Here is a 72,089-nt window from a genome sequence, read left to right on the forward strand (position 1 = left end):
CCCTCCCCCGTAAATATGATACTATTATTAATATGGATTAAACTAATAATGATAAAAACATATTAAGATGATATCGGAGTAGGTTTTTATATTCTAAACCCATCATACTATGCTTCCCAACAAAAAAAAAAAATTTCTTGATTAATTTTCAAATTTAAGCATATAAAATTATAGACCATATAGGTCGAAGCTTTTAGATGCAATGGTATTAATAAAAAAATTTAAGAATAGATGTCTCTAATTTGAGAGTAGAGGTCAAGTGATTGAAATCGCCCGATAGAGGATAGTTTGAGTATTGGTATTCTATCAGACTAATATGTATCGTCCATACTAAGCAATGTACTACATGTCCTAACTCTTAATAGTGTACCCATCTAGTAGTGTTCATAAGTTCCTAACATTTTAACAAAGTCCAGGAAATTGGACATCGTTAAACAAAGTGCACAAGCAAGCAGGAAATAGGATATTATTTAACAAAGATGGGAGACGGAGAAGTAATCAGTTTGCAAAAGACTATCGAGTATGGCATCGAGGAAGGCGATAGTGCATGTTGGAGGACAGTTGTATTCTTCGACTCAAGTAGGGTTCACGTGATTACGGTGGTGCTTAGGGCGGAGGAAGGTGGTAACCGATGGAGGAACAAAGCTGATCGATGATGTAAGCTACACAAGGTGGAGAAACGAAGCTTTACACAGTAGCGTAGGACGAAGAAGGCTTGCGATCGACAACGTAAGCCAAAGGAAGACACTACACATGACGGCATAGGGCGAAGAAGGCTCATGGTAAACGACGTAAGCCGAAGGAAGACGCTACACACAACAGCGGAGGGTAGAGGAGGCTTGCAATAAAGGCATAAGCCAAAGGAAGATGTTGCAGTCGGTGGCGTATTGTCACGAACGGTCATCGCGCACTCGCAACAACTTCGTTCAACGAATCGTTTGTCGCTTTTGCATGCTTATACAGAGACATGGCAGCCTGTTTTACCTTGGTTTTATGTTTTTACTTGTAAAAATGCATGTTCGAACAGGTTGCAATGTTACAGTGCGACCGCTCGTCGTGCCAAGCCGAAATGGCCCAAAATGGTTTCATTTTTGCGTGCCACGGCTTGTTTTCTGCAAGCTGTAGCAGCACAACAAAACGTCAACCATCTTAGCACCCTAGAATCCCTCAGGTGGCATAGGACTGGATGGGGCTTCGGTATATTGTCGGGCGTTGAAAAATCTTTACAAGTTCGCACGTTAACTTGACAGGAACTTGCCTTCGCGCTTGGCACCCGGTGAGCAGTTGTTTGTGGACTTGAAGGTGCTTACTGAATTGTTTGTAAAGCTTCCCTCTTTACAAGACATCAGGACATGTCCGTCGCTCGTTTTCAATCTAATCAACTTTTTGTTTTACAAGTCCTTCGGGACTTGTATGAGGTTGCAACTAGGTTGAACCTTTACGGACGCATATGTCGCAAGGGCACCTCATGACTTAGGCAACCCTAGCTAAGTTCGAGGAGTTGGTGCAAGGGTGCTTCATGACTTAGGTAACCGCAGCTAAGTTCGTAACTTTACCGTAAGGGTACCTCACGACTAAGGCAATTCCAACTAAGTCTGTGACATTGTAGTATCAGAATAGACAAGAAATTCGAGTAAGCAGCGAAGAAATTTCGCAATCTCGCCATGGTCAAGCACCGTGGCGAATTGAGCAAGGTGGGGCAAGCCGAACCATTGCCCCAAGCAACCGCAAGTGGGCTGCAAGTGCAAACTCGCTCTCATATTGGTGGAGTCGCGTTGGACGACCGTGGTAGCGAACATGATGAGCGAGAAGTTGACTACTCTCTGCGAGCGAAGGAGGTACAATCTTGGGCGTCAATCGGAAAGAAGAGCCATAAGGAGAGACTCGAAAGAGTAGATGTATCTAATCTATGCTTCAGACAGAACAACAATGATAATAAAAAAATTTAATAGATAGAAAACTATTTATTGGGTGATCAGTAACCTCAAAACTTAAACTCTATTTATACACATAATTGAGTGAGTGGTAACCCTAAAAACTTAACAAGGAAAGGATTCAATAAATATAAAATCCCGATATCCGGGTTAGATTTCACATTGAACGAGGAAAAGCACTGTTGGGATTTCTGTATAGAAGAAAAAAAAATGTGGTGCATCTATTATTTTTAGGTGGGGAGCAAGAAGATGATACGTTGAAGGACAACTCTCCATCCATCTACTCCGAACAGTTAAAGCCATGGGAGCATTTACTCATCCCCACGGTGGTCCCAATGGGTAAATAGACACACACCGGAGTCAGAGCATCTCCAACTTTCAATAAACTCCCTTGATTAAAATTCTCGGGAAAAGAGATCCCCCAATTCACTGCCCGTGAGTGAGGTCTGCACGCCAATGACCGCTCCGGAGTCCTCTCCCGAGGCTTTCCCTATCCGGGGGGCGTTGCTTCGTTGGAACCCCTAAAGTGAGAAGGGTGGAGTGCGGTGTGGACGCAGTGTGCTCTCGTTTTCAACCCCCTTTTCCGGGCCGAAACGGGCTTGCTTCGGCGCAAGGCATCGGTCCTTGACCGCGCCAAACCGGCCGGGAATGGAAAGCGTGGGGAGGGGAAGGGGTGGGGGACGCTGGTGGTGTCGTAGCCTTTCTGGCGATTGCAGTCTGAACTGCCTCACGGAAAACAATAATAATGATACCGACAGCAGAGTTCTTTTGGGTGGGGAGAGAGGACAGCGGGAGAAGCCTGTCGCCGCGCGGTCCCACGGGCTGGTGGGGTGGGGTGGGGTAGGGCATGGCAGGGCAGGGCAGGGTAGGGTAGAGGGGAAGGAGGCTCGTAAACCTTTCTATTTCTGTGATGGAAGAGTTCAACACTTTTCCCTTCTCCTCCACCATTAAAAAAAAAAAAAAAAAAAACCCATAAAATTAAACAGAAGTATTAACTTTTTTGTTTAAATAATTATTTTAAATTTCACTAAAATTTTAAAGTACAAATTAATTTAGTTGACATAAATCTAACAATCTCGCACTACAGTCTTGTGCTAGAATGTTGAGCTATTAAGAAAGTAATAATCCCTGAAGAGGATAGAGCAAGAGCTAGTCAAATGCCTGCATCCTAATCAACATTGGGAGGAATGTGTGCTTGTAAGAGATCTACGATACTAATGCCCCTTGCTCACCTAAGATTGATTATTAACTATTACTTGTATTTTTCCGTGTAATTTTTGTTAATTCATATGATTAGTGAATGTCTTGATTGTTGATAAGAAAATCTTGTCTTAATAGTAAATTCTGATCATACATTCATATTAATGTGTCTTATTTTAACTATGGGAAGGAAATTCTGATCATACTATATTTTAACCTTATAAAATGATTTCTCTTGCCTAAGCTAACTTGGTTATAAAGATCTTGATTGTTGATAATAAAATCTCTTGAGTTAACTAGATTTGTCTCTTAATTATTACTCTTACCCAACGAACCTTGTTTAAGGTATCGGACTCGTATTATTCTCTGGGTCGACTCGATATATATCGATGTTTTGAAGAGAGAAGAATGAGTAAAGAACATATGACAATAGAGAAATAGAAAAAGAAAGAAATAGAAGAAGGATGACGAACAAAGATGAAGGAACACTAGGCAATGGATGAAACATACAAGAAAAACTATGTTTTTGTTCTTTTACTATGGATGAAACATACAAGGCAATGGATGAAACATACAAGGAAGAAGACAAGGCAATGAAGGAGGGAGACAAATAAAGAAGAGGAAGCAAAATCATGTTCCCCATGCAAAAGGATTCACATTCACAAACCCTAATCAACAAGAAAAACTATGTTTTTGTTCTTTTACTATTTTACTAGATTGGATTGGACCATCAGAAACAGGGATAGTTCACAAATCGATTCACACCTGAACCAGTATGTACTTTCCGTTTAGTATCGGTCTAAGCAAAACCTCTTTCGCTGCTCTTGCCCAGACACAGCAAATTTTGCATTAGTATTGTACAAAAGAAAGAAACAAAATCTATCCCCTAACATAGATACTCCAAAAGTATCAGCAAATAATGATATATAAATTGATCCAACTATGATTAGAATTTCAAGCCTATGCAGCCAATTGGTTGGAAAACTAGAATCCGTGTAGGTATGACAAAATTTACTTGGAAATACTTTTCCATCTCCGATGAACCTTCTTGGTGTTGAGTCTACCATGGAGTGATTTCTTTCTTTGACTGAAAAAGGTATCCTCCAAGAGTGAGACAAGAATTGAGGATAGGTAAAAAGAAAGCTAAGAGAGAGAGAGAGAGAGAGAGAGAGAGAGAGAGAGAGAGAGAGAGAGAGAGAGAGAAAGAGATAAATAAGCTACACTTTCAAATTATGCCTCGGGAAATACATGACCCCTTATTGATAGATGTGATGAGATGATCTAATTTTATCAACCCATAAAATCCTTCTATAACAAAGATTTCACAGCCTATTATACTTATGTTTAGAATTTCAATAAACAATGACAAAAAATAAAGGATGATTTAGACACTACGAGACTTACTGTATAAACTAGGATATAAAAACGATATAAACAATTAATATGTATCAAAAAAGATTATGAACAAGTAAATGGACAAATAAAAGAAAATTGAAAAAAAAATAAAAATCAAAGAGCAAGAAGTTCTTAAGGTTCCATTGACTCTTAGGTACCTTTACGTTCTGAAGGTAATCCAGATTACTGTTATCTCCTTCCATTAGTAAAATCCAAATCAAGTATACTCGAGCACAAACTCACACTTCTTCCACTTCCAAGCTCAAGAACAAGTTTAGAGAAAAACAAGTCTCCTCTCCGAGCTCTATACCTTTACAAGTTTCTAATTGGCAGTCTAAACCTCACAATTATAGAGGTCTATAAGCAAGGCATGCTAGACTAACAGTAAACGTACAAGAATAAGACTAGCTTACAGGAGGAGGAAAGATCTCTGAAGACTTTAGAAGCGAGGAACAAAAGCTTCTTTCTTTAGCTCTCAAGAAAAAAACAAGTTTGGAGCTTTCTCTTAAGAATATACAGTTGTAGCTTTCCTCCTCTTTTCTTTGTCTCATGTAAGATACACAAATCTTAGCTCAATGAGATCTTCCATCTACAAAGCTTGGAGATGACCACTATTTCTAGATGTCGGATCATTCTAAATGTGTGAAATCTTCTTTTCAAAACCAAAATAATCCTCTAAATCATTATAATTTTTGCCAAATCTTGTTTGAGTAGATTTGGTCTTTTGGTGAAATAAATCTAGAAAATTCTTGAAAATTTCTCACAAATATAAGGTAACAGTAAAACATAATCCTTCAAAAATAGTGTTTAATCTTTTGAAGTAATTGGTTTGTATTCTTTGATCATCGACATTAATCTCTACTAACTGCTTATGTTAGTAACAGATCTATTTTCAGCATAAATAATTCAAAGAGAATCAGATCCTTCAAAAACAATCATCAACTTTACTAACTTGTAAAAATATCACACATCATTTATTTATAAACTATTTAAGTTCAAAATAATGAAATCTAAATTGTTTTGAGGACAATTAAACTAGTTCTGTACAATGTTTACACTAGTTTCTAATACAATGTAGATTTTTTTTTTTTAATTTAATGTTATTTATTTATATTCTTAACTAGTCTATACTAAATGTTTATGTTAGCAATAAATATAACTTCAAAATAAATGCTTTACCTAAGTAACAAATACAACTTACACTAATATTCTGATGAATGGCTAGCTAAGTTTTAACCTGTAACCTTATTTGAGGATTTAATGTAACTTTTATTTGAATTTTTCTCAACCTGATTTTCAGCAATAACATTTACCAAAAACACACAAATTAAAAGTAATAAAACCTCAAATTAAGGAACTTTACATTCAAAGCCCATAGCTAAGGGCTCTTTCGAATGAATCAATCTAAATTTGAAAGATTGTCACTTGTAGGCCTTCCTAATGCAGATCATGATGGTCAAAAGTAATTCGAACTCCAAATCTACTGCATGGTGCTGTTCAAATTGTAAAATAATAACAATATAATAATAATACAAACACCACTCTGCAAGGAAAGAACTGCAAATTAGACATGTACTAAGTGCGGGGATCCTAGTTTTGCAGCAATAAAAGAAAATGTCAGTGCATGAAGGATGACCTTTCATGTGAAAAATCATTGAAAGGGTAATTGTCTTTTATGCATCGTATGAGGGTTGCTCAAAAAAATTCAAATAAAAGTTCCAAAACACAAACTGCATAGATTTAATCCTCAACTGACATTTAGCAATAAGAATGAGAATTTTTTAATATGAATTTCCGTTGAATTCTGACTGCATAGTAGCATGGATCTAAACATAGTACTATTAGGTATAAGTAAAATCCAAAAAATCTTTCTATAACAAGAAGATCAGTGTACTTGCAGTACCTCGTGTTAATAAGAATGAATATACAATAGCTGTTTCGAAGATGTTGCTTGATACCCACTAAGCATAATAAAAGTTAATATAACAGCACTTACAATGAGAGAATACTTGAGGATCTTGTTCAGCAGAGGTACCAGAGAATTGAGAAAAAAGACGTAGCTTCACTAGTTTCCAGTGTATATCCATATGGTACTCATCGCCATAAAGAATTAGCATCCAAAAACAGCTTTCAGTGGTAAACTCTGGATTACAGGGAGCAGCATTAGAGTTTAATCAAACTCAGTAAGTTCCTGCAAAAATAACAATCAGAACCCAGTAAAAGATGAAACCAGATATTACAGAAATTTAAAGCAACAAAGCATCATCTACCAGTGTCCATGTATCAGGGCAGCTGTTTTGATTCTCTGACCACAGAGAACTTGTATCAGGATTCCTGACAATGTAGCTATGAGCTTCTGGGGTATAATGAACTGTACAACTGGCATCAACTCTCGGTAGAAACTTGTTTGCAATGTGATGAACTCCAGAAATGTAAAATGCAGCAGGCTACCATGTTATCTTCATGGAAAAGTTGGGCATCCTTTTTGTTATATATAAATTTCCACGACAATGCAATCACAGTGCAAGGTCTAAGATTTGTCTCTATTTATGATATGAGATACTAGTATTTCACAAGAGCAGGCAACACTGCATAAAACTCTGCCAGGCACTGGAAAATCCAGTTAAGAAGTTGCTCTTTTGGTAGCTCCAAAAGAAGCTCAGCCTGCATATCAGGAACAAAATTTTAATTCACCAGATGATTATTGTCAAGCCATACATTTAGAGCAATTAACTGTAGAATAAAGGTCCCTATCATGTGACTTTTTAAGTTTTCCCAAAAGTCTAGGATATGTGGGTATAGCTGCTCACTTTAATAAAAAACTAGAAACTAGAAACCAAATCCTATGTATTGATATATCCAACATTGGGGTCGTGTAAAATGATACAACAGAAAATTTCAGTAAATTAATTAAAGATGCTACAAGAATATTTGAATGATTTTAGTGATCGTAGTACAGTTTTATTAGATAAGTTTTCAGACAAACTAAAAAAATCATCACTAAGTACAAAGTTTGAGGAAAAAGAAGTAATCTGCAGCACTTTTCCTCTTTTCTGACAATGTATCTGCCAGGAGGTAGATTGGCGAAATGGACCTGCAATAACTCCTAGGGAAGTGCAAAAGTTGATCCTAAAACTCCTGTTTTATTTGACCTTGAAATAAATATTTTGTGAAAATCAAGAAAGAGTGGCACATATATAGACTTAGGGATTAATATGTTTGTAAGATCTAAACTACAAGCAACCATGGGTGACCAAGAATACAACCAATCCACATCATTGAGAATACTGAGGTGTCACTGATGAGAAACCAATATTTTCTTGTTATGGAAGTTCAAAGCCTCCCAGCAAGAACAATTCAGCTGGGCCAACGAGGGTTCATGTAAATCACAAGTTTCCTATTTCTGTAGAGTTTCATGATGATTTAAATTCTTCACATTCTGTTGGAGGTAAAGGTTCTAAATTTCACACATGAAGCACCGTCACCATGCAAAAAGACATGAATGATGTTAGTAATTTTCACATGACATGTCATTAGGAATATGTTTATTCTGAGGATAGCATATCTTATTTATGCATTATAAATAATGATTCATGCAATGCAAGATTTATTTCGTAATTTATAATCAATCCTCTCATTTTGAACAGAAAAAAGAAAACACATGACAAATTTTGGGAACAGCATGGAATGAAGTTAATTGGTAACTTTGTGGCACAGCTCAAGGACACGTGGGAATACTACAACATAGTAAAAACACAGGTAGAGCAGTTTCAGGAAACCCAACTTTTATTATATGGTATAGATTTGTAGGTTTGCATTACAAAAATAATGTACAAAAATAAAATCTATATTCTTGCAGAGGGGCAATAGAATTTCAATCAAGCAGAATTAGTTGATGATGTGCATACTTCAACAAAATTAAAGGATAATAACAATGAAATTCAAACGTATTGTAAGTAGATTGGACTAGCAGTTGCAAGTGTAAGTTCAATATATTGTTGAGGATGCAGGCCATCCATTTCATACAGATAACAATGTCAAGTTACAACAGTGATCCAAGATGACACAAAATAGCAAAGATCAAAACCTACAGGAAACAACACAAAACCAAATACTGGGCTACGACTACAAGATGATGTTATTTTCAACTCCTTATAGTCAATTGGATGAATAATTTTCCACCATCAAGCTCCAATTGGCAATGACTTCCAATTTAAGAATGTGGTAGAAAAACAATGTGATAGCATACAGCTAAAACAAACTGGCATGCCACAATTGAACAATCAGACAAACTTATGATACACATAATCCAATTTGGACAGACCAAGATTAATTAATCAACTTATATTCTTCAATCTCATAAAATTTATTTATTTAGCCATTATATTTTATGTTTCTCAACAGGAGAAACAGAATTCTGTCAAAAATTAAACCAGGTGAGAACTTCTGGAGATTGACAATGTATACAACTATATAGCTAAATCAAATGGTCAAATGTCCCTGTTTTCTGGTGGTACTTTTGTAGCCAACCCCAATAAATTCTCACCGTTCCATCTCACAAACTGCAATCTGCCAGCCATCAGTTACCCTTACTGTCATAATTTGTGGCAATTTCTTAATGAGCGATCTCAAAAATAAAGTGATAATAACATGCATATTATGTTCTTAATTATATGATTAACCTACTTAGAGATTGGTTCAAAATTGTCTTTGACATCTGTTAAGCCAAGATTTTGAAGAACATATATAGTATATACTATCATTTATGTCATACAAACTGAATAATGAAATTAATAATATAATGATCATTCCAGGATGACTCTGCTTCATTGAACAAAAGTAATATCACAAACACACCTTAATTTCGTTCCCAGTGAAATTAAGACAATTACGATATATATCAGAGGTCATCGATTCTGTCATAAGCTTGAAGACCTTCTTGCTCATTTTTGTGTCCATAATAACCGTCTTCCCACCTGTATATATCTTACTAATACCAAGATCTGCTGCCATTCGCCTCACATAAAGTTTCTTAAGCAATAACTGCATATAAAAAAAGGGAAGTACCCAATTTCAGAAAGAATCATGAAGTTTATTTAGAACTAAATTTTTAATAATTATAACTACCTCCATGGAATGAGGTTCTTTTCCATATTGTTGTCGCAATTGCTCAGTAAATTGTATTAAACTCCACATGTCATTTTCTGCAGCCCTCTCACCCTCTTTGATAAGTTCCAAAGGATTATCAAGATAAGTTATGTATTCAGAGGAGAGGTGTGGTTTTATATTTATATCAAGCTGCCAAAGAGGAAGCAAGGGTCTCAAATACCTTAAAATCTGATCTCAAAATACTCACAAATGTTTAATTTTGATAAAAATATGTTACTGGTACCTGAACTCTGTTATAAGGAACTGAAAGGAGTCTATTCTCTTCAACCTGGGAGAAAAATTAGCAACTTCTGAGTTTTCTGGAGTTACACTATTATAGTCCAGGTGTTATAATTGCAAATGTTGAAAGCAAGTATTTACATGTTAAATAAAAGATCATAGAGAACAGGATAAAACCTTAGATAAGCTCTCAAAGAGCATCTCAAAGAAAAGGTCAATACCAACATTCCCAATATCACCAGTCTGTTGTTCGCCAAATATATTCCCAAATCCTCTTATTCCCATATCTCTCTCTGCAAGATGAAAGCCTTGCCCTAGATCCCCATACTCCTCAATAGCAGCAAGTCTTTCCTGTAATAAAGGAACAATCAATTGTAAGTGGAGAAAAGGAATTTTCAAATATTGTTCTTTAAGAAACAGAACCAACTTACAGAAACACAAACCAAGTACAAAAACTCAGAACATCCATTGCTATTATCATGTGAGAATAATGTTCAAGCCTAATTTACCATTGCATATAAAATTCTATTGTAGGAACCGAAGTCTCAAGAATACCCACCGTAGCTTGGTCGGATAACAACGATTTGTCAGGATAGAATAAATATGCATAAGCTTCTTTATCCGCTCGTCCAACCCTTCCTCGAAGCTATTAAAAGATGTTAGAAGATCAGAAGCTAAATGACATAAGTAATGAGCCTTCAGGGATTTATGTGGTGGACAAGCAACAACACCCATTAAATCCTAATAAGAAAGGTGTCATAAATGGTTGGTGCTTTCAGAGTAATTATAAACAAGTCATCTTCTGCAGCATCTGCTTGTACACTTAAGTAACAAAGACATTTTAATGAATTCTTGGTGTACTACTTCCCTACAACAAAATCAGAATTTTTTTTATTTTATTGTACTATTTTTCTGAAAACAATGGAAAGATTGGAGCTTTCCAACTTGATTTTTGCTTTGTGGATAGCTTCATACTAACAAGAATACACTTGGTTGTCAATGTTAAACTAATTAATACATGATATCATTTTGCTTTTGCACAAGAGAAACAGTAATAAGAACCTGATACAATTGAGCCAGGCCAAATTGGTGAACGTCCTGAACTACTATGGTGTTTGCATTTTGGATATCTAGTCCACTTTCAACTATATTGGTGCAAATAAGAATCTTGATTTCTCCAAGAGAGAACTTCTCCATTGTTTTTTCCAGCTGCTTTGAGTATTGCTGACAATTTAACAAAGAATTCTTTCTTCAGAATAAGAGAATAAGAGTTTAACAAAAAAATCAACATAAGAATTTAATATTTTACATTTAACGAACTAACAGCTGATATTCAACTTACCTAGATTAGGTTTTTCTTTCTTCAATACAAATTAAGTTTTTATTGACTTAGAGAAAACCTATGATAGGGTTCCTAGAGATTTATCATTGTGAGTTTTAACAAAGAAAGATAGATCCACTAATTATATTGATGTTATTAAAGATACATATAATAATGTAGTTACTAGCATTAGAACTACAGAGAATGTGTCTAGTGAGTTTCTTATTGGTACAGGATTATACTAAGGATCCACATTAAATCCCTATATTTTCACATTGATAATGGATAAATTTATTAGTCACTTACAGGATAGACCTCCATGGTATATGTTATTTGCTAATGATATTATTATCTTAGTTGATGAGAGTCTAAGTGGAATTAATTATAAGCTTGAGCTACGGAGGCAAGCTTCAGAAACTAAATATTTTAGATTAAGTAGGACTGTAGGACTAAAACCAAATATATAAAATATAATTTTAGTGATTTTAGAAATAAACAAGAGAATATAGTTAAACGAATGGACAAGAAATCCCTTTAAATAAGAGCTTTAGGTATCTTAAATCAATTATTCAACAAGATAGAAATTGATAAAAATATTATTCATAAAGTAAGAACGAGATAGGTAAAATGACGATGGGCATCAGGAGTCTTGTGTGATCATCGGGTACCTTTGAGATTAAAAAGAAAATTTTATAAGACAATTGTGAGACCAATGATACTTTATGAATTTGAATGTTGAGTATTTAAGAAAAAAATATATAAAAAGTTTGTATTACTAAGATGAGAATGTTAAGATGGATATATGGAGTTACTAGGAAAGATAGGAAAAGAAATACTTTTATTTGTGAATAACTAGGTATAACTTTGATAGAGAAAAAAGATACGATAAAATCATTTAGGATGATATGAGTACGTGCTGAGGAGACCTTCAGATGCGGTGGTCAGAAGAGGTGAAGTAATTAATGTTAGTGGTACAATGAGAGGTAGAGGAAAACCAAAAAGACTTTAATAGAAACTATATAGAAACTATAAATAAAAATTTGAGTACTTTGAACTTAATAAAGCATATGACTTTTTACAGATCTTAATAGCGACAAAATATTTATGTAGCCGACTCCAAATAGTTGGGACTTACGATTGTGTTATTGTTGTTGCTGTTGTAATATGACATAAAGTATGAGTATGAAAAGGTTTGCCATACCGAATCGTACCGCCTGGTATGATTGTGTTATTGTTGTTGCTGTTGCAGTGCACTGTAGCAGTACAATGTATAGTTGCAGTGCAATGTTACGGTAGCAATACAGTGCACCAGTACACTGTAACAATGCACTATAGCAGTGCTACAGTGCTCGGTGCACCTGAGTGTACCACTCGGTACACTTGGGTGTACCGCTCGATACACCGTACCGTACCGGTACGGAGCCCAGATCGAAATACTGGTACGGTACGGTATTGCGAACCTTGGTATGAATAGTTTTATTCATTACACATCCAACATAAATTATTTATATTTCAAATTTTCAATAAACGAGACCTGAAATCGAGCTTGTCAAAAGCCTAGTAGATGCAGTATGTTTGTTCTAAAACATAAATATTGAACATGTTTTATAGAATTACATTTACTGGAATTATTTACCAAAGTTCAGGTCTGAAACAAGGCTAGTGAATTACAGCAGGCTTATCAGTTATAGCATAAAATTTTGTAACTAGCAAAATTAACATTAGAAAGAACAATTCCCATTTCAAATTTATCTAAAAAATTATCATAGACTTAGTCATCCAGATATAGTAACGTGCTGCTTTGGAGCACTAAAGACTTATTTTCAATGTATAATATTAAAAGAGCTGGCAGAATAGATAGAACCAGAGGCACATCCCCTTTGGAAAATGGATAACCGAACACAAGCTAAGATCACAAAGAAAAAACACTAACAACTAATAAGCTCCCTAAGAAAAGCTATTTTTCAAGTTTTCCATAATGCAAATGAAGACAAGAAATTCAGCCAAAACTTACGCAAATTTGTATCAGAATAAAATAACCAACCTTTCCATGAGCAATTGCAACTGTAGCATAGGGGAATGAATCCTCAAGAAAATCTTTTACTTCTTCCAATCCTGTAACCAAAAATTTGCAACAAAACAATGTCAAAACCCATGGGAAAGAAAAAAAGATTACAAGTTTCATAAGCTATAAAATGAGATATTAACTTGATTTTATTGGGCTTAATTATAACTCAAATCCATCTTAACTTGATTTTATTGGGCTTAATTTGGGTCTAACAGATTTTACTCAGTCAATTATGATTGTGGTTTGTACATATCTGACCTTGAAAAGTTTAAAATTAGCTTATTTTCCTTAACAAATTTTGATATAGTATACAAGTTCCTCCACTCATTAACATCCTCCACATACCTCACATCAGCACCCATTCAGAAGACCTCGTTAACGACTAATATGTATGGTTACTATTAGCTAGTCTGAGTTTAAGAGAATAAAAATATAAAATACATAAAATATCATTAACTTGTTGCCATCATAATAATAAAACAGCAGGAGTTTCCAAAGGTATTAATATAATTTAGAGTTTCTACTAGCAATCAAATGGCAATTGACCAACAGATTAACTATAAGGGCACATATGCAAGCTTTTAGATTTGCAGGGTATTTATGTCAAACATAATTTTAGAGGACAAATATAAAAATCACTAATTTTGAAGGAATATAATGACTTATTATGTATTGCCTTTAAACTAGACCTTGTGACATGAATTCATCTAATTAGGCATGATATAGTTTGGTTGCAGCTCTAAATGAAACCAAATGAATTCATCTGATAATTGGGTCCCTTTCCAGTTTATCCTTACACTCAAAAAACCTTTTACTTAGTTTTTCTGCATTTACAGTGATATCAATGTTGTTGCTGCAATAAGAAACATCCTGAGGTCATGCATGTACTGCAAATGCCTGATGTTTCATGATGTCACTAAGAAGAGTAAGAATACATTAGGCTTAGTATGTTATCATTTCTTGAATACGGTGATGATTGATTTCATCTATTACCTTTTCTGCACTAACTATATCTTTTTTGTCATGCATGTAATGTATGCAAATGTATTCAGATTATTGAATAATATATAATACAAGTGTATTTTTGTGCATCACCGGTACTGTGAAATACAAAGTACATTATCTAATCTTTGTAAGTAAGAGATCTACATGAAAATAAGATAAATATTTAATTATTTATTTTAATAGAAAAAGTAAATTAGAGCAAAAAATACCTCTAATTCGGGGTAAAACATAGAAAACTTGACCACCTCGATCCAGCTCAAACTTAATTGCTGATAAGACCTTCTCTTTACTATAAGATGACAAGTGGGTCTTTATACGAACTCTTTCTGGAGGTGGTGTTGAAATTAAACTGTAATGGAAAAAAAATGTATCATTAAGTTCAATGATCAAATATGACAAGAAGTGAATCAGCTAAAAAGAAAAAAATGAATAGCTAAATATATTTCTCCATGATAAATTCTAACCCTTCTTGAACTCCAGAAGCCCTTTCTACTAACTGTTCTTCGAACGATAGTCATGGTTGTTATCATCATAGTACAATGAAAAGAAGACATTAAAGGGATGCATCAATGAATCAGGATGATGAATCCACCAATATCACTTACGAGTTTCAGGGATGATGAATCAGAATGATAAAAACCATAGGTCCATGTTCCAGATGGACCTATTAGATAGAGAACTAAACCCTGCAGTATTTTGTGTTCTATATGCACAATGACCTTGTGCTTGATAAAGAGAATCAGTCATATTTAAATCAACTCAAAACTCGTCTGAGATACATTAGCTGCTAGACTAAACCATATTAGAAAACATAAACTGTGATATTCCTAAAGATCTGTTACCTAGCATCACGGAATCCAGTCAATGCCAGGTAAAGAGTACGTGGAATAGGAGTTGCAGACAGTGTGAGAACATCAACTGAAGTCTTGAATGATGCAATCTTCTCCTTCTGTTTGACTCCAAATCTCTGAGAAATTAGACATTAGGACATTATAAATTAATCAAACTTGACAGAATTCAGTATGGAAACAAGCAAGTTACTACATTTAGCATTTTTTTAAAAAAGAAAGGCTCATCTCTTGGAGTAGCAAAATGTATCAGATGGTTATGGAAAATAACTTTTCTTTAATAAGTCCATTACTAGAGATTTGAACACATTATTTCACAAGCAAACTTATGTAGCTTAGAGCTGTCCAAGGAGAGAATAGTTCTGTGATCATGGGCTACTCCAAAATCAACAAAAAAGAGATGGATACAAAACAATGTTATTGGAGAGGAAAAAATATTTGGAATGATGATATGGCAGAGAGAACACATATCATGAATTATAATCTTGATTCATTACTTACACAAGAGTCAGCCTAGACCTTAACATTAATTAAAAGATTGTTGGGATCGCAAGCAACACAAAGGCCAAAGCAATTAGTTTTTATTATGCGCAAAAGCACTGAGAAACAGGTTATACAGTCACACATGTAAAGGGGTTTCGAAGATAGGTGCAAGCCCAATGTTCATTTGGCACTTTCGTCAAACAAAAACAAGCATACTAAAAATGTTGCACCACCCCCCAAACACAACAAAAATCCCATCCAACCTAGTGCCACCTAAGTTCCTGTGTGCCACGACAGTGACATTTCGTAACACAAGACCGTCAACTAGAAATCAGCCTATGGGTGTCAAATATAGGGTTGTTTTGGTAATATTACCTCTGCGTGACACTGCACAACCGAAAACATCTTCAAATTTTACAAGACAGAAAAAGAAAACAAAAACATCATCAATAAAGCAAAATGGGGTTGACAATAATACTTCATGCCCCATACAAGCTGCGTACATTTGAAACACTGAAAAACAATGAAAAACAACACCAAAAAGGGTCATGGATGTATGTCAAACACCTTATGCTCTCCCCTCAGGAGCACAAATTTGGTCAACACTCAAAAGACCAGCTGCTATAGTACCATGCCCTTCCTTTTCCTCTAATGTTCATGGCCTTCTGTTGATGCTTTCTCGACCAAGTTCTTCTTAGCTAGTCGAGTCCTTCCTAGAATCAATGTAGTTGCAATGTCTTACCTCTTCTGATAAATTGCTTCTATAAATTGCCTTAGTCTTATGAAGCATTTGATCTTCTGCCAATCATACTATGACTTTTCAGTGTGGCCACCACCATTAGCTTGTTGTAAGACCCTAGCAACTCTGATTTTTCGGTCATCTGATTGGCACTGACATCTGCTTGCCTAGTCTTGCCCCTCTGTCACGGCTTTAGCTGGAATTGCCTAAGGCGTGAGGCACCCTTGCGGCCAAAGACGCGAACTTAGCTTGCGTTGCCTAAGTCACCCTAGCGGCAAAGACACGAACTTAGCTTGCGTTGCCTAAGTCGCGCTTCACCCTTGCGATATTGCTCCGCAAGAATCAGCCCACTTGTAACCTCTCGCAGGTCCCGAAGGACCTGTAAAAGAGAAAGTTGGTTAGTTCGAAAGAACGAGCAACGGACAAGTCCCGAAGTCTCGCGAAAAGGGGAAGCTTTACAAGCAATTCAGCGAGCACCTTGCGTGCACAAGAGAAAAGAGGGAGAGGGAGAAAACAAGGCTTTAGAAGGATGAACGAACAGCTGCAAGCCCACAAACAGCCGCTCACCTGGTCCCGGGCGCGAAGATAAGTTCCCGTAAAGGCCACGTGCGAACTTGCGAAAGAGAGTTCAACGCCCGGTATATAACCAAAGCCCCATCCAGCCCTGTGCCACCCGGGGGGTTCAAAGGGGCTGAGATGGCTGACGTTTTGGTGAGCGGAGGCAGATTACCGTAACCCTCCCGCTTTGCTCGGTTCGGTGAGCGGTCGCTTTGCAATGCTGCAGTTTGTTCGAACTTACATTTTTACAAGCAAAATGACCCAAAACCAAGAGAAAACATGCTGTCAAGCAGCTGTACATGCAGGTGTGAGCGACGAACGGTTCGTTGAACGGAGTTGTTGCGGGTGTGCGACGACCGTTCGTGACATTCTCTCCCAATTAAACTGTCGACGCCCTCGTCGATGCTTGTTGGTAGTTGTTGATGACTTCTTCTTCATGTCGCAGGGCGTCTTTAGGCTCCCAACTGGCTTCAGTTCGGGGAAGCTTTCACCACTTCACCAAGTACTCTGTCTGCTCAACTCCGTTGGGTAGCTTTATCTTGCGGTCCGCTAGAATGGTTGCCACTCGCTTCTCGTAGGAGGCTGTGATGGGAGGTAGCCGAGTTGGAACACTTCGGGAAGCATCTCGCGGATCCGAGTGGTAGGCTTTTAGGTTGCTGGCGTGAAGAACGTTGTGAATTTTGAACCATGCAGGCAGCTGCAACTTGTAAGAGACGTTGCCTACCCTGCTGATAATTGGGAAGGGCCCTTCATACTTGCGCACCAATCCTTTGTGGACTCTGTTCCTAAAGAATTTGAGTAATGCTGGTTGGAGCTTTACCAACACCAAATCGCCAACTTTGAACTCTTGCGGTCACCTTCCCAAGTCTGCCCACTTATTCATCCTTTTTGCCGCCTTCTCCAAGCAAGCCCACGCAATATCTGCATTTCGATGCCACTCCTTTGCGAAATGATAGGCTGATGGACTACTCCCAGTATACCCAATTGCCATGGTGTGCGGAGTCGACGGTTGTTGTCCTGTGATAATCTCGAAGGGACTCTTGTTGGATGCAGAGCTCCGCTGTAAGTTGTAGGAGAATTGGGCAATGTCCAACAGCTTCACCCAATCTCGTTGATTGGCACTCACGTAGTGCCGGAGATATTGCTCCAAGAGCGAGTTTATCCTTTCAGTCTGGCCATCCGTCTGGGGGTGGAGGCTTGTAGAGAAGTATAACTTCGACCCCAACAATTTGAACAGCTCGGTCCAGAATCGTCCCAGGAACCGAGCGTCTCGATCGCTAATGATATTGTGCGGGACTCCCCAATACTTCACTACATTCTTCATCATCAGCTTGGCCGCCTCCTCTGCTGAACAGTGTAGGGGAGCAGCAATGAAAGTTGCATACTTTGAAAACCGATCGACCACCACGAGTATCGATCCGAGTCCCCCTATAGGTGGCAAGCTTGATATAAAATCCAAGGAAATGCTCTCCCACGGCCTTTCTGGTACGGGCAACGGCTCCAAAAGTCCCACCGACTTCCGCTGCTCCACCTTGTCTTGTTGGCAAGTAAGGCATGTTCGAACATATTCCTCCACATCAATCCCCATCTTCGGCCAGTAGAAGACGCTCTCCACGAGAGCCAACGTTCTGTGAATGCCTGGGTGTCCAGCCCAAAGGGAATCGTGACACTCTTTTATGAGCTCACGCCTTAAATTGTCCACTCGAGGAACATAAACCCTATTCCCTTTTGTGTAAACAAGTCCCTCCTGGACCCAAAATCGTCGTGCCTTGCCTTCTTTGATGAGCTGCATCAGGATAACTGCCTGGGGATCACTATACAGTCCATCCCTGATTCGGGAAAGGAAGTTGGAGTGCAACTGACTTGCTTGGCCTCTGCCCTCCAGTTGTACGGCATTCACGCATTCCACTTTCCGACTCAGCGCATCGGCCACGACATTCGCCTTCCCGGGCTTGTACTCCATTGCCATATCAAATTCAACCAGGAAGTCCTGCCATCGCGCTTGCTTTGGGGAGAGCTTTTTCTGAGTTTGGAAATAGCTCAGGGCGATGTTGTCCGTCCTCAGCACAAATCGCGACCCAAGGAGGTAGTGTCGCCAAACTCGTATACAGTGGATCACTGCTGTCATCTCCTTCTCATGCACTGGATACCGCCGCTCGGTCTCGTTGAGTTTGCGGCTCTCGTAGGCCACCGGATGACCTTCCTGCATGAGTACCCCCCCAATAGCGAAGTCCGAAGCATCTGTATGGACTTCAAAGGGCTCTCCATAGTTCGGCAATTTGAGCACCGGTTCTTCTAGAACAGCAGCCTTCAGATTTTGGAATGCTATCTCACATTTGTCAGACCACTTCCAAAGCTGCTCCTTCTTCAGCAACTCCGTCAGTGGGGTTGCCCGCTTTGAATATCCCGCTATGAAGCGTCGATAGTAGTTGACAAAACCAAGGAAGGATCTCAACTCTGGCACCTTCTTTGGAGTTCGTCATTCCGCAACTGCTTGCACCTTCGACTTATCCATCCAAATGGAGCCATCACCGATTCGATGCCCCAAGAATAAGATCTCAGTTTGAGCAAAGTAGCATTTCTCCCTTTTCACGAACAAAGTGTTCTCCCTGAGAACCTTGAAAATCGTCCGAAGGTGCTTAACGTGCTCCTCGAGCGTTTGACTGTAGACGACGATATCGTCCAAGTAGACGACCACGAACTTATCCAAATACTCCTTGAATAGCTGGTTCATGAGAGTACAGAATGCGGCCGGAGCGTTGGTTAAGCCGAAAGGCATCACCAAGAATGCAAACGCTCCATACCTGGTCACACAGGTAGTCTTCGCTTCGTCGCCTTCAGCAATGCGCACCTGTCAATACCCCGACCGAAGGTCGAGTTTTGAGAAATACTTGGCCTTGCCTAATTGGTCGAACAAGTCCGCAATGAGCGGGATGGGATACTTGTTCTTCACTGTTACTTTATTGAGGGCTCGGTAGTCGACGCATAATCGGAGGCTCCCATCTTGTTTCTTCTGGAAGAGAACTAAAGCTCCGAAAGGTGCTTTAGAGCTGCAGATGAGACCACCGCTTAGCAGTTCACCTAACTGCTTCTTGAGTTCTGCCAACTCTGGCGGGGGCATGCGGTAGGGTGGTCTCGTTGGAGGCTTCACTCCTGGCTCCAGCTCGATGCTGTGATCCACGCCTCTGCGTGGTGGAAGAGTCTTCGGCAACTCGGGTGGCATAACGTCTTTGAACTCTTTTAGGACGTTCGCCACCACAGCAGGTTCTTGAATGGCCTCCTCATTGAGTGTCTCTAGCTTCATAGCAGCCACGAATGTCAATTCGCCTTTTCGCACCCCTTTCTTCAGTTGTAATGCCAAAATGTGTTGGGGCTCCTTCGTTCCTCTCCGAGAGATGGGAACCACGCAAGGGTCATCGCCTCCCATCATACATAGGGAGTTCAAGAACGGCATCGGCACCAACTTCGCCGCGTGCATAAACTCCATTCCAAGAATCACTTGTAAGTCGTCCAGTGGCACGGCCATCATGTTGGTGTTTCCGCTCCAAGTCCCGATTTTGATGGGAACTCCCTTCGCCAACCCGGAGATTCGCCTGGCCTCCGAGTTCACCGCCTTCATTCGGCTTGGGCTCTTTCTCCAAGGTCAACCCAAGTCGCTGTGCTTCACGATCGGCTATGAAGTTGTGGGTAGCGCCCGTGTCCACCATTGCACGGGTCGTTTGGCCATTTAGCTTGATCTCCACATACATCAGCTCACTACTCCCTGCTTTTTGTACCTTTGTCTTCATGTTCTCCCCCACTTGACCCCGCATAGCATTCAACAAACGCATTGCTCCCATTCGGGGTCCTTGCGACTCCTCGTCGTCGCTGCTGGATTCAGAACTGCTCGAACTAAGAGCAACAGCTTTGCCCTTGTCCGATCGGGGGGGGGGGGGGGGGGGGGTGGATGGAAGCTGTTAGAGCATTGAGTGCCTGTTTTTGTGGGCACTCCCTTACCATATGCGGTCCTCCGCACAAGAAGCATCTTCCAAGTTTTGAGGCCTTGCCTTTCGGGTTCGGCCCTTTGTGGGAACTCTTCTTCTTTTGTTCGCCCCCGAGCTCCTTCCCTCGAGAATGTTTTGGAGGGCGATTGCCTGAAGATTGTTTCCTTCTTGCTGGGTCTTCAGAGGAAACAAAGTCGATGAGCCTTTCTGCAGCAGCAATTGCCCCGACCACATTGGTAACATTCCTTCGATTTAGCTCCTGTGGAGCCCATGGTTTCAAACCATCGAGGAAGTTGAACAACTTGTCCTTCTCGGACATGTCCTGTATGTCCAGCATTAGTGCAGAAAATTGTTTCACATAGTCTCGGATGGTGGTACTTTGGCGGAGTTGTCTCAACTTCCTTCTTGCGACGAACTCTGTGTTCTCCGGTAGGAACTGAGTTCTCAACTCCCGCTTCAAGTCCTCCCATGTGTCGACTCGACACCGACCTTGTTGGATCTCCTCCCAACGAGTTCGCCACCAAAGTTGCGCATCTCCGTTCAGATACATTGTTGCTATAGAAACTTTGGTATCTTCAGAATCGGGGCTCGTAGCTCGGAAGTATTGTTCCATGTCGAACAGAAAGTTCTCGAGCTCTTTGGCATCTCTAGCCCCTCCATATCCATGAAGCTCAGGTGCCCTCAAATTTTGTGGCGGTGCAACGCGGGTGTTGCTTCCTCCCGCATTTAGTGTTCTTGTGAGCATGGCCACCTTTGCAGTGAGTTCCGCCACAACATCCTGTAAGTGTTGCACGGAGTCTTTGGTGTCATCAGACAGTCGGTCGACTAGGGCCTTGACCTTGTCGATCCTGGACTCCGCTTCCTCTTGCGAGCTCTCTACCCCAACAAGCCTTTGTTGGCCATGGTAGAGTTCCTCCATGCTCGCTTCAAGAAGGCGGATTTCCACCGTTGTGAGTCTCTCCTTGTGACTCTTTTTCCCAGTTAGCACTCCAGATTGCGCTTCCTCCGCTCGCGGAGAGTAGCTAACTTCTCGCTCATCCTGTTCGCTGTCGCGCTCCTCTTGAGCGGCTCCAACAGCATGAGAGCGAGTGTGCACATGCAGTCCACCTGCGGCTGCTTGGGGCAAGGGTCCAGCTTGCCCCGTCTTGCTTGATTCGCCACGATGCTTTGCCATGGCGAAGTTGCGAAGTTCGTTTGCTGCTCGCTCGAAGTGCTTGCCCGCTCTGATACCACAATGTCACGGCCTTGCGGCCAAAGACGTGAGGCACCCTTGCGGCCAAAGACGCGAACTTAGCTTGCGTTGCCTAAGTCGCGAGTCACCCTTGCGGCAAAGACGCGAACTTAGCTTGTGTTGCCTAAGTCGCACTTCGCCCTTGCGATATTGCTCCGCAAGAATCAGCCCACTTGTAACCTCTCGCAGGTCCCGAAGGACCTGTAAAAGAGAAAGTTGGTTAGTTTGAAAGAACGAGCAACGGACAAGTCCCGAAGTCTCGCGAAAAGGGGAAGCTTTACAAGAAATTCAGCGAGCACCTTGCGTGCACAAGAGAAAAGAGGGAGAGGGAGAAAGCAAGGCTTTCGAAGGATGAACGAACAGCTGCAAGCCCACAAACAGCCGCTCACCTGGTCCCGGGCGCAAAGACAAGTTCCCGTAAAGGGCACGTGCGAACTTGCGAAAGAGAGTTCAACGCCCGGTATATAACCGAAGCCCCATCCAGCCCTGTGCCACCCGAGGGGTTCAAAGGGGCTGAGATGGCTAACGTTTTGGTGAGCGGAGGCAGATTACCACAACCCTCCCGCGGCACGCGAAAACGGAGCTGTTTTGGGCTGTTTTGGGGCTGTTTTGCTCGGTTCGGTGAGCGGTCGCTTTGCAACGCTGCAGCTTGTTCGAACTTACATTTTTACAAGCAAAATGACCCAAAACCAAGAGAAAACATGCTGTCAAGCATCTGTACATGCAGGTGTGAGCGACGAACGGTTCGTTGAACGGAGTTGTTGCGGGTGCGCGACGACCGTTCGTGACACCTCGGAAGAACCAGGTTACAAAAAACAAGGTCTGAAATAATCTGTCATCCAACAAATTATTTGAGAGGTCTAAGAGATTCTCCCACTTCGGAATTGATTCCCGATATGGATGGTCAACTAGATCTTCAATTACTTCACCGAGTTTGAACTACTTCGAATCACAGGAAGGACAGGCAATGTCTTATATGGAGCACAACTCTCAACATGGTTTAAAATGCAAAACTTCTTTAGAACCCATCAAGAAGCATCTCACTCGTCATCCCCTCACATATGTTATACAAACGTTGAGTTGAAGCTATATTGGCATATTGTAGGCATAAAATTCCCTCGGGAACGAACCAAATTGACTTGTTGAAGTGCCTCCCAAGATAAAGGCCAATTGTCAATTAGAAGATGCTCTACCCCATGAAGAACAGATCATCAGATGCTTCCAAAGAACATTGACGAGGGGGTCAATGAATTAAATGGAGAAGAAGATCATGGACAACCATAGCAAGCCCGCAACCGTGCAATCCATCTTCTGTTTGCTGTTACCCTTTTCCATGTACAATTATAAATAACAAGGCATGTGGTAGACCAACATCCTCATTTGGGCTTGTAATTTACTTTTTTTGTTGTATATGCAGTTTATAGATTATTTTGTCGATCATTAGCAATCCGAGGCTAAAGCAGCCAAAAAAGACTTTTTCGTGCATGCCACAGCTGGTTTTCAGTGTACTAGTTGGTGGAGAAAACATCAGCCGTCTCAGCATGAGACTCCATCAAGTTCTCTGATTAGTGTTCGAAACTGCACTTGTCTTCTTTTAGGCTAATTAACTTCCCCATTGCTTTTAATTTTTTGTTTCGTGTGCTTTATAGGCAATAGTGGCATTTTTTTTGTCATTACTTCTTTGACTAACCCTTTTCTTCTTTGCAGGTCATTTAGCACTACACAAAATTGAAACTTAGGCTAACCTTGTTGGATTTTCACTTCGGTCCCTCACGACTCCAGCAATTCTAGGTAAGTCCATGACACTAAAGTGATAATGACATTTGGAGACAGCAATATGAGGCAATGGCCACAATAACTTATACCAAAGGAACAGAAGGCAACAGCAACAGAGGAAGCACATGCAGAGGTAGGGGCAGAGGTGAAGAAGGCTATGGCGACAGCGGAGGCTAAGGAGAGAGAGGAGAAGAGAAGCTGCAAAATAATTGCTTGGGGTTTGAGGGTTCATAAATGTCTACAATGTTGAATGATAATGGGGACTGTTGATAGACTCCTCAAGGGCTTACGTTTATAAGCATATAATGTAGAATTGATACCCATGCTAGTATAGCTCGGTACCGGTTACCTCTCCGAGCAATATGTGCAATATCGAACTGAACTGGGAAGTTACCTACAAGATGATTTTGCACAGCCCATGACTTAAATTTTGTTGGACAAATAAATACTGAGTGTTCAATCTATGATACAAAGTTACAAACCATATCAAACCATACAAGTCAAGCTTACAATAAGTGGATAAAACAAGCATACTATAGATCAAACCATGGTATGCAATTTCAAATGGTACCGTCCGATACGGGCGATATGTACCAGTCCGACGATATACCGATATGCGGACTGCCCGCTACCGGACGGACCGTGCTACAGTGCTACAGTAATACACTGTAGCACTGGGCAGTGCTACAATTACTACAGTAAGAGAAAATTGCTCGGTAAGCTCTAGTGTACCGTTCAGTACGCCCTGATGTACCGCTCAGTATGTTGGTACCGTACCGTACCGAGCCAACCTCGAAACACCGGTATGATACGGTATTGCATACCTTGGATCAAACATTAACTTCTAGCATGCACTTAATCAAAAGTTCCAAATTTTTATGTAACAATTTTATGCTCAATATAAATATGGATCAAATTGTTGGATGATTAGGGAATAATATAACCAATAATTTAGTACACCTAAGATGTGATGATAAGGGTACTAAAAGAGTACAATAAAAAATATATACACGAACAATTAAGTTCCAATTAAGAAAAAATGAGGAAATATTATTTAAGGTGGTTTGTGCATTTCCAAAGGAGATTCACTGGTTAGACCAAGGTGAGTTGCTGTTAATTAGTGGCAAGAGAAGCAGCAAGGAACATCTAAGAATACTGTATTAGAAAACATTGGAATAGATTCATTAGCTCTTTCTGTGACTAGTTATATTGGCCTTAAGAGATGGTGGGAAAAGATCCATGTAACCACTCAACTAGCTGCAACCAAAGTTTAAAATACCATTGCTAAATGTCTATGCCAATTGATGTTTACTGGTACGAGCCTAAATCGACACACAGACCAGCCCTTACCTGGTGGTATCAGTTTATACTAGGCATGCTGCCCAATAAGGCATGAATGAGGCTTTTGTCCAATAAACTTCAGGTACTAGATTGTCACGGACAAAGTTCTAAACAGGATGTTTGACATAATACTTATGTATGTCCGTGTCTTTCTGTTTGTTCATGCTTTGCACAGTATGTAGAGGAACGGTCGAAGGCTTAACAACCCCATTTTAGTTGGGTTTGGTGGCCTTCTAAGGCTTGTAAATAAATGTTGTGTTATGTGGACACTTGTGAGAGATAATCGATCTGTAGTGGACCATTTTGACCCTTTGTTGTGCAACCGTTCAGAACTTGTAAAGTCTGTTTGTAATTTGCATTGTCTATGAAGTGTTTTCTGAAATGTTTGCTTGTGGATCCCGAGTGAGGCGCTTTCTCTAATTCGTTTTCTCTTTTGTAGGTCCTAAGGGACCATGGGAGGTTTCGGGGAGGCTGACATTTGCGGACGGACGTGCATAGGTGCCGCACGACTTAGGCAAAACCAGCTAAGTCCGTGACAGATGGTATCAAAGCGGGACAAGCACTCATAGAAACACTTGACGTGCAAACGTAGGGGACCTAGCGGGACTGCGTTGAGAGCAGTCAGCACGCATGACCGTTTGGGGGGAAAACGGGCATGGAGATGTAGGGAAAAGGAGTCACTCGGAGGAGCAAACATCTGAGATTGGCATTCAGAGGAATGGCCAACCCTTCGCGCAAGAGGCACCACGAGAACAAGCAAGCTTGGAAGAATGCGTAGTGCACAAAGATTGGAATGGCTGAGTTCGAGCTACGACTTGACGTTGATAACAACACTTGATGGTGCTTAAGGCAAGCGAGGCGCTTGGTAAAGGATGAGACCATGTGAGGTGGTATGAGTTGCTCAACGACCAAAAGAGTTGTGCAAATCTCATAGAGGTGAGGGGAATTGCTAACTCGAAGAATTTGGTACTCATGCATGGGCTTGTATGCGGACGATGGAATGTTTGCGACCATTCAAAAGCGGCCGAAACTCGGCGCCATTGAGCATTGAAACTTTCTCTTCGGCATATGAAGAATACGTCCGTAGGAGGCTGAAGTGTGCAGCGAGTTCAGCATGTTTCTAGGCCTTGAGTGGTGCAACGGGGGCTGTATTGACGTGGAGTCGCAATCTAGCAAGTGCGTTTGCAGGAGGCAGAACAATACATAGTTTGTTCAGCAAATCGGAGTAGTCCAAAGGGGATGGTGGTCTCTGAAACTTTCAGAGAGAGAAGCAAAGAGAGATGTTGCTCCAACGAGACATATATCCAGGAGGGATAGGTCCCGGTTCTCCAGAGGGAGAATCATGTGCAACAGATCGCACATGTTGAGGAGTACCTCAAAAACAACAACTCCACGAAGCTCAATAGACCGAACGAGCGACGAGGAGTCGTCGTATGATCTTGCTTGAGAGAATGTATTGGTGGATGCATTGCGAGATCAGGTGGGGGAGCGACCTAAAGCAACACAAACAAATGAAGGCACACTTGGAGTCGATATGGCGATCAGACTCAAGGAAGGGCTGACCCGTGGAATGGTGGGCGCGAGGGCCACCATCAACTCAATGCAAAACGAGGAGCGGAGCAACTTGGGTGTAACTTGACGAAGTACCCAAGCCGCATGAAGAGAGCCGATATAGAAGATGAAACATGGAGTGGAGACACAGAGCTTTCCTTGGACAAGGGTCAAGGACATGAACTCTTGCAGAGGCAAGAGCGGGATCATGTCGTTTCATGGGTCCTTCATTCGGATGGAGCGGACTTATCTTGCATGGTGCCAAAGACGAAGGGAGCTTACATGCACCTTATCTCGGAGAAGCATTTGATGAAGGAACTAAGGCGACTCAACTTGCGGAGGCGAAGTTAGGTTCAGAAGGCCTTGGCATGGGGCAAGAGGACGCGAAGGCGGGTACTCTTAAAGAATATGCCACAGTGTTGCCATTCAAGTTGCCATGAAGGAAGCGGTGCGCAACGGAGATTGTGCTAGTAGGGGCAGAGGCCCAGGATCCAGAAAATGGTACACTAATTGCAGCGACGTCGGTGGACTTCGGGAGCTACTAGGTGACGGACTGTCCTAGAGCGGTGCTTCATCTAGGTGTGACCCAAGAGTGGGTGGATGAAGGTCGATTGCCAAAGGAGCGAACAAAATCGAAGGTGGAAGAGACCCTGCGATATATTGGCAGAGGCCACACATGGAGGGATCACAATTCGAGTTCATCCCATAAGGATCAGAATGCAATAAAGATATCACTAGGAGGCAACATGGTGCAGCGGATCATGGTGGAACAGTTCGTGGAAATGCGATACACACGACATTGTCCCGTGAGGAACTATATCATATAGAGGTATGATTAGGAGCTACTGGGAGCTCCACTTCGGTGAACAACATGACGACAAGAAGGGCTATCGATTCAAGGAGTGAAGGCCATGGTACCGTAGAGGCGGGTCTTCCGTGCGTGCATCGAATTTTGCATCGGATGAAAGCCTTGGTCATCAGCATATGGGGGCTGTGTACCACACGAGGGAAAAATTCGAATGCAAGTACTAGTGAGACCCATGGGAGGGACTTGATCAAGCAGAGGTATGATCGAAGCAGCTGGAGAGTTGGATTGCTCTAGGGCCCATATTCGCTTAAGGGAGCTCGGCAAGTCAGAGGACAAGGTCGAGTAAGCGAACGTTGCTACCAAGGAAGCTAAGGAGAACAGAATCGATCCAAACCCTACAACATAATAGCAGAGGCCATACATGGAATTTGTAGTCTGTCTTTCCATCGACCAAAGGGAGCTGCTTAGAGAACATAGAGGTGTTGAAGTAGGGGGTCGAAAGGGGCGAGGAAGCGACGACGAGTCTAGAGGGACTTAGCTACCCAAAATCAAGTATCGGTTAGAATGGAGGTGGACTCGGAGGAGTGCCACAGAGACATATCTACTGATCGTAAAGAAAAGGGATGCATCTGCGAGGCGACGGATAGTAGGGCCATAGACATGGCAGCGCTATGGTACCGTAGAGGCGGGACTTCCGCGAAAGTCATTGATCCCTTGCTCTCATGAAGGGAGAGCACTTGGTCGTGAAAGGGGCCGAAGAGGTAGAGCATGCAGAGGCAAACTCCAAGTATCGAGACAAGGCTGAAGGGAATTTGTAGATTGTCTTTCCATCGACCAAAGGGAGCTGCTTAGAGAACATAGAGGTGTTGAAGTAGGGGGTCGAAAGGGGCGAGGAAGCGACGACGAGTCTAAAGGGACTTAGCTACCTAAAATCAAGTATCGGTTAGAATAGAGGTGGACTCAGAGGAGTGCCACAGAGACATATCTACTGATCGTAAAGAAAAGGGATGCAGATGTGAGGCGACGGATAGTAGGGCCATAGACATGGCAGCGCTATGGCACCGTAGAGGCAGGACTTCCGCGAAAGTCATTGATCCCTTGCTCTCATGAAGGGAGAGCACTTGGTCGTGAAAGGGGCCGAAGAGGTAGAGCATGCAGAGGCAAACTCCAAGTATCGAGATAAGGCTGAAGGGTAGAGGCCAAAGAACTTCGTAAGACCGGTGTCAACGAGCTTCTTATCAAGATAGCCGAAAGTGAAGGACTTTGGGTCATGCAAGAGTGCACGACCAAGGAACGAAGCAAGCAGTACGCCTATACCTTTGCTACTCAGTGGAGTAGGCAGTCGGGTTGATGGAGAAGACGGTACAATCCTAAAAGCGACCAAAACTATTAGAGACTTACTCTTAGTTGGGGTGAAAACTTCCTGCATTCCAAAAGTTCGATGGCATTGAAAAGGTGAATTACAGTAAGACCGGTGTCAACGAGCTTCTCATCAAGATAGCCGAAAGTGAAGGACTTCAGATCATGCAAGAGTGCACGACCAAGGAATGAAGCAAGTAGTACGCCTATACCTTTGCTACTCAGTGGGGTAGGCAGTCGGGTTGATGGAGAAGACGGTACAATCCCAAAAGCGACCAAAACTATTAGAGACTTACTCTAAGTTGGGGTGAAAACTTATTGCATTCCAGAAGTTCGATGGCATTGAAAAGGTGAATCACAGTAACTAACTCAATGCTAGGAGTGCAAACACTTCGAGTGCTTCAGAAGTGTGAGCAAAGAGCAGGCGAAGGTTAGTAACCAGCTTGATGCATGGAGTACAACCCTTGAGGAGGCGGGCGAAGTCAACTAACCATTGCCTTCTCAACTCTTAAGAGAATGGGCGAAATCGAGTACCCCAATTCTCTTATCTATCCAGCAGAGGAGCTCTGCACAGGTTCAAGACCCTTCGAAGATATTAGAAAACAATAGTTGTCAAATCCTCACAAATGGTGATCAGTGCTACTGAGAGTAGATTATCCGCTTTATTTCCCAACATAATGCTAATCGAAAGCGGAAATGATGCGAATATACTTGAAAGTGATAACTAAGTGAAAGAAAAGTCGATGGGCAAATTTTGTGGAGGAAAGACCCAAAACTTCAGAAGTTTGCGACGCAATGCTCGTTAAAGCTCTAACAAGCATCTACCCAGTTCAAGCAACATGAGACATTTGAGAGATTGGCGCATAGTAAGGATGGTCTTTTCCTTCACCTAGAGGATCCGCAGGAACCAACAGGGATCAACACAACTCAGCCAACCCCACACTAGAGTCAAAGTCATTGGCGAGTTGAAGCGGCATGGCGGATCAAAGGTTCGACTACTCAAAAACAACAGCGGAGAGTAACTGGGAGCCAAGAGACGCATTGCAGCTGAAGTAGAAGATTGAAGACTCAGCAAAGGCGAGGAGTTGCAGTGCCGACAAAGGCTTCGACGAGGACGTCGAAGGAATAAGTGGGGGAGAATGTCACGAATAAAGTTCTAAACAGGATGTTTGACGTAATACTTATGTATGTTCGTGTCTTTCTGTTTGTTCATGCTTTGCACAGCATGTAAAGGAACGGTCGAAGGCTTAATAGCCCCATTTTAGTTGGGTTTGGTGGCCTTCTTAGGCTTGTAAATAAATGTTATATCATGTGGACACTTGTGAGAGATAATCGATCTGTAGTGGACCATTTTGATCATTTGTTGTGCAACCGTTCAGAACTTGTAAAGTCTGTTTGTAATTTGCATTGTTTATGAAGTGTTTCCTGAAGGGTTTGCTTGTGGATCCCGAGTGAGACGCTTTCTCTAACCCGTTTTCTCTTTTGTAGGTCCTAAGGGACCATAGGAGGTTTCGGGGAGGTTGACCTTTGCGTACAGACACGCATAGGTGCCGCACGACTTAGGCAAAACCAGCTAAGTCCGTGACAAGATGGTAAGCAACCCCTTCTCGATTATATCTTTCATTCAAGCACTAGCAAACCGTTTCAATAACAACTACTTCTTTCTTTCTCAAGAATCTGATACGAATAATGCCTCAATCTCAAGGAAAAGAGGCTTTTCTACGTAACCAAGGTAATATGAGCTTATAATTGATCCGTATTATCACGAACTTAGCTGGAATTGCCTAAGTTATGAGGCATCCTTATATTATTCGTCCACAAATAGTCAGCCTAGTTGCAACCTTGCTCAAGTCCTGAAGGACTTGTAAAAGAGCAAATTGATTAGTTCTGAAAACAAGCGGCGGCCAAGTTCCGACATCTCGCAAAGAGAGCAACTTTACAAGCAATTCAGCAAACGTTTGGTGTGCAAGAGAGGAGAGAGAAAACAAGGACTTTAGAAGGCAAATGAACAGTAGCAAGTCCACAAACAACTGCTCATCGGGTGTCGGGCGCATTGGCAAGTTCCCGTAGGCTTAACGTGCGAACTTATGAATCCAATCAACTCCAACACTACCCCAAACTCACAATCAGCCTTGTGCCACCCGAGTGGTTCTGGGGTGCTAATATGGCTAACGTTTTGTTCCGCACCGCAACCTGCAGAAAATAGGCCATGACAAGCGAAACTAAGCCATTTTGAGACAGATTTGCTCATTCTGGTGAGCAATCGCTCTGCAACACAGCAAACTGTTCTTGCTCATAGTTTCAAGCAAAAACACACAAAAACAAGGCAAAACACGCTACCAAGCATTTGTACAAGCAAACTAAAGTGACAAACAATTCATTGATGAAAGTGTTGCGTGTGAATGCCAACAATCTGTGACAGTATGAGGTTCGAGCTCAACGATCCATCGACTCAATACCAATTTTCGGATGAAAATTTTGGCGGAGGAGTTGCACTTTTGCTACAATAAACACAAGTTAAAAAAGGAATTAATCTACTCTTGTTGTGAATTAAAAGTGCTTCAAATAGGGAAAAGCAAAGAGTTCTCAAGCGACGATCTGTCACGAACGATCATCGCGCACTCGCAACAACTTCATTCAACGAATCGTTCGTCGCTTTTGCATGCTTGTACAAAGACATGGTAGCCAGTTTTGCCTTGGTTTTGTGTGCTTTTGCTTGTAGAAATGCATGTTCGAACAGGTTACAACACTACAATGCGATTGCTCATCGCGCCGAGCCAAAAAGCCCCAAAATGGCTCCGTTTTCGCATGTCGCGGGTTGTTTTCTGCAGCCCGCTACAACACTCAAAACGTCAGCCATCTTAGCACCCTGAAACCCCCCGGGTGGCACAGGGTTGGATAGGGCTTCGGTATATCGTCGGGCGTTGAAAAATCTTCACAAGTTCGCATGTTAACTTGATGGGAACTTGCCTTCGCGCCCGGCACCCGGTGAGCAGTTGTTTGTGGACTTGCAACTATTCGTTCTACCTTCTAAAGTCCTTGTTTTCTCCTTCCTCTCTTTTCTCTCTTGCACTCAACTTGCTTGCTGAATTGCTTGTAAAGCTTCCCCTTTCCGCGAGACGTCGGGACTTGTCCGCCGCTCGTTCTTCGAACTAATCAACTTTCTCTTTTACAGGTCCTTCGGAACCTGAGTGAGGTTGCAAACTGGCTGACCCTTTGCGAACGCATAACGCAAGGGCGCATCACGACTTAGGCAATCCCAGCTAAGTCCGAGAAGTTGGCGCAAGGATACTTCGCGACTTAGGCAACTCAAGATAAGTTCGCGACTTGGCCGCAAGGGTGCCTAATGGCTTAGGCAATTCCAGCTAAGTCCGTGACAGATCGCTCAGAAGTTCTCGCGCGACAAGCATGGACAGATTGCTCTCAGCAGAACATAGGTTGCTTCGTCAATTCTCCCCTTCTTCCCTCCTCTCACCAATCGAATGCACCTCTGTTTGGCACCATGAAAGGGGCAGAATATGTTGTAGCTATTGCTGCATCTTTGGATGTCGAGGATGAAGATGAAGATGCAGGTTTTGCGATAGTTCTCTGCTACAGAATTCTACTGCAATCTAAAAGAAGAGGATTCCTTGCTTGCTGATTTCGACTGCTATTGGAGATGAGTTGTCAAGGCTTTCTTCCTCTTCTCTTTTTCTTCTGCTGCTACTCTCGGCTAGGAAGCTGTCCTAGATCGGGTGGAAGGTTGGATAGAAGGAAGAAGGGTGTTGTTGTGGTCCTCTTTCTCTTCTCTCATCTCTTCTCAGCTTAGGGCCGATTGGCTTCTTGAGAGGGGACACGACTTAGATTGCTTTGGGATGCTTTAGATGGGCTCTCCTCCTCCTTTTATAGCTAAAGAACGTGTGGAGTCTTAACTAGGTTAGGACTCGGAGAGTCCTAATCAAGGTTCGTAATTTCGTACCGTACCGGAGTTTCGAGCTTTACTTGATACGGTACGGTACAGGCATACCAAGCGGTATGCCAGGGTGTATCATTCGGTATATATATATATATATATATATATATATATAAAATAAAGAAAGAGGCGTACGTTGCCTCGGCAACGTCACTTCCCTTTTCTTCTCCTCATCTGTAGCGTTTGGTGAAGAGATCGAAGGCCACATACGTCTTCAGCCTTCGGCGAAGGTCGCAGGCATCTCTAGCCTTCGGCGAAGAACGCAGCAAAGAAGCCGAGCTGCCGCCTCTCCGTTACCTCTCGGATCGGGATCGTCAAGGGAAGGCGATGCCGGATCGGGAAGCGTCAAGGTTCTCCTAATTCTCCCTCTTCTTAGAGCGCGTTCTCCCTCTTCTCCCTCGACGTATCTTTTTCCCTCGTCGCAACCAGGCTATAGCCAAATTGATACCGCCCGATAGCGAGCAGTCCACGTACCAATCTGCTAGCGGACCGGTAGGTACCGCCCGGTAAGGGCGGTATCATTCGAAATTAAAATCCTTGGTCCTAATATAGTTAGGACTTAGAGAGTCCTAATACTTTTTAAAACTTAGAAAGTCCTAATCCTTGGTGCCACTCCTTCCTTGTGGCTGCCCCTATTTGGGTGAGGGATACCCTAATCCTAGTCCTAGTATGACTTGGATTGAGGTACTTAAGCTGTTGTGATATGGGCTTTGCTTGGCCAAATAGGGCTTTGAGGCTTTAAGAGGCCCATTAATAAGGGTTGGCCAGTCTGGTTGAGTGATGTTGAGATTATCCCCAATCAATAATCAAGGTATTTTGCTTATTTGACTTATGAATGCCTTGATTTATGTCTATGTGTGCTCAAACTCATGCTTATTTATCTTTTTCTCTAGATTAGTATATCATTTTCCTTGCATTTTATATTCATATGATGCATTGTAGATCTATCGAAAGCTACGCCAGGTCTATGCAGATATATGCAGCATAGATCCCTGTTAGATTCATGAAAATCCAACTCAGATCCATGGGATCCAAGTAGGAATTGTGTCATACAGTCTACATTCAAGCAAATATAGACTAACCTAGCATAAATATATGCTAAATATGATCAAATTCTACCTCGATTTGCATAGATCTAGGCTACATCCACACAGAGCCAGCCAAGATTGATGCATATCTAGGCTAGCTCTATCTAGATCTAGGTTATATCAATGCAAAGATAACCTAGATCCCTATATCGTGCATTAATTTTAACAGTTTTTGAAGTTCTTTTACTTATGTATTTTGATATATATTACATAACAGGTTTTCTATTCATTTATTGAGGCAAATATATATGCAAAACTATGTTTAAGATGGTCTGGATGGGTTTGGAAGTAGGCACAGAAAGTCCGGCCAATGTCAACTAGTACCAACCTATATAGTGTCAGTATGGTATGATGTCAGTATTTTACCAACCCAATGGAAGATCAATGTTGGCGCTCAACCAAGATTTGAAAACCTTGGCTGCAAATTCATGAATCATTGTTGTTTTTAGCATTTCGTTACGATAAAAAAGAAAAGTTATTCTATGAATTTTTTAATCTAAACAAATGCTAGAACATTAATTTTCTCGACTTCGATGCAGAACCAAAAGCCATACTGCAAAGGCCCAAGACAAGGAAGCAAGATATCATGTTCTTGCCACCCATATATTCTCTAGTCCAAAGTATAATACAAGATATTCTTATAACTTAGAAGAGACAATATCCAATCAAATTTACACAAAGACAGGGATTTCACCTGTTCCTCATCAACAACAAGCAGGCCCAGATTGTTGTAGACCACACGGTTCCCGAGAAGTGCATGGGTTCCAACAATAATATCCAAATGTCCACTTTTAATCATTGAAATATACTCTTCTTTCTCTGCCTTAGTCTGCACAATTAATCAAAACTTCATAATTAGTGCAACCTAGGAAAAGCAAACTTCGAAATGTCTTCAATGAACCACTAGAAGTTAATTAAACTTCAAGTCAGAAAAAATGCATCTGAAACTAACAGCCTTAAAATGTGATAATTTTCTACAGCCAAAGTGATTTAGCTAAGCAATCCAAGAGAGCATTTAAGAATAATTCTAACTATTAAATTTTTTTTCTTGTATTACACAAACAATCTTACACCATCGTAGATAAGTCTAAATAGACTGAAAGAAGAGATTCTCTGTGGGCATTTAAAAGTGAATTAGAAAAAGCTGTGAAAGTTGATGAAAAAAAAATCAAAGAACAATAGATATATTGATAAGCTGCTGAATAATATATTATGGTTGAGTTTGATGCTCTTTTTAATGTACCATTCAATAGATTCAGAGCAAACTATTGTAATCAACGAAACAATCTAATTGTCAATCAGGTATAGTTAGGCCCAGATGAAGTCACACCAGGTTTAGGAATAAGAACTGCATGTCTAGATATGTCTTTCATATTCTCAGATTTTCATCATTATTCCTAGATAATCTTGCTTCTAATTTCACAATTTGAAAGGAATTAATGAATTTTTTTCTGTTATATCAGTCCTAATGGAATTAATGTCTTTCATATTCTCAGTTTCACAATTTGAAACTGACAATTGGAAGAATGAACTTATATGCGATAAGAGGAACAAGTAATTCTCTCTCCTATCTCATTAAGTCCACCTATATTTTACTTGTGGAATTTGATCACAAGTACCAGAATATCTGATTGCCCACACCACAAGTTTTAGTTAAATCTCTAATTGATCTCAACTGAAGCCAGCTGCACCCAGTGCGAAGTTAGGACAAGATACAAAAGCAATAACACCATAGAACCCAATGTTTGCATTATCGTACCGTACCGCTCGGTACGGGTGGTACATACTGGTTAGCCAGCAGACTGGCACACAGACCGCCCGCTACCGGGCAGTATCAGGCATTTGGCCCCGTATCGGGCGATACAGGGCTGTACCGGGCAGTAACGGTCAAAATTTTGATCGTTACCAACCTGTATTGGCTGGTACTGGTCGATTTCGACCGTTACCGCCCAGTTGAAATCAACCATTACCGAATGGTAACAGTGCTCCAATGGTCAATTTAACCGCTAGCGCACTCCTTAAAGGTTTTTAAACCTTTTTCTCCCCTTTATTTCAATCCATTTCACTTTTACTCTCTTAAACTCTCTTAAACTCATTTTTTCTCACATTTTCACTCTCCTAAACTCAACAAAGCAACGATTTATGGATTGAATCAAATTTATGAGGCTAATTTGAAAGGATTAAGAGGAAGAACCTTTTAATCAAGAGGTATGTATTCTCTTTCTAGATTTTTTTTTATTTATGAGATGATTAAGCTTATTTTAAATGATATATAATTTATTGTCTAATATATTGTTTGACATGTTTTTGATGGAAGAATAATATTAATTATGGAGTAATTAAGATCTTTAATATTGTGATTAGTCTGTTTAATATTGATTTATTCAAAATTAGACAGTTAATAGGTCAAATGTTTATATTTCATGCATATTAAGTATTGGATCATGTGTTTGTGATGGTATAATAGGTTTAATTAGGTTTTAATAAAGTTATTTAATGCTGTGATTAGTGATTTTAATGGTGATTTAATCAAAATTTGATCGATATTAGGTCAATTCAATGTCTTTAATACCTATTAGGATGTTTGACATGTTTAGAGTGTTGAAAGAGAAGTAATTAGTGGGTAATTAACAATGTTAATAGTGTGAGTAGTGAATCTAATGATGATTTCATCATAATTTGACTTATATTGGATCAAAATTACGTATTTAATGCTTTTTTTATGTATTTAACATATTTACGATGGTAAAATAAGTTTAATTAGATTTTAACAAAGTTATTTAATGCTACGATTAGTGAATTTAATAATGCTTCAATCGAAATTTGATCGATACTGGATAAATTAAATGTCTTTAATACCTATTAAGGTGTTTGACATGTTTAGAGTGTTAAAAGAGAAATAATTAGTGAGTAATTAACTATGTTACTAGTGTGATTAGTGTATCTAATGATGATTTCATCGTAATTCGACCTATATTGGATCAAAATTACATATTTAATTCTTCTATTATGTGTTTAACATATTTATGGTAGTAAAATATATTTAATTAGGTTTAAATAAAGCTATTTAATACTGTGATTAGTGATTTTAATAAATGATTTAATCATAATTTGAATGATATTTGGTAAATTAAATGCCTTTAATATCTATTAGGGTGTTCGACATGTTTAAAGTGTTAAAAAAGAAGTAATTAGTGGGTAATTAACTATGTAAATAGTGTGATTAATATATCTAATGATGATTTCATCGTAATTTGACCTATATTTGATCAAAATTATGTATTTAATATTTCTTTTATGTGTTTAACATATTTATGATGGCAAAATAAGTTTAATTAGGTTTTAATAAAGTTATTTAATACTTCGATTAGTGAATTTAATGATGATTTAATCAAAATTTGATCGATATTGGGTCAATTCAATGTCTTTAATACCTATTAACGTGCTTTACGTGTTTATAGCTTATTTGATTTAAATTTGGTAAGAATATAACACCAAAAGAACAGTCATATGATGACGCATGGGCTCATACCCGAAAGATGGAGGGGAACCGTCATTATTGGCAATATATTTATTGTGACTACATTGGCAAGGTTAGAGGAATTATTAGGTAAAGATGTATTTGACTGGTGGGTATCCCGATGTTGCAAAATGCAAGGAGGTTCCGACCGAGGTTCACAAATCATTTCAAAACAAGTTACAATAAACAAGAGAAGATACAATAAAAAAGAAGGCAAGAGCTGAGGAAGAATATTGTAGGACTACGCAAGAGCCAGTTTATGACAAGTATGAGGGCCGCGGCGATGAAATCGATCTGAATTTCACAACGAATATTCGTTCATCACTGGAGCATCAGTATATATACGACGAAGCATTGAGGCATCGATAACCTGACTCACAATGGGAGCACGGTGGTGGCAATGAAATCCAGAGGTCGACCAGGATGACGTAACCAACTGCCCCTCCTCAGTTAGGCCGAACTAGTAGCATGAGGCATGGTGGACTCCGTGGTTTTATGAGAGGTCTTAGCAAGAGGTCCGCACCAGATATTGTTGATATTGATTTACAAGCCTATCCTCCACAAATAGTAAAACATACACGGATTGACGATGCACATATAAAAGAAAAGCGAGCTATTAAGAAGGCAATTTCAAAATGATTTAACTTCTATAGGATTCTAGCAAACACAGCACAAGGTCCATATTATCAAAGCATAGTCACCTCTAAGTCTGGCACGAGGATCTAACCTCCAACACTAAGGGAGATTCACGATGTGTATTTAAATTAGGAGGTAGTAGAACTGAAGGATTGGATCAAATCCTTCAAGAGGCAATGGGAAGAATATGGGGTGATATTGATGTGTGGCAATTGGACAGGGCCAACAAGAATGAGTATCATCAACTTTCTTGTTTATTGCAATAGACGGGTGGTGTTTCATAAGTTAGTTATTGCTTCTGACAAGATCCAAGATGCAATCTATATTGAGAGCTTGATGGACACTGTAATAGAGGAGATTGGACCACAATACATTATCCAAATAGTCACCGACAATGGACCAAATTTCAAGAAGGTCGGTTTACAATTAATGGCAAAAGAAAAATATTATTTTGGACTCCATGTGCAGCTCATTGCATAGATCTAATAAGAAGGATATTGGCGAGCTTTCAGTTATTAGCAAGTGTGCAGCTCGAGCACAGTCAATTACAAAGTTTATATATAATCATCATTGGGTCCACTCTTTAATGTAAACGTATGTAAATGGTGTGAGATACTCTGACCTGGAGTCACTCGATTTGTTATCAATTTCATTGCATTAAAGTCATTACAACAAAAGAGGTAGGGCCTCAAGGCAATGGTCACCTCACAGGAATGGTCTGATTCTAGGCATTCGAGATTGAGCGATCAAAAGAAGATAGAAAAGACCATTCTTTCCTTTAGATTTTGGGAGACCGAGATTGAAATCATAGAAAGTGTGGAACCACTTTATGTTGTCCTCCGTAAGGTCGATATGGACAAGTATCCACAGATGTCTTATCTTAAACATATGCTGATTACAGCAAGAGAAAAGGTCTGGAAAGTATTCAAAGATGATTTTAAGGTTGACCAATACTTGCAAATCATTGATCGTAGGACTGAAGTTCATATAGATCAAGATATCCATAATGCAGGTAAATTTATATTCAGTTTAATTTAATTCATAATTTTTTTATTATATAAAAAATTCTTGCTAACAAAATTATGTCTTGCAGCTAATTATCTAAACTCGACAATTCAATATCGGTATACTCTTGGAATGCAAAATGATTTACTAATGACACAATAATTAATATCATATATAGTTGATTATATATCGACTCTTGTTAAACACTGTTGATGCAGCTGATGCTACTATGGATGGTCGATTCTTCCGAGCTACAATTGGTTCATTCTCCGATATTGTAGTTGTATCGTGTCGTTACACTATGGATCCTAGTGAGAAAAAGTTACACATATTAATTATCAACTATATATGATATTAATTATTTGTTATGCTAATAAAGTGTTATTTATATCTTTTTGCAGTCAAGTGGTGACTACAATTTAAAGGGGATGCACCAAATTTAAGGAAGATTGTTGTTCGTGTGCTTTCACAGACGATAACATCTTGTGGTTGCGAACATAATTGGTCAATGTTCGCATTAATTCACACGAAGATCCGCAACAGACTATCGTATAGACGATTGGAGAAGCTGATATATGTCCACTATAACATGCAGCTAAGATTGTGGTGTGTCGAGCTAAACAAGGAGCCAGAGGAACTAGAGATTGATACCATCGACCTCCATTTCTACAACGAAGATTCAAAGTCGATGTTAGAGTGGGTCGAAGTGACGGAGAACCAAGAGGATCCTCTACTTAATGAGGTGGGAGATCCTTAATATCCTTCGCGTTTTATCACCCAAGCAATAGAAGAAGAGGAAGCACATCCCCAGCAAGAAGAAAATCCCCCTCGGTCAAAACGTGGCGGAAGGAGCCAAACAAGATCGAGTCAAACTACTCTAGGAATTATAAACACCCAATTGTCACAGTCGTCCGCCCAACATACAAAGGGAAAGGCAAATGGGAAAGTAGTAGCATCAACTGCACCGTTGGAAAGAATCGAGTCAAGCGACGAGACACATTCAGCAACTCACTCGGTCCATAAACATGGCAGCGACGTGGGCAGCAGTGCCTCGACCGATGATGGTGGCGACGTCGGGGAGTCGTTGGTCCCGTCTACATAATTTGAGGGTGGTGCATGGACTGAGCAACAACATTTTACACATGTCATCGAAGATTCAAATCATGAAAATCGACGAGATACTAGTCAAGTTTATGCACGGAAGGAGAAGGGAAAAATAATGGTTGATTTTGAGCAGATGCCAGAGAGCCTACACGACATTGAAACAGAACGAAGCTCAACGTATTCACAGTCATCGTATTATGGAGAATCTTACGGCCAACAGTAGTATGGTGATAATTAGTTATACTTCTCCGATCAATAGTATAATATGGAGCAACAGATCAATAGTGAAAGTAGAAGTTCTGACATTCACCAATACATGCCTTAGGAGCCGCCTCGAACACCTGATTCATGACGATCAACCTACGACCATCACCACATTGAGGCACCAATGACATACAGTGTATCAATACACTATGTCATAGGATCAATTTCAAGATTGGGTCCGACAAACATATCATATTGATATATATATACATAGAATCAAGGACCCCGATCCACCACCCGTGGAGGCCCATTTTTCATTTTGATGGTAGAATCAGGTATATCTATACATGTGACTAGTTAGTTCATTTGAATCTTAAAATTTAAGTTGTATAAAAAATAATCTAACAATTCAAATAATTTTTCTGTAGATAATTTAATATTAACGGAAGGACAATCCGAAATTACGAACCTTACACAAGGCTACTCCTCAAAGCCCGAAAAAGATATATGGCACTATTCTTAATTTACATTATTTTTACTAAAACTATACTTAATATATATTTATTTATAACTTAAAAACCCTATCCTAACACTTTTTCTATTTTTCAGATATTTTCGGAGAGATTTACGCCTAATTTAGGCATATCGTTTGGTATGCTGTACCATACCGAGCAAAGCTCAGTACACCGATACATCGTACGGTATTCATGACATTGATAGAACCAACCCTCACTGATGGTGACAAAGAAAGCAAGACAAAGTGTGAACTGTATGAAGGATTAGGAGTCATGAGAATTGGCATCATAATAAACTAAAGCATACAGTTGGAGATCACTATCAGTTAAATTCTACTATAAGAGAAAAACCAAAAAGCCATGTTATTTCCAAAGTTCCAATGCTAAAGGATTACAACTTAAAAATGATGTTGGTGAAGAGACAAGTCAAGGAATAAATAATAAATGTCAATACCTAGTTTGGCACACCACTGCTCAATAACTTGGATATAACAGGCCGTAATACATGACCTCCCAAATTATTGATGATAACCATTAAGTCTTGTAGACCAACATACTGATAGATAGGATATGACTCTCCTATCAGGGTAATCTCCAACTCAGGAAATTTGAGAATAAATTCTCCAAGAATGAAAACGAGAGAAAGGTCTTAATTATGCTAAAATCAGTGCACAAAAGGTAACCAAAGTTCAAGACATAGTCATTGAGGCTTATATCCATTTTCTATTTTTAGGGTTATTAGTGGAAAAACACCTAATCTTTCTAGGACTTGAAGTATTCTAGGGTAATCCATAAAATACATGAATGGTATGCTGAAAATCATGGTTCAAGGATACACCTGATGGGTACATAACAACCATGATTTACCGGCTATGTTTTTCTTCCCAAGTTTATAAATTCAAGGATGCAAACTCTTCCAACCAAGATCCATCATATAAAGGTAGCTGAAAAAAAATCATCAAAGTTGCAAATTAGTGAAGATCAAGCAAAAGTCAGAATTAGTTCAAGTAAATAGATCCTGAGGTTCCAATAGCTGATCAAACACTTGAAGAACAATTAGAAGCTCACAAGGAAGAGAATGAACTAAACTGATGTAGTCCTTCAGCTACAGCCACTCTGGGTTCCTTGGGAAGACTCATATTGGCTTAATATTGATCCCTAATATTCTATCTAAAACCAAGTGTATGGTTCAGGCACACACAACCCTTCTGCTAGATACAGACTCTTCCACTACTCAAATCTTATTATAGTGCCAAGGGCTATTTTTCATCATTATTGTGAAGGTTCTTTTCAGATTAGTTATAAGGTCATGCACATATGTGCTATTTCAGATATGTATCGGTTTGAGTTCGAAAGTGAACAAGCCATCAGATTATCAACTACAAAGATCTGTCTTCTTATCTAAGATTTATTGGACTCAGATCTCCAACTTCAGAGATTTCTTCTCGAAATTTTCCTACAAGCTATATTATGTAGTGGTACATGCCTTGGACTATATGGCCTACATCAAGGAGATGCCCTTAAGCTTCAAAGGGGGCAAAATTGAGATGTATATGCAAGTTCTAACAAGAAAACCTTAAGCTGGTAATTACAAACTAGATCTCAGATTTGTGTCAATTTTCAGTTATTGCCAAATCATATAGCAGAAGGTAAGTAGTGAACACAGAATCTGATCTCACGACATTGCTATCAACGGTCAAGATTTTTCCCAGCTACTCGAGTTGACATCTTCAAAAACTTGTCAAATTGGTAAGTGGGTCTGGTACACCTGTAAACCAATATTTAGGTATGTTTTCCATGTTCTCAGCACCATAGAATTCAACAATCTTCATAATGTACTCTTCAAATGATCTCAACAAGTAGAAGTTTTCACTATTAAAATCAGACCGACAGTCCTTCCTTCATGCATACACAACAATAAAGACAAGAAAATAACTGAAGGTGTAGAACAGTAAATCAAGATTTTGAAAAAAAGAAAAAGATAAAGATAAACAGTAAAATTGATATAGAACACATTTAAACCTCCTAAAGACTAGCATACCTGAAATCTGCTCAGCAGCCCAACCTTTATATGAGGATACTGAGAAAACCTCTCAGAAATTACAACAAAGTGTTGTTTGGCTAAAACAATAGTTGGTGTGAGAACCATAGCTTGTTTTCCGGCAGAGACAACACAGAAAATAGCACGCAATGCTACTTCTGTTTTACCAAAGCCAACATCTCCACAGATCAACCTGTCCATTGGAGTTTCTCTTTCTGTCAAATCTCTTTCAACATCAATAAATGCCTGTAAGTAATAAAAATGCACAGAGTCATCCAAGAAAGCTCAAGTCTATTTCCATGCTGTAATGACAAAAAAAAAAAAGCATGCTAGATTTCAGCTAGATTAAGTGCACAGATGAAATAGAAGAAAGAAATCATCCACCTTTCCACACTAGATACACTCCACAATTCAAAAAAAAGTTAAAGAAAAAGGATAAGGAAGCAAGCATTATAATGCCACTCAATCTTAACCAAAACAGAAAAGCAAGTCAATGAACAACAGGCACACGCATGATACCTTTTAAAGTCTTCCAGGTTGGTGCTCCCTCAGATGAAAAATAGAAATAAGTCAAAGAGATGGAGCATTATTTGGCTCTGGATTCAGAAGGATGTTATCATCATTATTCATTAATAAGCCAGCTTATGGATTTAGTTATACTGCAGGCCTAAACACCAAACCAAAGACTCACTCAAGTCAGCCTAAGAAAGCCTGAGTTTTATATCTTAAAAGGCTCATGGGTTTTGCTGTGGTTTCATAACAATACTGCTCTTTTACCTACCTGATCACTCGGTACTTTGACCAGTGATGCCTGCTTCTCCCATGACCCATTATTGAACAGCAATACGAAAGAAATGCACATGGTATTGCAGCTATTGTTATTCCCTACATTGAATGAGTCTTTACTTGCCTCTCTTTGTTTCTTTGTTCTTTTTTTTCTCCTATTTGTTGTCACTAAAAAGCCCATGTCAGTGCAAAGGCATATGGACTGTGCAAACAGCATGTGATGTGTCAAACATCACCAAGATGATGGGCACTAATAGCCTAATAGAACAAAATTTTGTTATGAACCTATCTGGTTTTGTTGCCTGAAATCTTCAGTTATAATCTATGAACACTTATTTTGAAGACATCTATCACATGACTCTGCAGACTAAGTTCTATAGCATTTTTTATTGCTCTAAACATGAAAAGAAGGTTGAACCATCAGAAGTTAGCAAAATCTGCTCACCTAGTAGATCATAAACTGTAAAGCACTACAATTGAGGCTCAGGATATGGCACCACAAATTGGAATCCCCAAAACCAGTGCTACGAGATTCATAACTGTAGTGAGAATAGACGAACCTGTTTTTGGTCTGGGGTAGGCTTATAAGGAAAGTGAGCTGCAAATTCAGCCATGGATGGGCTCTTTGGATATGGTGGCCTTTTCTGTTTCAGCCTATGCAAGTATAGTTCCATCAAGTCAACAATCATTTTCTGAACAGCAATCTTCCCTTTTATCCTTCTCCTTTGCCATGTAGTAGGGTCACTCAGTTTGCTCAATGCTCGTGGCTTTTTTGTTTCATTTGGACTGCAAAAGGAATAAGCTGAAGAAATGTTTAATATATATCCCTAAGAACAAAATACTCAGTTGATCTCAGGGTCAAGTTAATGCTCATAAATGTATATCCTAAATCAACTGCAGCATGATCTGATGGAATGAGACATGCAATGTAAAAACTAAAAATGACTATCAAAAAGGTACAGTGAGGATTCAAAAGAATATTTGATAATAGGTGAGTGTGATGCAAACTCAACAAATAAATTTAGGAATACCCTGTATGCTACAGAGAAAATTACATCATATGCTACAGAAAGGATTGGTAGATAGAAGCATGTAGTTCTTTTCTTCAGAAATGCAAGGAAAATTATGAATATTTGAAGCAAACTTGAGTATATTCTACGATAGACTTCCATGATATGAAACCTAATTGCATATGCAAGTCCACATGCAACAAATATTTACTCTCAGAAATCGATTCAAATCTCAACCATACCACTCATATGGTCTGGTATTGACTGGTCTAACAACTGATCGATACATGGACAAGACAATTCTGCAACGTCTAGTCCAATACCAAGCTCACCACCTGATATGCTTGGCACTTGGAACTAACTTAATGATTTGCCTTAACTTGTGCTGAACTCTTGTGCTGGACCTATTAGCAAGGAGCCAGCCAACTTTTAACCTTGCATGGCAAGGCAGCACTTGGAAGAGAGAAAACAGAAAGTAAATCAATAAGTGTATGCACAGCTATTTACAAGGCACTCGATATAGATTGAACAAGCAACAAAAGGCAAATAAAAGTTTTATCAAGCAACAAGGGACAGTCGACAAGCTTGAATGAATGCTGTGAAGGGCCCAAAGGTAGAGAGGAGCAAAATGAATGCCAAACACACATGGTGATCAAACAAAGCAACATGTAAGGCTCACTTAATATGTCTTCTTGCCCCGCGAGTAGCACATCAAACCCTTATTCCACCTAGAGAGTTCCTTGGGGCTGAGAAGGCTAACATTTTGCTAAATGCTCTGCTCACCAAAAACCTCCTATGACGGTCTTGGAAGCGGGCTATATTGGCCCAGTTGCACCCTGTTCATTAAGTTTCAGCTCGCAACAATCTTTTCTATTATAAGGACTCAAATACAAGCAAAATTGACAATACTAGCCTACCGTATGCCTCTCAAGTTTATGCTGTATAAAAAACATAACAAAAATGAAAGTGGCAAACTGCTCATGCAACCAAAGTTGCTATTGCTGCAGTAAAGGATGTGGCTACAATCCATGATATGTCCTCCCACTTACACTGTCAATGTCCTTGTTGACATGTGCTTGAATGTTAATATAATATATTCTTCATGCCTCAAAGCATTATCTAGCTCCCAACTTATTTCTAAAGTGGGAAGGTTCTGCCACTTCACCAAGTGTTTTGAAGTGTTTTCTTAGGCAGATTGTACAGGCATGAAGCATTGCCAGTCCTATTTTGCTTTATTGGAAGTGTTTTGTTTTTTGTTTTTCTTGAGAAAACTTGGAAACGCTTCTGGCTATGCAGCTTCGCACACAAGGGAAACAGACAAAACAACCACATTCTTGTGTGTTATGGTTGAATGGGCATGAAATGTCAGTTGTCTCGGCACCCTGAAACCCCGTGGATGGCACCAGACCAAATGAGGCCTTGGTTATATGTCTAAGGAATGGTGCAACATCTTTAGTATGTTCGTTTTATGTTCAACTGATAGATTAAGCAAATATTGGGCCTATACCTACCTTCCGAACCCCTTTGTACATGATCATTCAGCCCATTTGAGTGAGTTTTTTGTGCTTAATAAAAACTAGTTGCTTTGTGTTGCTTGCAATCCCAATTATTTTGTCTTTATGTACGATAGTAGCATATTATATGTGTGTTCGTCTTTCTAAACTTTTCTTCTCTATGCATGGTTTTTGTGGATTGTACAAGGTTAAGGTCTAAGCTAACCCTTGCGGACGAATATCACTTGAGTGTCACACGCCTTAGGCAATCCCAGCTAAGCTAGGCTAAGGATGTGATAGCAAAGGCTCCAATTGACCCACTAGCTTTTGTCCCTCCACCTTGTCATATTGACATGTGACGCATATCTGCACATACTCCTATGCTTCCTAACTCATCATCAGCTAGAAAAATGCTCTCTCCATACGAGCAAGGTTCGATGCATGTCCAAAAGACCTACGTAAAGGGTATCATAAGGTCATGACACCTTTTCAAAGGTATCTTCCAAACTCTTATAAACACCTTGAAAAGAGTCCAGATATGAAGAAACAAATTCTTTAAACATCCTTAAAGGAGAAAGATGAAGGCTTTATAATTGTGGTCGTGATAGAAATCAAGGGCATGGTAGAGGGCATAGAAGTGGTTTACAAACATGGTCAAAGCGGATGAGAAAAAAATGACGGCTTTATAATTGTGGTCTTGATAGAAGTCAAGGACATGGAAGAGGCCAAGGAAGTGGTTGACAAACGTGGTCAAACTGGATGAGAATAAAATGAAGAAATAAAAGATGAATGTAGAAGAAGAAAGATAAAAGAAGATGTTATTTAAGAAAGAAGAGACAATATCAAGTTACATCAAACTGGATGTCGATATTTTCAGAAGCCCCTTAGTTCAAAATTAATTTTCAAATTAAAGAGCTTGTTGTGAATACATGTTTGAAGAAAACTAAGGAATTATGTTGGAAAATAAATTTATTCTATTTATCTTATGTCTTTTGTCGAGATGAGACACCAACAAAAGGCATATGAAAATGGAAGGTCATATTGAATAGGGTCATTATGAAAAGGTACATGAACCTTATCATAGGTTCATGATAATGATTGCAAATTTAAAGGATTTGTCTCCTAATCCCTACAAATAAATGGAACTTCATGGTGTAGAAATTGTAGAGAAAAATTGTAATTATGTGAGGATCAAATATTATCTTATATCTCATCCACCATAGTCCCACTACTCTTTCTCTCTTTCCTACTTACTACAATCAAAGGATGCATTTTTTAGTGGAACATGCAATTCCAGCGATCAGAGAACTTATTCCCTTTGTTTGCACCATTTGTTGTCTAGGTGAAAGAAAATAAGGATACAGTTTGATGCATTTTCAAACCCAACAAGGTATGTGTCATTACAATGCACTTAGTTATGGGATAGCATCACCTATTCCCTTAACCCTTATACATGTATCAAACGACCGCTGAGGTTCGATGTGCATAATCTTTTCATCTCTATCTTCCATTACTTCAATTTTCTTTTAAATATCAAATGTTATAAATTCAAATTCTGGAAGATATTAACTCAACTAAGAATGTGAAAGAGAACCAGATAATATTGATGTGATGAGAAAATTCTCACAGATTGTAGCGGTACAGCATCCGGCATGCCTGCTTGACAGGAAGCTTAGCCATACCATCAGCATACTCGATGAAGACATACTCAATGGGGCCCGAGGATGAGTCCTTTGGCGCGTCGAACTTGATGGCGACGAACTTCCCAATCCCAACCTTCTTATGCACAACATAATCCCCAGGCCGAAGCGTGTAGGGATCAACCTGGTACCCGAACCCGCCCACATTGCCATGTTTATCCCCCTTGAGCTTCTGCAAGCCCCTCTGCTGCTGCTCCTTCACCAGCTTGATGTACTTATCGGCCTCGACGGAGTCCATCGAGCTTCCGTTGTTGGCTCCCTCCCTGCGCTTATGCTCCCTTCGGATCCTCTCGTTGAGGATAGCAATGTCGTCCGGCTCGGCCTCAGGCCTCTCTAACCGGAGGGCGACGGCCCCCTCGGTGTAGAAGGCGGTGTTCCTGCGCGAGAAGATCAATCGCGGATTCCCTCTTGTGAGAGGGCACTTGGGGGCCGGAAGCCATCCCAGTCTAGAACGAGAGGGGTAGCGGAGGGAGAGGCGCTTTGGCGTCGAGATTGGAGGCGGAGGGGCGCTCGCTGCAGCCATGAATCAACTGATGGGGCTCGGCGAAGCAGCGCTCAGAAGCATGGAGAAGAAGACGGATTCGCCATTACCGAGGGAGATAGAGAGGGTTTGTGGAGGTTTAAAGGTGTTGTTACATCTGTGGATAGTATGAGGCCTTCTGTGGACGAGACTAACAGAGACGGAGGGAGAGATATTTTATGGAGATAAAAGATGAAGCAAGCGTCTGTGGGATTCAACCGGAGGTAGTACGCCCGTCATCGTTACCTGCACACGTCATCGACGGACAAAAGAATACCGATCGATCCTTGTCAACCGGACTTTGACCACGATTTCTCTGGCGAAATAATTAAAATATTGTCATTGTAAACGGCAGATTGATAAAGAAAATTCAGAAATTCGAGGAATTTATCCGATATTGATTTTTTTTTTTTTTGACATTTTATGAGTGAGCATTTTGTTTTTGGACGTTTGGACCTTTAATTCAGATTTTTATAAGAGTTTGATTTGAAAATCAAATTTGGATCGATTTGATTTTGATATTTAAGAATAAAAATTAAATAAGTTCCTAGCGTATCATAAAATATCCTCTTTGAAGAGATGGCTTCATCGACTCTTCCTCTCTCCTTAAGTGACTCTTCTCCTTTTACTTGTAAACCCTCTAACTTCTATCATTTTTGCTCTCGTCGTGATTTTATTTTTCGCCGATAATATCATTGAACTTATATTTTTTAAATATATTATCCTGTAGAGAGAATCTCATGAAGGCCGAAGTATGTAGGCAAGCCTTTTCCATAGTGCACATCACTGACTTTGAAAGCTTTAAAGAATATGAAAAAGTTCAAAGAAGCTAAAATTTATTCCGTAAATGTGCTAAAGTTAGAATCCTAAGACATTGTTGATGCTAAGGAACAATGACAATTTGCTCCTCATTGTAAATATTTAGGGTGTTCTTTGTCACTTGATTTCTTGACGACAAAACTACTAAATAAATAAAGCTTAAACTCTGACTACCAGATCATTTATCTAACATTTTAATTATTTTACTTTGAATTTTCATCGGAGGAAGAAGATAAGTTCTTATCATTAATTTGACAAGCAAAGTTTTGAGGGGATGGCCTTAACAATAATCTTTGGGAAGTTAAATTTTTAGCAATAATTATTTTAAAACTTTTATATTGGGTATAATTTTCATCTCCCCCTTGAGTTCATGTATCATTCCAAATAGCAATAATTATTTTAAAACTTTTAAAGATAGCAAAAGGTAAGTTTGCAAGAGTTTATATTTGTTAGGATCAAGAGCGATACTAAGAGTGGGGTGAATTAGTGCAGCGAAAAAAATTTATCGATTTTAGAAATTTTGTACGATAAAAATCGGTTTAGACTCAAATCATTTGTTTCACTTTGAATAAGTAGAAAAGAAAAGGTCGGGTAATTTGCAATATAGTAAAGTTGAAAGCAATAAAGAGAATTTGTAGTAAGGAAAGAATACACCGAAATTTATAGTGGTTCGGTCGTTATGACCTACATTCACTTCTAACTTCTCCTCCGTCGAGGTTACTAGCATACATTAATGGTCCTTCTTCAATAGGTGAAGACCAACCACCTCTTTACAGTGCTTTTTACTTTTCACGGGTTTAGGAGATAACCCTTACAAGCCTCACACCTCTCTTAAATGATTTCAACACTTAGAAAGTGAGGAGGATGACTCTTGCTTTTTTACAACACTTTAACACCCCAAGAATTCAAGATTTGTTAACACTTTAATGCCCTTTTATGTAGAAAATGGTGAGGTATTTATAGGCCCCAATGGCTTCAGAATGGGAACAAAAAAATGTCACATCCCCAGATTTTGGGGTACTAACGGTACCACCATCATTATTGGGCAGTACTACCGCTTGCAGACTGACACTAGGTGATAGCACCGCCCAGTCTGACGGTATCACCACCTAACAGAGCTCTCGAAGATTGAGTTCTAGCGATACCACCGCTTGATAGGGGCGGTACCACTATTAGCAGCATTAACTGCCGGTGATACCACCGCTCAGACCACCTAGGAAACTAAGTCACCAGGCGGTGCCATCATCGATCGAGACTTCAGGTGTTGAATGGGCTATTCAATCTGGCCCAATTCAATCTTGTTAAGGGCCTAATTGGCCCCTAAATGAGTTAGTGAGATTTTCTTCCAATCCTAACTCAACTTAAGATCTAACTACAATAATTAAGACATTTAATAAAGCATTCTTGTTCTGGTTCATCAATTGTTCTTCCGGTGAGCTTCCGGCGAACTTCCGACGATCTCTCGGCAATGTTCCGGTGGACTTTCGACAAGCTTCTAGACTTCATGACAATCTTCTTGGCGAGTTTCGACGAGCTTCTTTGGTAAGCTTTTGGACTTCCCGGTTAATTCCGATAGAACTTTCGATGAACGTCTAGACTTCCAACGAACTCTTAAACTCTCAATAAAATCTCGATCTTGACTTTGGCATAATATTTGTTTTATGTCTTATCATTATCGTAGTTATTCCTGCATACTTTTCTCAACATACAGATTAGATCAAATAATTTACCAATTGATTTCATCATCAAAATTCGAGATTCAACAATCTCTCCCTTTTTGATGATGACAATCAATTGATGATGGAGTTAACCTTAACTCTCCCTATCTATATTCTATATTTGAGAAAAGACATTCTTGAATTAAATGTCTTTGAATTCAAGCATCAAACCGATAAGTTATATTCATTTAAACTTATCAATATGCACATCATGATAGTTATCATGATTTATCGATTTTAAAATACGATACCATGTATTTATCAATAAAAATGATATCAAGCATGACATCTATTTTCAAGTTCAATATAAAAAGATGATAAACAATTATTATTTTTTCATATGATAGAAATTTCATAGATGAAGCTTTCTAAGATTCAAATTTCAAAAAATGATGATTCATCGATACGAGGCATGATTCCAATACGAAATAAAGCATGGTAATTTTAAAATTTCACCATAATGATAGATATTTATCATTTTAATACGAAATCAAGCATGATACTAGGAATAAAATATTTATAAGTAATCATGCCACATTACGATACATTTCAAGCAAACATTTGATATTTTTCAAGTATTTGTATTTGACGATAGCAATTATATTTCAAGCATTTATGATAAGATACAAGCATTTACGATAAGATACATTACATATATTTACAATTCTAATGTCAATTGGTCATCAATTTTCCCATATTTTGGTATCATTTCTCCCCCTTTGTTATCAACAAAAAGGAGAACAATTCAGTAATGCAAGTGTGGTAAAAATTCAAGCAAGTTTTACACTAATTTATCCAATCTATATTGCATTGTTGCGGGGGTAACATTCAAAAGTTCTTAACATAAAAAAGTAATTAACATTAACGAGAGATTCTCCCTCTTGTCATCAAAACTTTGCATGAATAAGAGGAAGGAAGGTAAGGAGGGAATCCATTAAGAATCGAATTTATGAAGTGATTTGAATCAAAATATGTGAAATCAAATCGCCATTCTTACAAGTAATCATCGCATACTAAAATTCATCTTTCAAGGATCAAGATATTCATTGGAATTCATAAAATTAATCTTTTATGAGAAGAATAAGGAAGAATTTATGGGAAAGGAGCATCACATGAAAAAGAAATTCATAAATAAAACTTCATAATTCAAATCCGTTAAAAATTCACAAGAGTGGAATCCGTGAGAGATGCATTTGTCAACGAATTCCATGAGTGAAGGGACTAAGTGTATCAAAAATTATTAAGTGATGAAACAAGGATATGAAGTAAACTTGATATCAAGGAAGATAAAAACGAAATAAACTCATGAAAACTCTATTCATGAAATACATTAAGAGAAAGATAGTTTGGAAAAGAAATACAATAAACTCATGCATTCGGATAATTTACATCCCGAACTCTGTAAATACATCGAGTTGTAAATACCAAAAGTCGAATATTTTCTTTTGTAAATATTAAAAGAAAAACATTCTTGATTCAAAAAAGAAAACTGAGAAGTTCGAAGAATGTATAAAGGAAATTATCCATTCAAAAGATTTATCAAGTCTAATTCTTAGAGTGAAAGGAAACACATAACTATGTCATCATCAAGAAATTAATAACATCAAAGGGTGTGTCATAAGAAGCATAGTGTATCAAAAAGTACAACTCATCATGGTACCTTTTAGTTCTCTACCCCTTTTATTAATAAAAGGAAACACATAACTTATTTAGGGGGTAGTAAATCAAAATGCCTAAACAAAGTATACAGTTGCCGACAAATTTGCTACGTCTCGATTAAGATTTGATCTTGACATAGTTCAATTTGCTCTTGACGTAGTTCAATTTGATCCGGTCGAGTCACTATTGGATTGGCAGAGGGTGCTTGCTCTGTTGGAGGTGCTACCTCAAGGGGACGGGTAGGAGGAGAATGACTTTCCCTATAGATAGGTGTTTCTGGTTCTAGTTTTGGTGGGGGAAGTTCAGTTCTCCTAGATAATCTAATCCAAATTCCATTTCTTACTATGCATCTTAATCTCCTTAGCAGGTTTCTATTTATGATATTAAACCTATCTAATTTCAAGATTTTTTCATCAGGTGAAATGCTATTTCATATGCATGGATTAGTCTAGTGACCAAGCCACCATATGGAAGCATCATATCTTTTTTCGATAGTTCAATCATATTTTGTTGTATCAAGTAACCAAAACAATTATCATGTCCTTTCATAATCCAGTACATCATTTTTAATTTCATTTGACTAATTAAATCATGATGGTATTGTTTTGGAAGTAGGATACTATCACTATGTGATATAGCAATTTTGTGTTAAAGGGTAGCAAATGTTCATAACTTTTTTGAACAATGGAAAGATTTAGGTTACCAAAGATAGTTCCTAATGCCTCAGAATACGTAACCCCAATGGATTTTTCATCTCATAGCCTTCTAAAGTAACATCTTCTTTTCTCAAGAATTCCTATAAGGTTACAAATTATACTATCCGTGATGAGTATGTGATGCCCTAATAGATAAGTGAACACCCTATCATTTTCATCTACTTGTAAGTTGTTGTAAAACAACGGAACAAGTCTATGATAAATGGGTTCACTTATTTGGAGGATTGGAATGACATCTAAATTGGAAAACACTGAATTGGTTCTAAATTATCTAATTCTTTTGAATCTACATATTTTCCCTTATGAACACTTCTAGATTCAAAGGTTGAAAATTTAAGGACATATTGGGGGGAATCAAAGAGTGTAGAGTCATAGGTTTCATCTACTCTCCTTTTACCCTTGTCTCTTAAGGATCTTCTAGATGCCATAAAACTACATATATTATTAATGAGAAAACTGTAAGAAGCAAGATCTAAAAATTGAGAGAAAGATTTTTTAGGATTACCTTTGTAGTGATCTCTTGAAAGGTTGAGATTGATCTTTAGATTCGCAAGAGACAAGGGTTTTCTTGAGTTTCTAGAGGATGAGCAAAGAGAATGAGAGGTGGAGAAGGGTTTTAAGGTATGGGAAAGAGGATTAGGAAGGCTTGGGGGCGGTTCTACCGTCAGCCCTAAAAAGCCCTTTTATAGGGCAGAGCTATGGGCGATGCTACCACCAACTGGTAGTGTGCTCTGGTGGTGCCACTGCCAATCCAACGGTGGTACTACTGGTGCATAATTTTCAGCCCATTTTCAGGCTGTAATTTTTACCCTTCAACCTAGCAACTATGATTAGTATTTCAATCATCATTTTGTGCTTAAGGAAAGTGTAAGCTTTGTAGTACTTTTGCGGGCCAATACTTTTCTATCCATGTGTATTAATGATTTAATCATACAAACCATAAATATCGAAAAACAAACATAAAAAAATAGTTTATTCGTATAACTCCTTTCCTTGGTTAAAGTAGGGTAGAATAAGGTGAAAGAATCAAAATTTGAAGAATATCTTCGAAAAATAAGTAGATTATTTTATATTTTGTACATTCCACATGTCTCAACAAATCCAAAGTCACCATCACTTTTTGTGAAACCCAATGGAGGCAACGTAGATGGTTTCCTAAGTATGCTTCAGTATTAAAAAGAATTGTGCATCATCATTTAAATCCGAAAACCAAACAAAAGTCAAATGTGCATCACATAATTTCATAACATATGAATTCAAATCACATCATCAAGCATGATTTCATTGAATGTAAAATATCTTCATTTAAATTTATTTTATTAGGAATAGTTCTAATATTTCCTTTATTGTTTTAACTAGAGAGCTTTATGAAGGATTTTGGATCTCCGGTCATAAGCCTTGAGCATCCACTATCAAACTAGCATCTTTGCTCCTAGCTTGTGATGGTAAATATTTCTATAAAAGATAGTGATTTTTAGGTAGCCATTTGACCTTAGGTACCTCAAAATCGATCTACTCAATTTATCATTTTGCATATAGTCCTTTATGGTTCCTTTAGGAACCCAAATAAATTTGTGTGTACTATATCTTTTAAGTGGACATTTATAGACAATATGTCCAAGTTTGCAACAAAAGTTGTATTTGGTGTGGGGATATACATGCAAGGTAGGGCTTTTAACAAAGGTGGTTAGATTTTGATGAGAGCTACTCACAAATTTGATTCCTACTCTTCTATGAACTTGACCCTTATTGGCAAAGATCATGTTCAAGGACTTACTACCAATCTCAAACTTTTCTAAGGTTTCTTTGAGTTGCAAGTTTTCCTTCTTAAGTGTCTCTAAGTGTTCACACTTAGTACATGGAGGCAAAGAAGGATTATCATGCTTAAGTTTTTCAAATTCAACATTTAAAATGGCATGATCCTTTTTCAAAAGTTATACCTTTTACTCAAAGATCTACATTCATCAAACAATTCATGAAAAGCACTTAAAAGTTTATCAAAAGATAAATTTGCATCTAATGAATTGCTTACCTCATCTCCGATAGCCATTAGTGCATAGTGAGCAACTTGCTTTGTGTTGGTTGGCTCCTTTTCTTCGGATGCACTTGAGTCGTCCCAAGTTGTTTTAAGAGTCATCTTCTTCTTTGCTTGGGGACATTCGCTTTTGAAATATCCCAACTTCTTGTTTTCGTAGTATATAACTTATTCTTTCTTGGGTTCAAATTTATTTTTAGTATTAATTTTAAATTTATTTCTTTTTATGAATTTTTTAAACTTTTTTGTCAAGAGTTCCAAGTCATTATCTAGTCCTCATCACTTGAATTTTCTTTCAAGTGGTTTTCTTGAGTTCTTAGTGTCATACCATTCCTGTTCTTTGGAAGGTTGTTCTCAAGTTCTTCATAAGCGTTGCAAGTCATCTCATAGGTCATTAGTGACCCGATTAGTTCTTCGAGAGGACAGTTGTTTAAATCCTTGATCTTTTGAATGGTCGTTACTTTAGGGCCTCAACTCTTTGGAATGAATCTTAATATTTTATTAACAAGTTCAAAGTTCGAAAAATATTTGCCATGAGCTTTTAAACTATTGACGACATTCGTAAAACAGGTATACATATCGATAATAGTCTCACTTGGCTTCATCCGAAACAATTCATAAGTATGAACTAAAATATTTACCTTTGACTCCTTTACTCTACTAGTGCCTTCGTAAGTGATTTCAAGTGTGTGTTAAATATCAAAAATCGTTTCACAAATAGACACTCGATTGAACTCGTTTTTATCTAAAGCGTAAAACAAGGCATTCATAGCCTTGGCATTTAAAGCGAAAGTGTTCTTCTCCAACTTATTCCATTCGCTTATTGGAAGATAAGACTTTTGAAAACCATTTTCTATAAGATTCTATAACTTAAAATCTATTGAAATTAGAACAATCCTCATTCTAGTCTTCCAATGTGTAATCCGTCCCATTGAATATTGGTGGACGTGTAATTGAATGACCCTTTTGGTTATTGACAAATACTATCTCTCTTGAGTTTCAAACCAAATGTGAGTGATCTTGCTCTGATACCAATTGTTAGGATCAAGAGCGACACTAAGAGGGGGGGGGGGTGAATTGGTGCAACGAAAAAATTTCGTCAATTCGAGAAACTTCATACGATAAAAATCGGTTTCGACTCAAATCGTTTGTTTCACTTTGAATAAGTAGAGAAGAAAAGGTTGGGCAGTTTGCAATGTAGTAAAGTTGAATGCAGTAAAGAGAATTTGTAGTAAGGAAAGAACACACTGGAATTTATAGTGGTTTGGTCGTTGTGACCTACATCCACTTCTGATTCCTCCTCCGTCGAGGTCACTAGCATCCACTGATGGTCCTCCTTCAATACTTAGAATTAGAGCCAAAAAATGTCACATCCCCGGATTTCGGGGTACTGGAGGTACCTCCGCCATTATTGGGGGGTACTACCGCCTGCAGACTGACACTGGGTGGTACCATCGCCCAGTCTGATGGTACCACTGTTTGATAGAGCTCTCAAAGACTGAGCTCTAGCGGTACCACCGCTTGACAGGGGTAGTACCACCGCTGGCAGCATTAACTATCTATTTATTATAATCATCCACAATGACAAATGCTTATTTGCTACCTCCTAGGCTTGATGTTGTAATTGGTCCGAATATGTCCATATGAATTAATTGAAATGATCTAGAGGTGCTTATTTGGTTCTTTGGTTTGAAATTATTTTTTATTTGCTTTCTTAATTGACATGCATCACACACATTGTCTTTAACGAACTTAATGTGAGGAATTCGCTGTTCAATCTGGCCTAATTCATTCCTATTAAGGGTCCAGTTGGCCCCTAACTGAGTTAGTGGGATTTTATCTCAATCCTAACTCAACTTAAGGTCTAACTATAATAATTAAGACATTTAACAAAGTATTCTTGTTTCGGTTCGTCGATTGTTCTTCCGGTGAACTTCCAATGATCTCTCAGCAATGTTCCGACGGACTTCCGGCAAGCTCTTGGACTTCACGACGATCTTCTTGTCAAGTTTCAACGAGCTTCTTTGGCAAGCTCTTGGACTTCTTGGTTAATTCCGATATAACTTCTGACGAACGTCCGGACTTCCGACGAACTCTCGAACTCCCAACAAAGTCTCAATCTTGACTTTGGCATAACATTTGCTTTATGTCTTACCGCTATCGTAGTTATTCCTATATATTTTTCTCAACATATAGATTAGATCAAATAATTTATTAATTGATTTCATCATCCAAATTCGAGATTCAATAATCTCCTCGATGACAATCCCCCCTATCTATATGCCATATAAGATTTTTATGATTTCATCTTTTCAATTCATCTAATGTATGTGGGCTTTCATGAAAATAATTTTACTTGACTAATAAATGTTTTAGTTTTAATCAATGAATATTTTGTCTCCTACCATCACAATACCTATGTTAAACATCTCTCCAAAGTTACTTTGGATGATGCCCTCTTTTCATCACATTAGATTACTTATCAAGATCTCTCAATAAAACCCCCTCTTTTTAGTTTGAAGCATTTTGGAACAATTATCCTGTAACCAAGTATATGATTCATTCCACTATTGACATGCCTACTGAATTACCCAACTCTATGTATATCTGGATACAGGTCCTTAAGCTTCGAAAGTGAGAAAGAGACAGGATTGATAGTCTTGAATCTTCAATAAAATATACCCTTAAAAAGATTGAGAAAGTTGAATCCAAGAAGGACTTGGGTGCTTTGTTTGATCATGATTGTCATAAGGTTATCATATTAGATAGATAGAAACACTTAAAACGATAAAATATAGTAAAAACCCAATGGTCGGTAGAGAGTAGAGAGCGACAAAAATACAAGATACTTTCACAAACTTGTTAACCTTAAGAGAATGGAACAATAATTTTAAATTCCTTAAGATGCTTAATAATAACACTATTATTGATCCTTGAGTCCTTTGTTGCTTGGTACTATAGTCTTTAGACTAAGGATCACTATGTTGGCTCTTCCTTACCCCTCTTACCTGATTTGCCTTCCCTCATCGACAACAACCATAGCAAGTTGATCAAATACTTCTCCCTTATGAGAATTCATAATACTCTTAACTCTATATATTGGGGTAAAAGCCCAAGGCTTGATGAATTCTCTATTGAGTTTTACATTAGCTATTGAGATATAGTCAAATATCACATTATGAAAGTTTTCATCTTCTCTGTTAGAGTTTTACATTAGTTATTGGGATATAGTCAAAGGTCATACTATGAAAATTTTCATCTTGTTTCATCACTACTCTTGACTCCTAGATTCTTGGGGTGAAGTTCTTAGTTTTTATCTCCAATACCCGAATCCTCATTTGATAATTGATTTTTGTCTCATATCATTATGCAATGTGATTTATAAGACTTTTATTGGACAAATTTATTCAACCTATACAATTTGCTTTTGTTGAGGACAAAACTTAAATGATTATTAATAAATAAGTCCACAACCCTTATAAATCTAAATGTAAAAAACGTCTCGTTATAATCAAAATCAATTTTCAGAAAGCTTTTGAACATATTTTAAGAAAAGTCATCATCAAAGTTATCACCTTCATGAATTTCTCTTATAAATTCATATGTTAGATTCAAGTTTATTTAAATTAACTCTCCTCTTGTTTTATCAATGATGTCACTCTCTATTAGTTCAAAGGATAGAGGGGGTATTAGGCAATGAAAGATCCCCTACCTTTCATCGTGATCCAATAGGTTCTTTCTTTCTTTTTTTTTTTGATAAATTATCCTCTTAAAATAAGATTACTCCTTTTGATTTTAGAGAATTAATAATCACATACCTCATATTTATAAATGATATCATCATATCTATTAGAGGGAACAACAAATCTTGTACAAACTTATTTATCTCTCTCGACCTATTCCATAGCCACACCAATGTTAGGAACATTTTGGTACTAAGAGGGGGGGTGAATTAGTAAAAATTTTAGTTTAAAAATTTTCATTCGATGAAAATTTAACTTAAAATATTCGTAAAGTATTGAACAAGTAAATCGATTAGCAATATAAGAATGAAAAGCATAATAGAAATAGCAAATCGATTTATAGTGGTTCGGTCGTCGTGACCTATGTTCACTCTCGATTCCTCTTCACTCGAAGTCATTGACTTCCACTACCAATCTTCTTTCTAACGAACGAAGATCAACTACCCTTATAACTCTTTCTCCTTTTTACAGGCTTAGGAGAGAACCTTTATAAGTTTCACACATCTCTTAGAATGAACTCTAAACTCTAAGAGGCGGAGGGGAACACTCGATACTTTTCAAGCTTTTTCAACTCTTTTTAATCAAGGATTTTTTCCTTATTTCTACTCTTTTTTTCTTACTTACCTAAGTAGGAAAGAATGGGGTATTTATAGACCCCAAATGACTTCAAAAATAGAGCCAGAAAAAGTCTCATCTTAGGTTTCTTAGGTCTTAGCGATACCACTACTTGTGCTAGGTGGTACTATCACCTACAGCATTGACATTGGGCAGTACCATCACCCAATCGAGCGGTGTCACTGCTTGGGTCAGCTATGGGTCATTGAAAGAGCCTTCCACTTAGCCCAAAATAGCCCCAATTCGGGCTTAGTTGGCCTCTAATTAAGTTAGCATAATTACATTCTAAGCCAATCCAATTAGAACTAAAACTATTTCAATCCAGACAATTATTACAAAGCATTAATCACATGTTATCCAACATATCATTGGTTTATCTAGCGCTTCGTCTGACCCTTTGGAGCATTGCCCTTTTCTTTGATATATTGCCCAATCGGCATATTGTCTTCCTATAACATTTGATCTCCTTAGCGCAATGTTTTATCTTCTTGGCTCGATACCCGAACTCATGGCATGAAGCCTTCTGCTGACACATCGACTGATCCTTCGATTCGACATATAATCTTCTGACATGTTCTACTTCGGCTCAATATTAATTCTTCCTGCTTTAATAAAATTGTCTCTCCATGATCAAAGCTACTCCTGTGTCACTCAAAACACATATTAGATCACAAATTTATCAATTAATTTCATCATCAAAATTCAAAATTCAACAACCAACATATAAGTCAATAATAAATTTTCTATCTGCTTTCTCATATATTATAATTATTAGGATCAAGAGCGACACTAAGAGGGGGGTGAATTAGTATAGTGGTAAAAATATTGGTTCTGAAAAATACTTCGTACGATTAAAATCGATCTTGGAAAGATGCTTAGATTGAAGGAGTGTTCGTAAATATATTGAAGACAGTTTACAGTTAATATAAATTGTAATAAGTAAATGCAAACCAGATTTTATAATAGTTCGGTCGTCATGACCTACATCCACTCCGTTGATTCCTCTTCCGTCGAGGTCATCGGCATCCACTATCGATTTTCCTTTAATAGGCGAAGATCAACCTCCTTCTTACACCCCTCTTCTCCTTTTACCGGGTTTAGGAGACAACCCTTACAAGCACTCACTCCTCTCTCAAACTATTCTAACACTCATACTAGAAGAGGAGGATTATCACAAGAGATTACAACAACGTTTTTACCTCTTTAAATTCTCTATGCTTGTGTATCTTAACCAGGGATGAGAGGGGTATTTATAGGCCTCAAGTTGATTCAAACTTGGAGCCTAAAAACATCTCATCTTGGGTTTCCTAGGTTTGGGCGGTACCACCACTTGTGCTGGGCGGTACCACCGCTAGTGTCAGTCTGACACTAACACTGCATTGGGTGGTACCACCGCCTAATCTGACGGTACCACCACTTGAGAGGCTGTGTTGGGCGGTACCACTCCTGCAGCCTCTCGAAGGTTGTGTCTGGGCGGTACCACCACTTGACACAATCTCGGAGATTGTGCCACGACGGTACCACCTCTTGGGTCACTATTTGGGTCTTTCAATGGACCCAACATAATTCTTACATGGGCCCAACTGGCCCGTAATTGGGTTGGCTCAAATCCATTCCCAATTACATTCTAACTATGAAATCTAAGGCATACTTAAGCTAAACAAGTCCTTAGGTCTTGGTTTCTTCCGGCGAGCTTCTGGTGATCTTCCAACGAACTTCCGACGATCTCCAAGCAATGTTCCAATGGACTTCTGGCAAGCTCCTGGACTTCACGATGATCTTCTTGGCGAGTTCCGATGAGCTTCTTCTGGTAAGTTCTTGGACTTCTCGGCTAGTTCTTACAGAACTTCCGACAAACATCTAGACTTCCGACAAACTCTCGAACTCCCAAAGAAATCGCATCCTTGACTCCAGGACTTCATTTTGCTTCATACCTTGCTATCATAGTTAATTCTGCACATGTAAAACATACTTCGATCTAGACAATTATTACTAAGCATGAATCATGTTGTCCGGCATGTTATTAGTCCATCGACGCTTCGTCTGATTTTTCAGCGCATCGTCCTCTCTTGTGGCCTATTGCCCAATCGTCCAATTGACTCCGCAACTCCGATATTCTTGGCTCAATATATGGTTTTCTTGGCTCGATGCCCGAATCCATGGCCCTAAGCCTTCTGTCGATATGTTGACCGATCCTCTGGCCCGACGTCCAATCTTCTGACATGTTTCATTGGCCCAACATGATTCTTCCTGCTTTAATTGTCTCATCTTGATCGAAGCATCCTACGTCACTAAAAACGTAGATCAAATCATAAACACTTATCAATTGGTTTCATCATCAAAATATGAGATTCAACAATCTCCCCCTTTTTGATGATGATAAATAATTGATGACGGAGTTAACCTTAACTCCCCCTATCAATATACCATATTGATAGAACCTTGAATTCAAGCTGAATTCAAGTCAATGCAAATTTCATCATGAATATTTGCAACATGTCATCATGCATAACATCATCATACTTCTCTCCCTTTGTCATCAACAAAAAAGAGAAGTGTAACTTTCAAATGTTTGGAAATACAAGTTCAAATTATTGCATAATAAATATATTTTTTAGTTTTATCATCATGCAAGCTAGCAATAATTTTATAATATTTTAAAACATGCAAGCTAGCAATTTTGAGATGTTTAAGAAAGCAACTCTTGGTGATGTTCTTGAAATATACAAGTTTATAAATTTTGTTAGATATATAAGTTAACATTTTTTGCTTTTTGAGATAGGCAAGATAGCACTTCTTGGTGATGTTCAAGATAGCAAGTTCTACATCATGCAAACTAGTAAATCTTATAATATTTTAGAACATGCATAATCACCAAATCATCATAAATTTTAAAGATGTGCAAAATTATAAAAATTGTAAGTTTGCATTTGTGCATCTTGAGATCTGCAAGATAGCACTTCTTGCTTCTCTTTTGAGATGAGCAAGCTAGCAAGTTTGCTTCTTTTGTAATGTACAAGTTTCCAAATTTTGCATCTTGAGCTAGCAATTTTTCTCCCTCTTTGTCATTGTCAAAAAGAAGGAAAGAATACAATGTCATAATTCTTTTCCCTTTACAACAATTTTCAAATCATGACATAGGTAAAGAATTCATTCTTATTTCAAAATACCATAATTGAGATAAACCTTGAATTCAAATCAAAACAATTTCAATCATCATATGCAATACATCACATACATCATCATAATAAAAGCATAAGTATTGCATGCATCATTATTAGCATACATAATACCAAATCATCATTCATAATTGTATCAATATTCCAATCATTATTTCAATCATCAAAAAAAGAAAGATCAAGTCTAAAGTTTGAGAAATCAAGAGAAACCATGATTCATTTTATTAAATCTCCTCTTATTTAACGAAAAGAATTCTTAGGAGATCATGATATAGATAAAATTCATTTAATCTTGTAGGAGAACAAGATCACAATTCATGCATATAAAATCTTTAATCATCAAAATCATGATTCATCTAGAAAATTCTCCTCTTTAAATATTAGATCTTAGGAGATCAAAAGATATTCAAATGAAATTTGAAGTCATGAATTTTGAAAAAGATATTCTCTTTAGTAATGTAAAAGGAAATGTAGGAGAAAAAGATTTCAATTTATAAATCTCGAGAAATCAAGATCGTGATTTTGATAAAACCCATTAAATTCAAACCATCAAAATCAATTTAATGGTTCACAAATTCATAACATAAATTAATTCATTATTTTAATTCTAATGATAATATATTTTTCTTTATATGTCAAATAAAAACATACATCATCATTTAAAACCGAAAGAGCAACTTTCATTACGACAAAGATCAATAAGCCATGAATCACAGAAATCATCATGCATAATTTTGAAATATGAACTTATTAAGCATGATCATTATGCATGACATCAAGACATGGTTTCAAAGTTTTCAACGTATAACATGCACAATCTCAAATCTATTAGGAATGGGGTCAGCACTAAAAGGGGGGGTGAATTAGTGCAGTAGTAAAATAATGTCGGTTTAAAAACTTCATTGCGATAAAACCGGTTTCATAAAGATGTTAACTTGAAAGCATGTTCATAAAAGAGTAGTGGATGTAAAGAGCAAGTAAGGAGGTTTGCAGTTAAAGTAAATTACACAAATAAAACACAAACCAGATTTTAGAGTGGTTCGGTCGTTGTGACCTACATCCACTTCGTCGATTCCTCTTCCGTCGAGGCCACCGGCATCCACTATTGGTCTTCCTTCAATAGGTAAGGACCAATCACCTTTTACACCTCTCTTCTCCTTTTCCCGGGTTTAGGAGACAACCCTTATAAGCACTCACTCCTCTCTTATAGAATTTTAAACTTAGAGTGGAGAAGGGAATTTCTAAAGAGATTGTAGTAGCGTTTCTTCACTTTTAAGCTCTCTGTGCTTGTATGTGTTAACCAGGGATGAGAGGGGTATTTATAGGCTTCAAGTTGATTTAAACTTGGAGCCTAAAAATATCTCATCCTGGGTTTCCTAAGCACGGGAGGTACCACCGCTTGCGTTGGGCGGTACCACCGCTAGTGTCAGTCTGACACTAACACTGCACTGGGTGGTACCATCGCTTGGGATGCTGTGCTAGGTGGTACCACCGCCTAACACAGTCTCGAAGACTGTGTCACGACGGTGCCACTTCTTGGGGCACTATTTGGGCCTCTCATTAGGCCCAACATAATCCTTACATGGGCCTAGCTAGCTCCTAATTGGGTTGGCCCAAATCCAAACCCAATTACGTGTTAACTACGATTCCTAAGACATTTGCTAAGCTAAATAAGTCCCTATGTCTTGGTTTCTTCCGGCAAGCTTCCGGCAATCTTCCGGCGAACTTCCGACGATCTCTCGATAATGTTCTGACGGACTCCCAGTAAGCTCCTGGACTTCACGACGATATTCTTGGAGAGTTCCGATGAGCTTCTCTAGCAAGCTCTGAGACTTCTCGGTCGGTTCCGCTAGAACTTCCGATGAACGTTCGGACTTCCAACGAACTCTCGAACTCCCAATGAAATAGTGTCCTTGACTCCGAGACTTTATTTTGCTTTATGCCTTGCTATCTAGACAATTAATACTAAGCATTAATCATGTTGTCCGGCATGTCATTGGTCCCTCGACGCTTCATCCGATTTTTTGGCGCATCGTCCTCTCTTATGGCATCGTCCTCGGTCATTTGACTCCACAACTCTGATATCCTTGGCACAATATCCGCTCTTCTTGGCCCAATGCCTGAATCTATGGCCCGAAGCCTTCTGTCAATATGTCGACCGATCCACCGGCTCAACGTCCAATCTTCTGACATATTTTCCTCCGGCCCAACATGATTTTTCCTGCTTTAATTGTCTCATCCTGATCGAAGCATCCCGCATCACTCAAAACGTAGATTAAATCATAAACACTTATCAATTGGTTTCATTATTAAAATCCGAAATTCAACAATCTTTCCCTTTTTTATGTTAACAATCAATTGATGACGGAGTTAACCTTAACTCCCAGAGTTTAAACAAACTCCCCCCTATCAATATGCCGTATTGATAAAGACACTTGGATTCAAAAATCCAAGGAAACATGTCATGATAAAATCATACATAATATCAACATACTTCTCTCCCTTTGTCATCAACAAAAAGGAGAAGTTCAACTTTCAAATGTTTGAAAATACAAGTTCAACTCATTGCATAATAAACATAATCTTTAGTTTTATCATCATGCAATTTTGCTATCATCATAGATATGCAAGGTAGTAAGATAGCAAGTTCCATAACATACAAGCTAACAAATTTTACAACATTTTAGAACATGCAAGCTAGTAGTTTTGAGATGTTCAAGAAAGCAACTCTTGCTTCTTGAAATATACAAGTTAGCAATCTTTGCTTCTCTTTTGAGATGAGCAAGCTAACATATTTTTACATCTTTTTTACTTGTGCAAGCTAAGTTTGCCTCTTTTCATGATGTGCATGCTAGAAATTCTTTCTCCCCCTTTGTCATTGGCAAAAAGAGAGGAATAATAAAACAATGGTGCAATTCATCAATTTTCAAATTATGATAAAAATAAAGTGTCGTTATTATTTTAATATGTCATAATTGAGATAAACCTTGAATTTAAATTTAATTCAAGTCAATGCAATTTTAATCATGATTCTCATACATGATATACAATACATCAAATACATCATCATAAGTATTACATGCATCATTTTTGAATAAGCTAGCAACTTTGTTTCCTAGAAAGTTTTTCTCCTTGCAATTTGTGATCTAGCAAATTTTACACATGAAAGTTGATAAGATTTCTACATCTTTTTTAGATGAGCAAGCATTTTGCTTCTTCTTGAAAGATACAAGCTAGCAAGCTAGCAAAATTTGCCCCCTCTATGTCATTGTCAAATAAAAGGGAAGAATACAATGTTGTGATTCTTTTCTCTTTTTATCAATCTTCACATCGTGACAAATATAAAGTATCATTCAATATGGTATCATTTCAGAAAATGATAATTGTTGACTTTCACATCATAAAAAAAATCATAGTATTGCATGCATTCATATCATCACATGAAGAATATAAAGAAGAACTTGGTGATGAGATGTACTTCATAAATATAAGAAATTTTACAAAGCCAGAAAATCATATCATGAAGGATGAGATCATGTGAATACCAAAAGATATGATTTATTTTGACAAATCTCCTCTTAAATATTCAAAGAGAAATATTAGGAGATCAAATAATAAAAATATTCAAATGAAATTTTAAATCATGAATTTTGAAAAAGATATTCTCTTTGGTAAATCTCAAAAGGAAACATAGGAGAAAAAGATTTCAATTCATGCAAAAGAAATCTTATGATTCATATAGAAAATCTCAAGTAATTCCAATAAACCAAGATCATGATTTTGATAAAACTCATTCAAATTCAAATCATCAAAATCTCAATATTTCTTTCAAGAGATTCAGAATGGTATAAATAATTTTATTGGTCTCTTAATAAAAAATCGATAAGATAAGAAAAAGAAAAATTTCAAGAAAAAAAATGCTTTCCTCCTTTTGTTTCAACTTATTGATTGATTTTATACATGCATATTCTTTTCTTTCAAATCCATGTATCATTCATTAACAAACAAAGAAAAACTTTCAAAAGATCGCAAAAACTATCATGCATAAGTTCGAAATAAACACTTGTTAAGCATGATCACAAATTACATTATTTCATCAAGCATGATTTCATATTTTCAATCAGAATCATTTTGTTTGTTTATCATAAAATATGTATTTTTCTTTTTAGGTAAATCTAACTTTTCAAGCTTAGTTTTCGATACAAAATCCATTTATCATCATTAAGCATGATATTGATAAGACCCTAAAGTCTTATCGTAAGCTCTGATACCAAATGATAAGACCCTAAAGTCTTATCGTAAGCTTTGATACCAAATGATAAGACCCTAAAGTCTTATCGTGGAAGAAATGAGAGAAATGAGGATGATAATGATCGCTTCGAGGGGATCTGCCTCCTTGATCGCTTCGAGGGGATCGACCCTCCTTGATCGCTTCGAGGGGATCGGCCCCTCAAAGCGATCAAGGAGGCAGATCCCCTCGAAGCGATCATTATCATCCTCATTTCTCCCCTTTCTTCCACGATAAGACTTTAGGATCTTATCATTTGGTATCAGAGCTTACGATAAGACTTTAGGGTCTTATCATTTGGTATCAGAGCCTACGATAAGACTTAGGGTCTTATCATTTGGTATCAGAGCAACAATTCTTGGCGCAACCCGCCGCAACCTTGCTTCCCTTCTTCCCCACCACCACTACAAGGCAACTCTTTCTTCACCGTTATCGTTGTTTCCCCGGCCAGCGACCTTCGACCACCGCTCAAAAAAGAAAAGAAGAAACACGAGAGGAAGAAGAAGCCGTAGCCACCCCTGCGTCCCCTGCTTCCGGCCAGCCCACCCGCCGCTGCTGCTCTCCGGCCAGCGCCCACCATCGCCCCACTTCCCGGCCGGCGACCACCACCGCCGCTGTTCCCCGGCCAGGAGACGACGCTGCCAGCGTCCATCCCAGCCCTACTGCCGCCGCCCGCCTCCCCTTCCGTCGCAGCGCAGCCGCTCGACTCTTCTCCTCGGCGATCGTTGGTGACGCTGCTCCCAGCCGCGCCACCACCGCTGCCTCTCTACCGCAACCCTAGCCGTGCCCTCCCCTTGGGTCGCAGCCGCAGCCGCCTGTTGCCGCAGCCCCTCGTTGCAGCGGTTGCAGAAACAGAGTTCCTCTGTTGCCGCAGCCCCTCGTCGATCGCAGCCGCGCCTCAAGCGCCGTCGCCTTCCAGCCGACCCACCACCACTGCCAGACACCGTGCGGCGACCGCTGCTCGCCTCCCAGCCGCCGCTTCCCCTGGCTCGGGCGAGAACGACCGCCGCCACTCCCCCTTGCTCTGCCCCCTTGTGACCGAGAAACAGGGCAATCCTCTTGCTGCTGCTGCGAACGCCGGTTGCCACCACCGTCGCCACTGCTGCCCAGCCAGCGACGACGCCGCTCGCCGCCCAGCCTGCCACGACTACTGCTGCCAGCCACCGCAGCCTTCACCTCAACCCCCTCGATCTGCACCGTTGCTGCAGCCCCCTTGCTCTGCATCTTTGCTGCAGCCGCCGGTTGCCACCGCTGCAGCCTCAACCCCGGCCGCTTCAACGCCACCTCCCTCTTGTTCTGCCTCCGCTGCTGCAGTTGTTGGTTGGCATCACCGCAGCCTCAACCTGGCTGCTCGGCGATTGCTTCCTTGGGTCACAGCAGTCACAACCATCGCCTTTCAGCCTCGGCGCTCTCATCTCACACAGTGACAAAAACACAGGGCAGCAACTCTTCCTCCATCGCAGCCACCACAGCGGCGAGTCCTTGTCGGCGCTGCCCCCAACCACATCACCATCGCTGCCTCCCAGCCCTCAGCAGCAGCGATCCCTCCACGCAGCGACTGCAACAAGCATTGTTGCCTCTCACTAGCACCTCCTTCCGCAGTGTGACAGAAACAGAGCAACACTGCCTTCCATCCGCGCTGTCGCAGCCATCGCAGCGGTGAGCCCTTGGCGGTGCTGCCCTAGCCGCACCACCATCGCTACCTCCAAGCCCTCAGCAACAGTGATCCCTCTACGCAGCGATCGCAACAAGCATCGCTGCCTCCCACGCGACAACCACACCTACATCCCCGCATCCTCGCAGCAACCCTTCATTCCCATAGTGTTGCCACCAATTGCATCACAACAGCAGCACCGAATAGGACAGTGATTGATGCCCTTGACCAACACCAAAAATAGGATTTGAGATTACAGATTTGCAGTCTTACGAAATGACCATCGATAACTCGGTGAAAGCACAAATGGAAGCATTGGAAATTAGAATTGAGAACCGGTTACAAGAAGTACTTAATGATTTCAAAAAGGATTTACTGGGGAGCCTTAGTAAATTTCAACAAGGTGGGAGCTCAAGTTCTACATTGCATAGATATGAAAATACTAGAAAAGGGCCCCAAGATTATGACACAATCTACTCATACATGAAGGTGGATGGACAGCTCTAAAAAATTTGTCAGACTTCTACAGTGTTGGAATATCAGAGTAGGTTTGAAAGATTATCAAATCAAGCTAGAGATTGGTCAGAACGACAACTTCTGGATACATTTATTGAAGGTCTTATTCCAGAGATCCGGTGTGAAGTTAAGGCTCGTCAACCTCGCACTATGATAGCTGCGATCTCATTCGCACATCTACATGAGAAAAAAATCAACAGGGAAAATCATGGAAACAGAAGTGATAACCACTAGATGATCAATATGCCACCCACCATATCTATTCCCAACCAAAGCCTTGACACCCGAGGACTAACCCAAGAAGAACTCAAGAAAAATTCAGCAAAGGGTTTGTACTATGATGAAAAGTGGAGTATGGAGCACCAATGTAAACAAGGGCAGCATATGATGATTGAGCCAATTGGAGAGGAACCAAAAGCAGAAGAGTTGGACTCCGATCATGAAGGTATAAATTCTAATAAAGATGTTGAACCTACCGTACATACAATGCATATATTAGCCGACTATTCTAACCGCAAACTAAGGAAGTTGCCGAAACTCTGGAACATCAGCCTGTTATAGTTTTGATTGATACTGGTAGCACTAACTATTCTATGGACAGTGAGACTGTTGACCGATTGGCCCAACACATTGAAGACTGTGACAGATTCAAAGTAAAGATCATTGATGGACGGATTTTCACTTGTGATAGCAAAGGTTCAAAGATAAAATTGATTATACAGGGTCAGAAGTTTCATGCAACGATTACTACACTGAAAAATCAACCTATTGCTTACACTCTCAAAAAGTGGAGACCATACTTACTTGATCAACGGGTTGTGATGCGTTGCAGATAGTCTATGGCTAAAGTGCCGAAGAGAAACTCCCTGAGATTGATGCTGCTCAGCCTTGAGGACAAGGCTGATTTGAAGAGGGAGGAACTGTTAGGACCCTTTTTCTAAGCTTTTGAATAATGTTTGTTGAGTCTATTTAGTCCAATTGTTTATTGAGTCGGTTTGGTTCAGTTAGAGTCAAGTAGAGATCTATTTAATATTTATTTATTATTAGAGTTCAAGTCCTGATCGACTCTGGGTGGAACTCTATAAATAGGGATGTAACTGCTTCTTTTCAGAAATCAATGAAAAATACTATTGTCTTTGGACAAACCCTAGGAGGCTAATCCCCTCGAAGTGATCAAGGAGGGTCGATCCCCTCGAAGAGATCAAGGAGAGCCGATCCACTCGAAGCGATCAAGGAGGGCCGATCCCCTCGAAGTGATCAAGGAGGCCGATCCCCTCGAAGCGATCATTATCATCCTCATTTCTCCCCTTTCTTCCACGATAAGACTTTAGGGTCTTATCATTTAGTATCAGAGCCTACGATAAGACCTTTAGGGTCTTACCATTTGGTATCAGAGCCTACGATAAGACTTAGGGTCTTATCATTTGGTATCAGAGCCTACGATAAGACTTTAGGGTCTTACCAGATATCAAACTTCTTAATATTTTTATTAAGACATTAAGCATGGTTTCAATCAAAATCGGAAATCATCAAGATACATATTATTTCTTCTTGAAAAATATTCATATGATCATCATTAGATTTAAATCTAACATTTTATTCTATTAACATAAAACATGTAATTTTCATTATCATTTTCAAAATTACTAGCATGATCATAATTTTTGTATTTTCATTTTTAAACATGTAATTTTCAAGAAAAATAATTATTTTAGAAAAAAGTAAATGCATCATGAAAAGCATCATGTAATTTCGAAATAAATTAAGGGGGTTTCGATTACCTTATCGTCGAAAGCCATTAAGGCGTAGTTTGCCACCTTGCTTTTGTTGATTTTCTCCTCATCTTCGGAGGAGCTCGATTCATCTTTTGGTAACTTCTTTTTGCATTCATAGCAAGTAGTTTTATTTTTTTTATTCTTTAATTTTTGTTTAATGAACTTTTTAAAATTCATAGTAATAAGTTCAAGTTCACCATCACTTGAGCTTATGCTCGAGTGGTCTTCGATTGTTCTAAGTCCGAAATCCTTCCTGTTCTTTGGAAGGTGATTCTCAAGTTTTTTACATGTATTTCACGTCGTTTCATAGGTCATTAGAGACCCGATAAGTTCTTCAATCAAAAAGGTATTCAAATTTTCTGATTCTTGTATAGCCGTTATTTTCGAATCACAATTATTAGAAAGCGATCGTAAAATCTTATTAATGAGTTCAAAATTCGAAAAGCTTTTACCAAGAGCTTTTAAACTATTGACGATATCCGTAAAATTGGTGTATATGTCTCCAATACTCTCACTTGGTTTCATTTGAAATAACTCGAAATCATGCATTAAAAAATTAATCTTTGAATCTTTTACTCTATTAGTGCCTTCATGTGTGATTTCGAGAGTGTGCCATATGTCAAAAGCTGTTTCGCACATAGAAATTCGATTAAACTCAGTTTTTATCTAAAGCGCAAAATAGAGCATTCATAGCTCTAGAATTTAAAGAAAAAGTCTTCTTCTCCAAATCATTCCAATCTTTCATTTGAAGAGAAGACCTTTTAAAATCGGATGTGACAATGTTCCATAAGTTCAAATCCAAAGAAAGCA

At 39.0% G+C, this 72,089-nt stretch overlaps 1 protein-coding gene across 2 annotated transcripts; it reads right to left on the bottom strand.

Moving 5' to 3' along the window:
* Positions 1-6,352: 6,352 nt before the first annotated feature.
* LOC135619414 (ATP-dependent DNA helicase At3g02060, chloroplastic-like) lies at positions 6,353-48,711 on the bottom strand. 2 transcript variants are annotated; one of them, XM_065121406.1, is made up of 15 exons: positions 47,970-48,711; positions 44,400-44,625; positions 43,054-43,299; positions 34,723-34,857; positions 15,154-15,278; positions 14,521-14,660; positions 13,283-13,353; positions 10,980-11,141; positions 10,477-10,563; positions 10,095-10,268; positions 9,922-9,966; positions 9,657-9,827; positions 9,387-9,572; positions 6,800-7,193; positions 6,353-6,720 (listed from the first exon to the last, which is right to left on the bottom strand). In XM_065121406.1, the coding sequence occupies exons 1-14, from the start codon at positions 48,563-48,565 to the stop codon at positions 7,092-7,094; spliced, it is 2,466 nt and encodes an 821-aa protein (XP_064977478.1). In that variant the 5' UTR covers positions 48,566-48,711; the 3' UTR covers positions 6,353-6,720; positions 6,800-7,091. The 2 variants fall into 2 exon arrangements, with proteins under 2 accessions (XP_064977478.1, XP_064977479.1); XM_065121407.1 differs by having other exon boundaries at positions 44,400-44,641; positions 47,970-48,334.
* Between the last annotated feature and the right edge of the window lie 23,378 nt (positions 48,712-72,089).

The sequence above is a fragment of the Musa acuminata genome, chromosome BXJ2-8 (assembly GCF_036884655.1).
Source record: "Musa acuminata AAA Group cultivar baxijiao chromosome BXJ2-8, Cavendish_Baxijiao_AAA, whole genome shotgun sequence".
Taxonomy (NCBI): Eukaryota; Viridiplantae; Streptophyta; class Magnoliopsida; order Zingiberales; family Musaceae; genus Musa; species Musa acuminata.

Coding starts and splice junctions, on each gene's coding strand:
- LOC135619414 (XM_065121406.1), bottom strand. CDS start 48,565: ATGGCTGCAGCGAGCGCCCCTCCGCCTCCAATCTCGACGCCAAAGCGC. Junction 10,564..10,979: donor GCCTGGCTCAATTGTATCAG/GTTCTTATTACT, acceptor ATCTTTTAATAG/CTTCGAGGAAGGGTTGGACG. Junction 10,269..10,476: donor TGTTATCCGACCAAGCTACG/GTGGGTATTCTT, acceptor CCTTTATTACAG/GAAAGACTTGCTGCTATTGA.